This window comes from Geotrypetes seraphini, chromosome 8 (genome assembly GCF_902459505.1).
Source record: "Geotrypetes seraphini chromosome 8, aGeoSer1.1, whole genome shotgun sequence".
NCBI classification, from domain to species: Eukaryota; Metazoa; Chordata; class Amphibia; order Gymnophiona; family Dermophiidae; genus Geotrypetes; species Geotrypetes seraphini.
The window spans coordinates 169,001,025-169,055,896 of record NC_047091.1 but is presented as its reverse complement, the minus strand read 5'-3'; the positions used below and the strand labels follow the sequence as shown (position 1 = coordinate 169,055,896).

Genomic DNA, 54,872 nt, shown 5'->3' with positions numbered 1-54,872 from the left:
TAAAATTAGATGCTTTCAGCTCTATTACTAGTAATACTATTAATTATTTCTATAGTCCTACCAGACGTACGCAGAGCTGTACAGAGTCACAAAGAAGAAATAAACAAAACAAGGAACTAAAATCCTAAATGTTTCATGAGTAAGCTAACAAAAAGAAATGATAAACATTAGATCTATGTTTAAGAAATTTTTTTCTGCTATACTTAAGTAGATTATACTTAAAACTCAAGGGCCCGATATGCTTCTAACTTTTCCCCTTTATACTAAGCCATAGTAGAGATTTCTACTGGGGCCCGGAGCGCTAAATGCTTTGACGCTGCTCCGATGCTCATAGGAATTCTATAAGTATCAAAGCAGCCTTTAGTGCTCCAGAACAGAGTAGAAACCTCTACAGTGACTTAGTAAAATAGGGCCTTTTAGAGTTATATTCTTAAATCGGCCTCTTTGAAAATTTACTAGGGTTTTAGATTTCAACAAACTCCTAAATTTGGGAGCATAAAAAGTGGGTGACAATAGGAGTGGGTTTAGGGAGGGGGGAAACTTAGGAGTTTAGCACTGTGTGAGGAAATCTATAGGATGCTGCCTTTCCCCTTAGGCCTATTCCCTCATAGTGTCAGAACCACCTTAAGGTCCATAGTCCCACCCAAAGGGGAAGGGTGGAGCCAGAAGAGCAGGAACTAGGAAGTATAAAATGCTAGGGGTACTGCAAGGTTAAGGGAGGTCCAGAAGGAAGCAGTGATGTCCCACAGCATATGCTGCTACCATCTATGTGTAAATTGCCACTGCTATAGTCAAGGTAGGCCAAGCTTCACTTGGAACCTCTCAGATTTTGTATTTTGACTTGGGTACTTGAGGAATCAGGCCAAGGAAAAATAAAGTGTGCTTCTATGCTGAGAAACAGTATGGTACAAAGTGGGCCTTCAAGAGTAGGCCACAGAAGGACATTGTTGCATTACGGACTAGTTTTATGATGTGTTTTTCTCCTACCTGTGAATGGAATAGGGTCTCTGACTTAAAGCTTTAATAAATGTTATTATATTTTGTCTGCACCCTTCAATGTAGGTATCGATTTAATATAGAGCTGTAGCATTCTGCTAACACATCTCATATAGAGTCATAATCATGTTTTCTTCAGTCAAATGCTTAATTATTGGAGCATATACATCCGGCAATAGTAGGGTTACCATATTTGGAACCTCACAAACCTGGACGCATGGCCCTACCCCGCTCTGCCCCATCCCCACCTTGTTCTGCCTCCAGCCACACCCAGTTTCACCTCAAGTCCTGCCCTGTTCTGCCCCCAGCCCTGCCCCCTCAAAGCCTCATCTTCTTCCCTGACAAGCTCCAGCCATGTCTGGAGAACCTCGAGCATGCACGGATGTGTGTAACCTCATCCGCGCATGCTCAGAGGCCCTCCAGATGCGGCAAAAGCTCATTGGGGCTTTCCAAAATATGGACAAACAGCCGGGTTTTGGAAAGGCCGGCCAGGGAACCCAGGCAGTCCTCTAAAAAGAGGACACGTCTGGGTTTTCTCAGACTTCTGGTAACTCTAGGCAATAGACCATGTTCATTTTATTTTCTGGGGAATCGATTTTATATTTATATTGTACTTGCAACAGTTTTATTAGAATATGAGAATCAAATTGCTTGCAGAATTTGTGCTACTCAATTTGGGCTGAACTGATTATTTATTTCAAATATTTAATACCCACCTAATAACTAGGTGGTTCACGATAAAAACATCCACAATCACATTAAAACCAATACAAGTACAATTTTCAAAAGACTACATGGTTCAATTAAAGCAGCCACTAACTCTTCCCTCAGTATATTAAAAGCTTTGTCTGGACCACAGTTTAACCCCTTTATCAGAATGCTTGCAAAAAAAAAAATATATATATATATATAGGTTTTTAACAATTTCATAAACATCACAACAATACTACATACTCACATATGGCCTGGTATAGCATTCCATATGACCGAACCAGTCACTGACAGGTAAATTGTCTGGACCACAGTCTAACCCAGTGTATTGCAAACCGTGTGCCGCATGAGATTTCAAGTGTGCCACAAGACGCCGGGGAGAAGGAGAGGCACCAGTGCTGGCTGACTGCCTACAGGACGACCCTCTCGCAGCGAAAGGCATATCCTGTAGGCAGTCAGCCTCTTCCAGCACCTCTCCTCCTCCCTGGTGTCTCTCCTCCTCTCCACGCCTCTTCTTTTTCAGCATCCCCCCACCCCCCACTGGCGGTTCAGAGCCCCGTCTGGAGGGCCTCTGCACATGCACAGACATCGCGGTGATATCACACATGCGCACAGTATCATCGCAGTGACATCCGCACACTTCCGGGTGGCCTCGAGCAGTGGCCACAAGTTTAGTGTGCTGTGGCTCATAAAGTTTGCGAGATTCTGGTCTAACTCCTTTAGCAGAATGCTTGCACAAAAATATATGTTTTTAACAATTTCGTAAACATCATAACATTACTGCATACTCACATATAGCCTGATAAGGCATTCCATATGACCAGTCCAGTCACTGAAAAGGTAGATTGTGATGTAGTAGCATAATGTACCATGTTTTGCCTTTTCGCATCCAACAACGTTCCATTTTCAGACCACAATGAATGTCCTGGCTGATACAAATGCAAAACAGTGCTATAGTACCAAGGAAATTTTCCATATATCCAATGGTGCAACAACTGTTGTATTTTATACAAGATTGCATTGGTAGCCAATGAAGCCTTTTTGAGGCCAGTGAAATGTGCTCAAAGGTAGATATCCGACTCAGAGAATAGGAGAAACCGCCATCCCAGAACTTGGAAAGCAAGAAACAATGACGAAGGTGACCTTTAGTACTTAGTCACTTTATTATGCAATAAGACTCAACACGATCATGATTCGGCCCACAAGGGCCTGCCTCAGGAGTCTAAACAAACATATATGAAAAGTAACATGAATACACAAACAATATGTATGTGCCAACATGATTTCAGGTGTAAACAATACAGCTGAGCAGGAAAATGGAAAAAAAAAACCCTTGAAATCAATATACACGTTTGGACATTGCTAACTGATGAAAACATATGACATCCAATCAGAGCAACCTGAAAAAAATATAAAAATAAGAATACTTATTGAAATATTAATATATGTAAAATACACCTAATACTGAAAACTTTATTACACAATATTTAAAAAACAATGTCAAGGAATAACCAATCTAAAATAGATATCTTGGAAAGGTAATAATGAAAGAACAAATTGTAAATGTGTGAATATATAAATGTTAATGTAAATAGAACAGTCAAAATATATCTTACAGAAGTGATTAATACCTCAGAAGTCAAGACAAACATGTATTGTTAAAATATAACATATATACTGTATATACATCAACATAAATTATGGATGTGAGCAATGCAGAATATAAGAAAATAAATAGGTAGTCACTAAAACCACAATACATGTTTGGACCTTCCTAAATGGAAATTTACCCATATAACAAACAATCAAAACAATATAATAGAATTTAAAAACAAAAAAAATAGAAAGATATATTAAGAATACTGAGGACAAAATAAACTTATAAAAATATCAATGTGTGTAAAAACACCAAATGCTGAAAAACATATACAAAACAACATTTAAAACCAATTATGTATTATATAATAACTAATTTTCTAAAAAATTTAATGAAAATAATAACAAACAAGTGTTGATATAAATAAATCAATATAAATAAATTTAAAAATTAATAAAAATAAATAAATAAAAAGAGGACATATTAATATTCATAGTGAAATCAGCCGAATGCAATACCTATGTTTATGGAAAGTATTGCATCCACCACCCTCTCCCATTTCCATCCTGTCTCTGATGCTTTGTGTTCCCTCTTTAAGCTGATATTTTTAAGGTTCCAGTAGCATAATTATGACTCGATTACAGATTTCATCAGGCAACTGCACTGGCTACCTATCCCATCATGAATAACCTTCAAAACTTCATGCATCATTCACCATATACTTTACAGAAACTCTGCGGTTCCTCTCATCCAATTCTTCTCCAAGGCATGGTCTACTTCCTGCAGAACCCTCAACAGAATAATTCTAAATCTCCCTTACACAAAAAATTTGCAATGCAAACGTGTTTTCCACTCCATGCTCACTTTTCTAGGTGTAAAAACTTGGAATGACCTTACTGAAATGACCAGGATGGAACCTAACTACACCATATTCCGGAATAAACTGAAAATTCACCTATTTGACACTTAATCACCTGTATCCTCTCCTCCCCCTCCACCCCTCTCCCTACCCCCTCCTACCCTCCTATTCTCTTCTCTTATCCCACCCCTCCTCCCCCTTCTCCTTCCTCACCCCCCTCTTTAAGTCACCTTGAGCCTACCTAGGTATGAGCAATGCAGAAACAGAAGATTAGATTAGATAATTATAAGTTTAGGTGAGCTATAAATGAATGTCTGTATTGAACATAGAAATTTATGATGCTGAAAACACTTTTGAAACATGATTCTCTTTCTCTAACGGACTATTTCAGACAGAATTCCCACTACCTACTGTTCTATCCTTAACCATCTTGATGTCCTACTGATTTTATGAAGTTCTCCCCCTAACCTTTTGTCTCCTGTACATTAGTCAGTCTCTTATATGTCCAATTAATTACAATTATATGTGTGACCCTATTCTTTTATTAGGTCAGTACGCCGCTTAGAATTATGATAAGCGGTATAACCAATTTTAAATAAACTTGGAAGCTATAATATACTTTTCCTCTGGAGATCTCAAAAATTCATTTTGCAGCCTTCAAAAACCCAGGACTCTGCAAATAATATAAAGGAGTAGCTCTCTTATTGAGCTAACTGGAGATTCTAATCTACAGTTCTTTGGTTGTTCAGTACGTTCCCCTTATGATCTCACCCAATCACTTTGTTTTTCATTATACAGTTGCAGAATATGTTCTAAACCTCATTTCGAAAGAACCATTACATTACATTAGGGATTTCTATTCCGCCATTACCTTGCGTTTCAAGGCAGATTACAAATGGATTGTCAGGACATTAGAAGTTTTTAGGGAGTAGTTTGTACATTTCTTTGAGCTGCTAAGGATTACATCTGAATTGTCATGGTATTAGAAGTACATATGGAGTAGTTGCAGGTGATGCTTGGGACAGTTCTGATTGAGTTAGTTCGGTTTTTATGTGTTTTTTGAATAGAAGGGTTTTTTAAAATGTCTTTTTTGAAGGTTTTGTAGTCTGTGGTCGAGGTCAATAGGTTGTAGAGTTGGAGGTCGAATGTTGCAGCTCCAGTTGCTAGAAGGTTGTCGTACAGTTTTTTTCTTTTGACGTTTTTGGTTGGAAGGTGTGTGAATGGTGCGTGGGTTCTCCTATGGCTGGTTGAGGTTGAATTAGTCGATTGCTCCAATAAGCTGGGCTGTCTCCGTGTATTGCTTTAAATAGTAGGGACCTTTTCAAAGCAATTTAAAAAAAAATTCTCCTAGGTATACAAGCTACTTACAGCAGTTAGATGGACTGGCCATACCACATTAGCTATTATATCATCTGTCTAATGTTTCCTTAACCTTGAGAACTTAAGAGCTTATCAATCATTCAGACTTGCTAAAAGGCAATGATACCTTGTAGTTAATCATTTCTTTCTTTGGAGAAGCACTGAAGAGAAATATGGCCTTATTGGTTGACTTTGTTGAGAAGTGTCCTAATTACCTGCTAACTAATACAACTTAAGAGTGATGGGACCATTATAGCTGTCACTTATAAATGATGACCCGTTTATTCATATAAAACTTGAAAATATGGGGGTAAGTTTTCAGCCCGTGGCAGTGAGCGCTTTACTGACTGCTCCCTCTGTTATTCCTGGAGTTTCAATGCAGGGCCATGTCCGGGTTTTGACACTTGAATATCCGGTTGATGCTTCACCAGCTAACACATAGCCAGTTAAGCCAATATTCAAAACTGAACTGGCCATAGGTTTAGGGTTACCATATTTTTACTTAAAACACAGGCTTGCTGAGGCTGATGTTTGTTTTAGTGCGGTAACGCCCCTGTCATCCCGCGCACCTGTCTGCTGAGACAATCAGCCAGCACCACCCAAAAGAGAAAAAAAACCCCACATCTTTAAGAGCAGGGGTGCCCACACTTTTTTGACTCGCGAGCTACTTTTAAAATGACCAAGTCAAAATGATCTACCAACAATAAAATTAAAAAAAAAACACAACGCACACTGTACGCATAGAATTGTTAATTATCATTCCTATTCCGGGGTTTTTTCAAAGAGGTCAAAGCAGATGACTCTATGCACTGTCACCTCAGTAACAACCATACAAAAATAGACAAATACCCACCTCCCTCCCTCCCTCCCAGGTACGTTAGATAGATTGTGAGCCCACCGGGACAGAGAGGAAAAAAGCTTGAGTACCTGATTGTAAAAACCGCTTAGATATCCTTGATAGGCGGTATATAAAATCCTAATAAACTTGAAACTTGAAACTTTTACTAAACCACAATAGCAGTTTTTAGCGCAGGGAGCTGCGCTGAATGCCCAGCGCTAAAAAAAGCTCCCTGCGCTAAAAAAAGGGGACCATATTGTAAAATATAGACAGCAGATATAAATTCAGACACATTTTGATCACTAAATTTAAAATAAAATAATTTTTCCTACCTTGTCTGGCCTGTATGCTTCCTCTCCTCCACACCTCATTCCCTCCCCCCAACTTTTTCTTCCTCTCTCCCTGACCTTTCTTTCTTTCTCTCTTTTTATCTGTTTCTCTTCTTTCCTTCTGTCTCCCTGCCTGCACCCTTTCTTTCTTTCTCCCTGCCCTTCCCCAAGCCACTGCCACTGCCGCTGCCATCGGGGAACAGGACCCAAACCGCCACCAATGGATAACAGGCCCCAAAGCCGCCGCCGCCACCGCCTCATGCTCTCCCTGCTTCGGGCCGACCAGCATTTCTCTCCCCGACGTCAATTCTGCCATCGGAGAGGAAGTTCCGCCCAGCCAGGCAGCGATTGGCTGGCCTGAACTTCCTCTCCGACGGCAGAATTGATATCGGGGAGAGGAAGACTGATCGGCCCGATAGATCGCCAAGGCAAAGTGAGTCCTGGGTGATCGACTCACTTTGCCTTGGCGAGCTACCCGTCGATTGCGATCGACCTATTGGGCACCCCTGTTTAAGAGTATCTTAAAATGAGGGAATGACTGTTCCAATCTGATAGATAGAGAGAGAGAATTCCAAAGAGCAGGAGCTAAAAAATAAAAGGCAGTATTGCAAGTTGACTCTAAGGGGCTCGTTTTCAACAAAATAAAGATGTCCAAAAAACGGCGCAAACAGGTACTTGGCCGTTTTAATCGCCAAAACGTACCCGTCTTGCAGGGCATTCACCCTCCAGGATGTCTAAATTTTAAGGGGTTGTTAACATCCAGAACGTGCATATTTTTAACACCTTCGGTAACTCCTCACATCAAATTTTGCACATTTACAGATCCTCAGAAGTACCACCTAGGACTCAAGTATATTCATTGTGCCAGGCTTTATGTACCACTTCCTCACCGGGTCATGAAACTTTTATCGAAACTTTTATAGATTTATTTTACCACCTTTAGTGTATATATGGTTAAAGTACTTAGCTTAAAATTGTGGTCTTGCTTTCAGGGATTTTACTGCCAACATGACTCATATCCCTTTATTAAGCTTACTGCCGCTGTAACCCACCACTGAAATGTGAGGAGTTACCGAAGGTGTTCAAAATGTACACGTTCTGGCTAACAGTTTGATTGAATATTCTCACAGAAGACCTTTATTTCAATTACTAGTCTTTAAGCCCGTTACATTAACGGGTGCAAGAATAGATGTGTGTGCCTGTCTTTCTTTCTTTCTCTCTCTCCCCTTGGCCGCTGTCTGTCTGTCTATGTTTATTTGTTTTTCTCTCCTTGGACGCTGCCTGAATGTCTTCCTTTCTGTCTGTCTCAATGGCCCCCTGTGTATCATTCTTTGTGTCTGTGTCCTTGTGTCATTCCCCCGCCCCCCCCCCCCAGAGCTAAGCTGTCTGCTTCCAGCATACCCCTTTCCCTCTCCCTGACCCCCTTGTGTCTTCCCCCCCCGAGCAAAGCTGTCTACCCCCAGCACACCTCTCCAACTGGCACGACACTCTTCATCCAATCGTGAGTGCTCAGAGCGCGACAGGGAGCGGGGCCTGCAGCTTCTTTGGCGTCGGTGAGGAAGGAGAGGTTGGCCCAACTCTCCGCTATCTGCAGTCAGCACAACCCTCCCACCAGAACAGCCGCCTTTCCTGCCTGCTCCATGGCCTTTCTTTTTCCTCTCCCCCTCCCTCCAGTCACCGCTGCCATTCCTATTTAAAACGGCCTGCTGAGGTTCGCGGCCGGCTGTAGCGAACCTCGCAGGCCGCTGTTCACCTCAGTAGCATGTTCCCTCTGACGCGATCGCGTCAGAGGGAACGTGCTACCACGTGGAGAGCGGCCTGCGAGGTTCGCTACAGCCGGCCGGGAACCTCAGCAGGCCGTTTTAAATAGGAATGGCAGCGGTGACTGGAGGGAGGGGAAGAACAGGAGCGGTAGCGGTTGTCGCGGGAGGGGGTGAGTCGGAATGGCAGCGGTGACTGGAGGGGGGGAAGAACAGGAGCAGTAGCGGTTGTCGCTGGAGGGGATGAGTCGGAATGGCAGCGGTGACTGGAGGGGGGGGAAGAACAGGAGCGGTAGCAGTTGTTGCGGGAGGGGGTGAGTCGGCGACGTACAGACCACTGTGAACAGGAGCGGCAGCGGCGGCAGGACCATGAGCCCTCCTCCCGCCATCCGCTGCCAGACACGCTCCTGTCACCCGATGCAGCTCTCAAGCCGCGGCCAAGGCTGGGGACTCGCACATGCGCACTCCTGCGGCCACAGACCTACACCGCACAGAACACGCAAATAGAAGTGCGCATGCGCGGCTAGCTCTTTGTAATATTAGATAGTGCTGTTTAGAGCAGTGTTCTTCAACCACCGGTCCATGGACCAGTGCTGGTCCACAGAAATTTCCTGCCGGTCCACAGGGCCAGCACGTGCATCAGGCCCAAAACAGTGTTCTTCAACCGCAGGTTCACAGTGCGATCAATGTGGCGTTATCTTCGAGCCAGCTCCCTCTTCCTAACTAATTCAGTGCACAAAGCCACAGGCAGTGGCTCCTACGGGCGTCCTGCACCTGAACCAGAAGCCTTCTCTCTTATGTTGCAATGTCAGAGGGAAGGCTTCCAGATGAGGCATAGGACGTGCAAGGTGCAATTAGTACTATTATGGGGGCGGGGTCTGGGGTGGACATTGGGTAGAGATAGGCGGGGTCTGGCCCACGACTTAGCCCAGTGTTCTTCAACCGCCGGTCCATGGACCGATGTCGGTCCACAGAATAATTTTTTTATTTCTGCCGGTCCATAGGTGTAAAAAGGTTGAAAAACACTGGTTTAGAGAATAGATTTTAAGGGGGGCATGTAAGAGGTGTGTTTTGGGTGAGCACTAGGTGTCTTTCAGTGATAAACAAAGACATCTAGGGCGTTATTTGGACGTTCGGAATTAGACCTGTTTTCAAAGCGTCTAAGTGCCTAAAAGGTGCCCAAACTGACCAGATGACTACTGGAGGTATGACTCTCCTCCCACACACACACACACTCCCCCAGTGGTCACTTATCCCTTCTCGCCCCCCAGAGATGTGAAAGAAACAGTATATACCAGCCTCTATGACAGCTGCAGAAATTATGGGACATTCTTGAAGATCAGTAAGCAGGTGAGTGGAGTAGCCTAGTGAGTGGAGTAGTGAACCATAGGGAAGGGGGGGGGGGGTATCCAAGCCCATATCCCACTCTTCCCACTGCATTAATGGTGGAATGTGTGAGGCCACCAAAACTCACCTCAAACCTACTGTACTGCCATATAGGTGCCCCCTGCAGCCATAAAGGCCATTTGAGTGGTAGACAGGTAGGCATAGTAGATTTGGGGGGTGGGGGTGTTGGAGGGCTCACCATACGTTAAAAGAAAATTCTAGTAAAATATATACCTGTCACCCTTTATGCAAAGTTCACAGCAGTTCTCCCTAAGGTGCCTCACTGCCCTGTTGGCATGTTTGAGCAGCCATTGCATTAAGATGCTGGTCCCTGCCACATCCAAAGGGGCTTAATTGAGATGTTTTGAACTTGTTTATTTATTCAGTTTTCTATTCCATTCTCTCAGAGGGAGCTCAGAATGGTTTACATGAATTTATTCAGGTACTTGAGCATTTTTCATTATCTGTTCTGGCAGGCTCATAATCTATCTAATGTACCTGGGGCAATGGGGGAGGGGGATTAAGTGACTTGCCCAGGGTCATAAGGAGCAGCAAGGGTTTGAACCCACAACCTCATGCATCACACAGTCAATTTTTTTTCAATTTTACATATACACAATAAGCAAAACACTTATCTTTTCTTAGGTTCCGGCGTGGCCCATTTCGATCCTGCGACATTCAGCAAGGGTTTGAACCCACAACCTCATGCATCACACAGTCAATTTTTTTCAATTTTACATATACACAATAAGCAAAACACTTATCTTTTCATAGGTTCCGGCGTGGCCCATTTCGATCCTGCGACATTCATGACGTCATTCAGTTTCACCCCTATTTGATTCAGAGTCATGGCATCTCTTTCACCGTTTGAAACTTATGGAGAGCTTTTTTCACCGCTGAACCTTTTTCGAATTTAGGAAGGTACCCTCCGTAAAGCCAGTTAATGATTTAATAAGCATTTACAAGTATGTTTGTGAATTTTTTTTTGAAGTACTTTAAAACCATAAATAATATTTAAAAGTTGTTCTGTTTATGTTTTCAAAGACTGAGCCACTTTAAAGTTCATTCAAGTTACTATCTTAGTTCCCTGACGCAGGATCAAAACCGGCCACATCAGAACCTATGAAAAGATAAGTGTGTAGTGTATCGTGTATATGAACTTGACTCCCGCCTCCTGAGCTCCTCCCGTACAATGCCTAGGTGTGGACCCATAACACCATGATCGCACCCCGAACCCATCCCTGCGGGCGATCCAGAGAAAGCGGAAGGAAAGGGCGGGCACCAGACTGAACCCCAAGCCGGCATCCAGGAAACCGGAGGCCAAAAAGGCCAACCACTAGGGGGCCCACTAACTGATGGAGTTCCCTGCACACTGGGGAGATCTGTTCCCTGTAAGCCCGGGGGAACCTGTACACTGGACCCCTGCACACCCAGGAAACCCCGCGTCTCTAAACCCTGCAGAGACACAGAGCCCTGCACACCCAAGGACTTGACGCTGAGCCCTGCCCATGCGGGAGACACAAGGACGCATGATGCAGTGAAGAAAAATTGTTTTTTAGCACTACTTAAAAGCATATGCAATAACTGGCTGGTGAGGCGATATTCTTGGGGTTCGCCCCTTGTTTTTGCCTTCAAGTCTCTGAGCATATACTTTTTGATATACACTTTTGATTGAAAAGAGTAAATATTAGTCGTTTTCATGAGAACATTTGATATTTCTACAGGAGAATGGCATTTCTATTGCAATATAATGAATCGTCCCATCATGGTAGACCACAGGGAGAGGAGATCGGTCTAGAGCATGATCATCGCGGGATATTTCATGCCATGATTCAGCACTGAAACGTCCACGCTGAGCTGACCGCAATGAATCGTCCTTGACCCCCCCATAACATTTCTCATGTTCTAATCTGCAGCAGGAACACTGAATACGAGGCTGCTGCAGAAGATTTTAAAAGGTTGCCGTCTGTGTTGTATATACGTGTTACTATTTTCTTAGCTATAAATATGTCAGATTTAGGGCTCCTTTTACTAAGGTGCACTAGCGTTTTTACCGCACGCTACACCGCACGCTACTAGAACTGACGCCAGCTCAATGTGGCAATGTAGCGCATGCTATTCCACGCGTTAAAGCTTTAGCGCGTGCGACTTTTAATCATGCGCTACCCCTGTGCTAGCCAAAAAACTACCACCTGCTCAAGAGGAGGCAGCAGCAGCTAGCGCGTCTGGCGGTTTAGCGCGCGCTATTATGCACGTTAAACCGCTACCTCGGCTTCGTAAAAGGAGTCCTTAGTGTTTCTGAATATGTAATAGATTACCTTCATTCTCGATAGAGTAGTCAGTACGCAGGCAGGGTTCACTTCACTCCCATTCAGATCATAAAATTTGATGAAGGATACGTTCTGAGCCAGACAGCTAAAATATTCATCTGTTAGGTTTGAAAGAAGCTGAAGGGTGATACCATGCATCCTAGAGAAGTCAAAAAGCGTGATAATGCAGGCTATTAGATCATCTCCTGCTCTCTAGTGTCCTGTAAATGATCGGTTTCACTGCAGCGTACGTGGATCTCATTTTCCATTATCAGATTTTTTTTAAAAACCACACCATCCTAATGACATCAGCACGTGCAATAAGGCAGAGGAAGCACAAGGTGTGAGCTCATGGTGTATCATCAGCACAAGCAAGGGTCAGGAAGTTAAAAGCACTTGCCCATTCCACAATCACTGATCCAGATGTGGTCTGAAACATTTATGTGTCCTTGCTCTAAATGATACAATGGAATAAAACAAGAATAGAATAGTTAATTTAATCATGTATTTTTAATGGGCAGACTGGATGGACCGTTCAGGTCTTTATCTACCCTCATTTACTAAGTTACCTGGCAGAAACCCAAAGGGTAGCAACATTCTAGAGCTGAGATTGTGATGTCATAATGCCTCATTCCAGCAATGCCTGAGAGCCAACCTCAGCAGTGATGTCATAATTGCTTGATTAGATGGCAACTTCAGCATTTGGAACCTACGACAATACCAGGTGGACTTTACAGTCTGTGACCCAGAAATATCAAAGAGACAAGTTAATTTAATCATGTATTTTGTAATGAGTATAACTAATGGGCAGACTGGATGGACCGTTCAGGCCTTTATCTGCCATCATTTACATTACATTACACTAGAGATTTCTATTCCTCCATTGCCTTGCGGTTCAAGGTGGATTACAAAAGAATTACAAAATAGGTATTACATGAAGAAGATATCTGGTAATTTCTAGAGGAGATACAGAGTAGATGAGGTTGCTTTGGGGAATTGGGAGAGCATCAGCCTGAGACCTAAAGAAACCAGCATTTGAATCCTGTTTCTTAGTGTTCCTCATAAACCTGTGTCATTTCTCCCTCAGGTACAGTGGCATAGCGAGGGTAGGAGGTGCCCTCCCCGCTGCCCCTCCCCCACTCACGCCCTCCCATCCAACCTCTTTATATCTTCGACAATGTGAGCAGCTTCTTTGGCCTGCTGCTCGCGCTGGCTTTCCCTCTGATGTCATTTCCTGGCCCCGCGATCCGGAAGTGATTTCAGAGGGAGCCAGGCCAGCGCAAGCAACAGGCTAGAGTAGTTGTTCGTGCTGGCGAAGATTTTAAAGAGATAGGAGGCGGGGAATGGAGGGCACGGCATAGTGTGGGGAGGTGGAGAGGTGCCGGTGCCCCAACCAAGATGGCACCCAGGGCAGTCCACCCCCCACCCCCCTTACTACACCACTGGCTAGATGTACCAAAGTGCATTGCCATGGTAATGAAATTTAATGCAGGCTATTTCTTGCAAACCTTATTGTTGGCAATGAAGCCTACGTACTAACGAAGCACATAATTAATATATAGATTATAAACCTTCCAAGAAAGTGACCTATATACAATACCTGATTGTAACAAGTCTTAATACTTTGAATTCCGTAGCTCTTTGGCTTGCCCAACATGGGATGAAATTAAAGGGTCTAGGACAAGTCAGTATGGTCAGTTCAGCGGGGCCTATTCAGCTGATCATCTGGAGACCAAAGCTGTCTGTGCCTAATTCTTACAGTCTAAGATAGTGTTCCTCAGCTGGTCTTAGTCTACCCCATCCAGTCTGGTTTTCAGGATATGCATGAGATGTATATGCATGCAGTGCTTTCATTGCATGCAAATTTATTTCATGCATATTCATTATGGATATTCTGACTGGTTAGAAGATACTACAGGACTAACTTAAGAAATACTGATCTAAAAGAAAGGTACTGCAAGAAGTGGTTTCAATCAAGAGCTGATATTTTCTGTAAGTGAAAAGTAACATTGCATTGTATAGGGTCAAAATTTGCATGCACTTATTAAATGCAGTGCCACTGCAATGCAATGCAGTAAGCCTGCCAGGGGGTACTGATATTTGGGGGGGGCCTCAAAACCTAGCATGATGACCATATGGCCCTATCCACACATGCAATTTGGCTCTTCAGCTTTAAGCTGTGCAGTGTAAGAAAACTAGGAACATCCCTCCCCTTTAGAACCACAGAACTCTGGAACAACCTCACATCCCCGCTCAGAATTTCAAGCTCCCTCCAATCCTTCCGCAAACACCTGAAAACTTGGCTCTTTTCAAAAATCTAACACCTCCCGCTCTTTGGTACCCTGTCCCTCTTTATCTTCCTAGCTCCTTTCCTATAACCCTTCATTGTAGCTCCTTTTCAACCTAACCCTGTAAACCGTGCCGAGCTCTATGCTTGTGGAGATGGTGCGGTATACAAACCTAAGGTTTAGTTTAGTTTAGTTTTTAGTTTAAGAAGGAACTCAGGAGAATGTGAGAGACTCACCACTGGGTGGCAGTGGAGCTGAGATGGTGGTGGCTGAAGCTTTAGTGGCAGCAGCTCTGGGGCTGGCAGGAGAAGCAGCATCTCTAGGGGGAAGGGTGACAGTGACAGCAGGAGTAGCTTGGGGTGGAGGGCACCATTTTCAGTTTGCAGAAGGGTGCCAATATCCCTGGCTCCACCCCTGATTAAGAGATATGTATTGTATTTTCTTACCTGTGTTTTCAGAACAACAACAAACAAACCAAAAGACAACGACCCTATTCTAAGTTCTGGGATTTAACCATGGATTTCTTCTTTTGGATTATATGGTTTTGGAAAATATAATTGACAAACTGCTCTGGCTCATGCAGGATGCTACTATGTCCTAGGGCAGGGGTGTCAAAGTCCCTCCTCGAGGGCCGCAATCCAGTCAGGTTTTCAGGATTTCCCCAATGAATATGCATGAGATCTATCAGCATACAATGAAAGCAGTACATGCAAATAGATCTCATGCATATTCATTGGGGAAATCCTGAAAACCCGAATGGATTGCGGCTCTTGAGGAGGGACTTTGACACCCCTGTCCTAGAGACAAGGCTGCTATGGTCTATACCAGTGGTTCCCAAACCCTGTCCTGGGGGACCTCCAGCCAGTCGGGTTTTTAAGATATCCCTAATGAATATGCATGAGAGAGATTTGCATACCTGTCGCTTCCATTATATGCAAATCTCTCTCATGCATATTCATTAGAGATATCTTGAAAACCCGACTGGCCTGGGGGCCCTCCAGGACAGGTTTGGGAACCACTGGTCTATACTACTGTTATATTTGTTATGCAACAATGTGAAAAACGTTATATCACTCTATCCAAAGCTACACTCAGTTCACGACCCTGACACACCCATTAGGCTCCTAACTAACCAACAGGAAGAAAGAGTAAATCATATTAAAATAATCACAAGTACTAATAGAACTCACCGTACCCTCAAAAAAAGACCAAGGGAGATAAAACTCATCAAAATCAATACACCCACCACACCCACCACAACTACCTCCATTCCCTGCGCCTACCTTAACACTAGATCAGTGAGGAACAAAGCCTTCTTAATCAAAGACTGGATCGTCTGCAAGAAGCTAGCCTGCCTCTTTCTAACGGAAACATGGCTACTATCAGAAGAGGATCCAATACTAAATGACCTAATACCAGATAACTACAAAATTCACATGTTAAACCGTGAAGACCGTAGAGGGGGAGGACTAGCAGTCATCCTCAAGGAAGAACTCGAACTTGAATTAGTTGACTCCAAGATAACCAACCAACTAGAAACACTAGCATGCAAAATTAGCAATAAGAACCTAGAAGAGTACCTCTCCTGTATTCTATTTTATGTACCGCCAAAATGCTGGTCAAAGGCCAGAGAAGACTTCTATGAATTCATCCTACACAACTCAATCACTCCATCCTACAATATTATAGCAGGAGATGCAAACCTACATTTAGAAAACGAGGACAATCCCGACACAAAAGATTTTAAAAACTTCCTATCCTCACTCAACTTCATTCTCCCTTCATCCACACAAACCCATGAAAAAGGCCACCAGCTAGATTTGGTAGCTATGTCCTCAAAAGAAATCCTAAATCCCACTATTTCCATATCAAATGACATCTGGAAACACGACATCTGGTCCGACCATTACACCTATTACTTTAATTTAAACTGGAACCAATCAAAAGAAAAAACTAACCCAAGGATAGAAAAAAAAGAACATCTCACAAGGGGCCACATTAACCCAGAGGAATACTGGGCCCACTACGAAGCGCGCGAGGAGACAAATGAAGAAGGAGAATTCTGGGAACAGTGGCCAAAAACATGCACAACTATCCTAGACAAAATAGCTCCTAAACGAAACAGAGCAAACCGCTCAAATAAATATAACAACTGGTTCGACTCCGAACTACTAAAAATGAAACAATCAATACGACGATTAGAAAGGATATGGAACAAATCAGGTGAAATATCCGATAGGAACAATTGGAGATCAAACATAAAGGAATATAAACAACTGATAAAAGAAAAAAGGAAAACATTCTACTCATCCAAAATACATATATCCAACACAAGTTCAAAAGGAATCAACAGTCATGAATTGTTCAATCTAGTTAAAAATTTATTCGACACCACACGCCACAGTCAATCAACGCACGACATAAAACTTCCATCAGCAGACGATCTAGCACAACACTTTGACTCAAAAATTGTGAACCTAAGGAACAACTGCCCAACAAACAACACAGATGAACAGCAAATAGCCAACATACATGAAAATGAAATACCAGTGGACATGTATTGGAACTCCTTTCAGGACCTAGAATGGAACAACTTCATAAAACTCTACAACAAATATACTAAATCAAACTGCATCCTAGATCCCTGTCCACCCAACATAATGAAAGCAGCCCCATTAGACTTTAAAATCACACTATGGACTCATATGTCCAACAATTTCAAAAACGGAAAATTCCTATCAAAAAATGGTCACATCATAATCACCCCAATCCCAAAAAATCGTAAACTACCCCTAACATCAGCAACCAACTATAGACCAGTAGCATCCATCCCATTTTTCGTAAAAATAATGGAAGGCTTGGTACAAACCCAACTGATGGACTACCTAGACCAATTCTCACTGCTACACGAAACCCAGTCAGGCTTCAGACCTCTGTTTAATACCGAGACGGTGATTGCAGCAATCCTAGAATACCTACGTAACTTATTCAGCAAGGGACACAAAGCCTTAGTGATGCAATTCGACATGAGCTCGGCCTTCGACTTGGTGGACCACAAAAAACTACTACAATGTTTAGATTTAATCGGCATCGGAGGCGAAGTGCTGGACTGGTTCCGAGGTTTCCTTACGACCCGCACCTATCAAGTTCAATGGCAATCTCTCTAAAACATGGAGAAACCCATCAGGCGTGCCACAGGGGTCCCCACTATCCCCACTACTCTTCAACGTCTATATAGCTTCACTAGGGACGCAGCTAACCCAGCGAGGCATAAAAGTATTCAGCTATGCAGACGACTTCACAATCATAATCCCGTTCACTGCATCTCCCTCCGAAATCACCCCCACAGCAACTGAAGCGCTAAACACGATGGAACAATGGACCACAGATTTCAAACTAAAACTCAATTCAGATAAAACTAAATTCTTCATAGCCTCGCCTCACGCACATAATACGACAATATCATTACACATTAACAATCTAAACTACCCCATTCAACCAACGATGAAGATTCTAGGAGTAACACTAGACCAAGGACTAACCATGAAAGACCACATAGACTCCCTAATCAAAAGAGGGTTTTTCACTCTCTGGAAACTTAGGTCCATTAAGGCATACTTCCACACTTCAGCTTTCAGAATTCTAGTACAATCCCTAATATTAAACCACCTGGACTATTGCAACATCACCCATCTGACAATCCCCCAGAAGCAAATGCAAAGACTACAACTAATACAAAATGCAGCAGTCAGGATGATTTTCGGGCTGAAGAAGTCCGATCACATAACCCCTTCCTACCGACTCCTACACTGGCTGCCGATGGAGGCACGCACGAAGTTCAAGCTAGGATGTCTCTGCTTCAAAGTATTAAACGGTCTAGCCCCAAAATACATAACAGACCTCTTCTCATTCCCAACCAACAGACATGAAAGAAAAACACACATGAAATTTATCTCCCCACCGGCTAGAGGGTGCAAATATAAGAGACACCATCAACAACGGCTATCGTATCAAGCAGCCATATGGGGTAAAGCCCTAGAAAAACTAATTGCACACACAAACAACTATGAAGAATTCAGGAAACACCTAAAAACTTACCTATTCTTGAAATACCTAGGTAATGAACCGGAACATCAACCCCCCTCGTAACATCATCACATACCTGTACTTATAAACTGTTAACCTCAACCCCTAATCACTAACCATGAACACTCTATTCAATTTACGGAATATTTCTACTTCTGTGTAAGCAGCTTGGCACTTCCTGGCCTGCAGCACACATACTATCGTAAATATTATCAATGTTATCAGATGCACACTGCTATACTCTTTAATTCGTTGTATGTACAGTTTCTCTCTATTCTCTCGTTTTGTAAACCGCCTAGAAGTCGCAAGATTGCTGGCGGTATATAAGAATAAAGTTATTATTATTATTATTATTACTATTCAGTAGGGCAGTCCAGTAACTATTTTTCTGCTTCCTCAAATGTTTGCTCACCTAAGTTTATGTCTGCCTATAAGCATGGATACTTCTACTGCCTGAATGTTTACATATAAATAGAAAATACAACCGATATCCCATAAGGCTCATCTACTGTGCCCAGTATAATTCTGTAAATACTATGACTAAATGTATGATTTCAAAATATTTAGAAAAAGACAATTGGACTATTTAAATAATGCGGAGAACGAATTTTCAGTAACTTCCTTGGCAGCAACCACTGGTCATATAGTTCAATGTATGGTTACCAGATTTTTGGAAACAAAAATCCGGACGCATGGCCCCGTCCCGTTCCACCTGAGTCACACCCCGTTTCTCCCCCAGCACTGCCCCGGCCCTCTCCCTCAACCTGTTTGCTTGATGGAAAGGCATTTGAACATGCATCGGAGCTATTACCACTGCACTGCCTCCTTGAGATGCAAATCTATCTCATGCATATTTATTGTGGATATCCTGAAAACCTGACCTGGCTCCAGCTCTCGAGGACCGGAATTGCCTATCCCTGAGTCCTAGGTTGATGCGCTAATACATTTGATCCTGGTTGCCATACTGCTGGTCCTCCTGGAGTTGCCACTCCAGGTGGTATTCTTTCGACTGTTTTCCCTGCCTCTTTGACATCTCTGTGAATAAAGTTTGGCCAGCTGAAATGACCAGGCACTGATCTGAATATAATAATAATAATAATAATAACAGCTTATATACCGCAATACCGTGAAGTTCTATATAGGCTGATGCCTGGTCAGTTGGGTATAAAAAGGAATAAGCTATATAATCATATTGTTTATTGGAAGCTTCTATAGCGCTACTAATGACTGAGGAGTCAATTCTGAGTGGTTTGAGCTTCAGTAATGGTGTTACAATACACTTCTCCCTCCGTATTCGCAGGGGATGCGGGCGGACCATAGACGCGAATACAGAAAAACCGCAAATAACTTTTTTAATGTTATTTGCGATATGTAGAAAAAGCCTTGTAAGATTTGTAGAAAAAGCCTGCGAATAACTTTTCTACAGTGATTTCTGGGCAGGCAACCAGCGATTTCAGGGCAGGCATGCTGGGAAGAAGCCTTTCTCTCTTTGGATGCTGGGAAGCAGCGTTTTTCTCAGTGCACACTGGGAAGCATGGAAGCAGCGAATTTGTGGGAGAAAACATGGTAGCTGCAATTTTCAGAGTGAATGGTAAGCGATACACTTTTTTTATCGGTACAGTAAAAGGAAAAAGAACTTTAATGATGATGTAATTTTGGGGAGGGGGCAGAGTCAGCTTCCAAAAAAATCACGAATAAGCGAATCCGCAGATACGGAAACCGCAGATATGGAGGGAGAAGTGTATTAGCAAAGCCTAAAAAATAAACTCCATTGAAAACCTTTCTTTACAAAGATGCTTTTGAAAATTAAAATCCTTTTCATTGATAACAGATCTCCTTTCCACTTATTTATTTTAAATGTTCTGCCCTTTTCTTTCTTCCCCAACCTATTATGTTACCCTTCAATATTGCCTTTCTCTTAAATGTTGTAGTTCTACCCATTTTCCAAATTGCTTCTGTATGTCTGTCCTCAGAATTTGTCCTTGTATGTCTAATTGTGTTTTTTGTCACCCCTGACTTTTATTATATGTAATTTGCTTTAAAATTAATATTATAAGCTTTTGCATCAAATCTGAATAAACATGAAGCATGTGGAGTATAACCAGAAAACAGGCTATGCACATTAGCAATTATATCAATACAGACTGCACAAATTTCAAATAGTGGAGAAGGAAATCCTCCGCTATCTTGCTCCAACAAGTCCCAACTTCATGAGACTGAATGCATTTTATACAGTATATAGGAGCTTCTCTGGTCATTGGTCAAAGAAACTCTACTATAAATATACCACTTTATTGCAGTCAGTGGTGTACCAAGGGCGGGGGGGGGGGAGGGGTACGGACTGCCCTGGGTGCCAGCCCTAGGGGGGTGCACAGCCCGCTGGCTGGGTCCGGAACCTCCCACACTGCTCTAATCGGCACCTGCACCTGAGCGCAACTGCCGTACTTTTTCCAAAGCAGAGTAGGCAGCCGCGCTGAAGTGCAGGAAGGTCCCGCGATGACTGCTTCTGCTGCCTCTGCCTCCGGAAGACGTAAGTGATGTCAGAGGGGGTGGACAGCCGCAGTCATCGCGGGACCTTGCTGCAACTCTCTGTGTCTGCCGGCCCACCCCCTCCGACGTCACTTACCTCTTCCAGAACAGAGGCAGCAAAAGAGTCATCACGGGACCTTGCAGGTTTGGAAGGAGAGAGGAGCATAGAAGGGTGGTTGAGGGAGAGAAAGGGGATCAGGATGGTATGGAAGGGTGGTGAAAGGAGAGAAAGGGGGTAGATGCTGGTGAAATTGGTGTGCAGGGAAAGGAGAGAGATGTAAGGAGGAAGGATACTGTATGGAATTGGGTTGGAGGGAAAGGGGCAGATGCTGATGGAATTGGTGTGCAGGGAAAGAGGAGAGACAAGGGGAAAGGATACTGGATGGAATTGGGTTGGAAGGAAAGAAAGGGGGCAGATGCTCATGGAATTAGTGTACAGGGATAGGGGAGAGAAACAAGGGGGAAGGATACTGGATGGAATTGGATTGGATGGAAAGAAAGGGGGCAGATGCTAATGGAAGTGGGGGGAAGGGAGAGGAGAGAGTGAAATGCCAGACCATGGGATTGTGGGAGAGGGAAGAAGAGGAGAGGAGAGAGATGCCAGACCATTGGAGGAGGGAAGGGAAGAAGATTGATGCCAGACAAATGGGGGTGAAGGGAGAGATGGAAGGGGGAGGAGAATAGAAGGAGAGAAGATGCCATATAGAAGGGGCAGAAAGAGGATAGACATTGGATGAAAGGAAGAGAGTGACAAGAAGATGAGGAAAGCAGAAACTAGAGAAGACAAGGTCAAAAAAAATTCTATTTATTTATTTTTTTGCTTTAGGGGAGATGCATCTCTATTTCTGTGGTGTTGCATTGTATGCAGAGTCCATCATCTTGGTGGTTCAATTTAACCTTTGCCTACATATTTCTATTTTATCCCCCCCCCCCTTTTACAAAACTGTAGAGCGTTTTTTTAGCGCTGGCAGTGGTGGTAACAGCTCTGATGCTCAGAATTCTATGAGAGTCTGAGCTGTTACCACCATGGTTAAAAACCACACTACATTTTTGTAAAAGGGGGAGGAGTTAGTTTGTGATTACATATTCCATACTAGGCGAAGGTGTTTTCTGTGTTTTGTGTGTTCGAAAGTCATGGTTTCTGTTACTATTGACTGTGCAGGATTGATCTGTACTAAGCTTGTTTATTTTTACAATGGGTGTATTGAAGTTGTATGTAAGATTCTGCTTTTTCCTAGGTACACTCTTGTGTGACATGTGGATTGTTACTAAAAATCATGTTTTTCATACAGATGGGGGGGGGGTGTCAAAAAATGAAGGGCCCAGGGTGTCACATAGGCTATGTATGCCACTGATTGCAGTCTTCAAAAAAAATGGCAGAAATGTGTCTTTAAGCACAGTTTTCATAGACACAATCCCATATCATTGACAACTTTCAACCATAATGGTTGGACACATGCTCAAATAGTTATTGCTGAGAGCCATGCACGCCCCTGGCATTTAAAATCCAGGGTTAGTTGGAGTGGCTAAAAGATGCTTTTTGCTGCTCAGGACCCGAATGTGTTGCCAAAATTAGATGGAATGGTTTTATTCACAAAGGAACAGGTTGATTGTTTAGATGTGATACTAGATTGTTCCTTGACCTTGAAGGCATAAATTATAGCCACTGCAAAAAACAAACAAAAAAAAAAAACTACTTTGCATTTCATAGGCAAGTGTATGTAGCCCATCCTTTTATTCAGCCTTGCAAACCTAGCTACTGTTATTCATTCTCTTATCACAGTCCATTAAAGCTATTCAATGCAGCGTATGTGGGTCTTCCATTAAAAAAGTACTCACGGATTTCAGTTATTACAAAATGCAGCCATCCGGGTTCAGAAAATATATTGCTCCTAAGTTAAAGGAAATGCATCAACTCCCCATCCATTTCTTGGGCTCGGTTTAGAATTCTGATGCTAGCCATCACTTAAGAACATAAGAATAGCCTTACTGGGTCAGACCAATGGTCCGTCGAGTCCATTAGCCCGTTCTCACGGTGACCAATCCAGATCACTAGTACCTGGCCAAAACCCAAGGAGTAGCAATATTCCATGCTACCGATACAGGGAATGGTCAATTATATTTAGCATATCATCTGGTACACTCAGGCCTTTTATGTACTTACCTGAAGTACATGAGACAAGCGGCCTGTTTTACTAAGGTGCATTAACCGATTAGCGCACGCTAAACGCTAACGCGTCCATAGGCTAACATGCGCGTGTTAGCATTTAGCGCACGCTAATTTGATTAGTGCGTGCTAATCAGTTAGAGCACCTTAGTAAAACAGGACCAATATTTTTGTAATGTACAAGGGGGCTGCTGAAAAGGAGGGGATGGTGTGGAGCCATGAAACCTACAAGTTATTCCGCATGTTTCGTTTCAATGATATGAAAGTGAATGATTTGCTTAGTTTATTTGAAGACTCGTATACAGCCTTACAATCCACCAGGAAAGAAAATAGCAGTTGACCCTAAAAATAAAAGAGAGTTAACATGGAAAACAAATGAAAGAAAGAAAAGTGACAATAATGTCATCAGAACAAAGAGAGCGAGAAAATGAAATAATTCACTTTATGTGCCATCCTAAACCAATTCAGGATCTCCAAATGCAGAAGAGAAAAAAAGGTTTCTGGTGTAATTTTAAAGTGCTCGCAACTAAGGGGTCCTTTTACAAAGGCGCGGTAGCGGTTTAATACCGCGCGTTAAACCGCCTGCCGTGCTAGTACCTAAACTAAACTAAACTAAACTAAACCAAACCTTAAGTTTATATACCGCGTCATCTCCACAGAAGTGGAGCTCGACACGGTTTACAGGAATTAAAAACAAAGAAAGGAACTCCAATGGAAGGAAGGAGGGCTTGGTAAACAGGAGAGAGAGGGGGGGAAGGGAGGGGGAAGTTACATTTTGGAGAAGAGCCAGGTTTTCAGATGTTTTCTGAAGTGTTGGAGGGAGGTCGAACTCCGAAGATGGGCAGTAAAGCTGTTCCACAGCTCGATGATCCTGAAGAGGAGGGATGTTCCAAGTTTTCCTGTATGGGAAATGCCATTTAGAGAAGGGAAGGATAGTTTGAATTTCTGAGTGGATCTGGTGGAATGGGTACTCGAGAGCCAAGATAGAGGAAAGAGGGGAGGAAGGAGACCGTGAAGAGATTTGAAGGTAAGACAGGCGCATTTGTAACGAACCCTGAGGAAGACTGGGAGCCAGTGAAGCTTAGACAGAAGCGGGGAGACATGGTCGAATTTGCCTTTTGCGAAGATTAGTTTAGCTGCGGTGTTCTGAATCTGTTGAAGTCTGATAAGACTTTTCTTTGTTAGGCTTAGGTAGATGGAGTTGCAGTAATCAAGTCTGGAAAGGATGATGGAATGGACAAGGACAGCGAAATGTTGCTGGTGGAAGCAGGATCTGACTTTCCTTAGCATATAAAGATTGAAAAAGCATTTTTTTTACTAGGGAGTTGATGTGGTCGTTAAAGGACAATGAAGAGTCAATGATGATTCCCAGAACTTTGCTAGAGTGCTCGAGCTGCAGATTGGTGCCGGAGGAAAGAGGGATGAGGGAGGGTAGATAATCCAGTTTCGGGCCGAGCCAAAGAAGTTTTGTTTTGGTCTCATTTAGTTTCATTTGAACGGAGAGAGCCCAGGATTGGAGATTTGTTATGCAAGTTGAGATGTTATCAGAGAAGTTGGTGAGGTTAGAGTCAGTTTCAAGAAGGATAAGGATGTCGTCGGCGTAGGTGTAGAGTGTCTCAGAGGTAGATAGTTGGAGAGTTTCAGGGAGGACATATAGACATTGAAAAGAATCGGGGATAGAGGTGAACCTTGGGGGACTCCGCAGAGCGGTTTCCAAGGGGAGGATGAGGTACCATTCATGTTAACGAAGTAGGAGCGGGAACGTAAGAGTTTTGAGAACCAATCTAGGACTGTGGAGTTTATGCCAATTACGGAAAGTTGGAGGATTAGTATGTCGTGGTGGACAATGTCGAAAGCAGCAGAGAGGTCGAATTGAAGAAGGACAGCGAACTTATTGCAGGAGTGGAGTTGTTGGACCTTTGAAATTAAAGAGGCTAAAAGAGATTCAGTGCTGTAGTTGGGTCTGAATCCATGTTGGTAGGGTAGGAGAATGGAGAATCTCTCAAGATAGGATGAGAGTTGGGTGGCGATGATGGATTCCAGCATTTTGGTCAGGAGTGGAATGTTGGCTACTGGGCAATAGCTGGAAGGAGTGGAGGGGTCCAGATCAGCTTTTTTCAAGAGAGGGGATAGGGAAATGTGTCCCATTTCTGTCGAAAAAAGGCCAGAGAGCAGGGCGGAGTTTAAGAGTTTGGTGAGAGATGAGATGGCCAGCGCTGGAATTTGGCCCAGAACAGATCACTTGCAATTTTTTTCCGGAAGGTAATAGGATTGGGGGAACGAGGGGGGGTTCGAGGTGGGACATGAAAATGGGGAGGCAGAAAGCCCCTAGGAAGTGGTCGGACCAAGGGACGGGGTCCCAGCGAGTGTCGTCGATTGAAGTTTTGTATTCGGTGAGGTCGATGAAGCTGATGATGTCTAACGCATGCCCTTTTTCATGGGTTGGAGAGGGAGCTGGGGGGGAAGCCTAAAGAGGTGAGGAAGTTGATGAGATCAAATGCATCCTTGTTGGTAGTATCGTTTAAGTGAAGATTAATATCCCCAATGATTAGTAATCTTTGAAATCTGAGGAAGGCGTTTGTAATGGTCTCAAGGACGAGGTCGGAGGATTTGTTCCAGGGGGATGAAGGTGGGCGATATAAAAGCAGGATACCTAGTGGGTGCGGGTGGAGCTCATCATTGACAGAGGCTAGCATGTATTCTAGGGAAGCCTGGCTACCCTTATCAAGGAGCTGGACGTCGAAGAATGATTTATGGAGGAGTGCTAGACCACCTCCTTTCCGGTTAATTCTGGGGGAGAAGAGGCCTTAGTAGCCGTGAGAGCAGAGTTCATTTTGAGAGAAGAAGTCGTCTTTTGCGATCCAAGTTTCGGTGATGAATAAAAAGCCGGGATTGAGATCTTCAAGAAGGTCCTTCAAAATTTGGGTTTTGTTGCATGCGGATCTGGCGTTGCAGTATAGAGATGGGACTGGGGTGAGAGAGTCTGAGGTGGGGTTGGGAGGGTTGGCAGGGGGAATGGGCTTTAGGGAGGCGAGATTGATTCTTCGGGAGTTTTTTTTGGAGGGGTAGCTTCTGGTGCGCAAAAGCGTGGGGATTTTGGCACCAGGGTAGATAGGACTGAAAGTGATGGGGTTCAGTAAGTTAGGGGGGGGAAGGTTCAAGCAGAGGGAGAAATTGGAAGATGAGCAGATAAAATCCTAACGCCTCCTTTGACGAGGCGTTAGGATTTTAGGCTGCCATGGGGGTTAGCGCGTGATGAAATGTCCGACACGCTAACCCCCGTAGCACGCCTTGATAAAAGGAGCCCCTAGTCTCGGTATGAAGTGACTGATGAATAATAATAATAATAACTTTATTCTTGTATACCGCCCACCCACAAAAGATCCGGGCGGTTCACAAAGAAGAAGAACTGGACAATCCGTGAAATATACATATTAAACATAGTAAAATTGAAGTTAAGAACAATTATGTAATAAATTTATCAAACAAATATGTTTTTTAAATCCTTCTAAAAGCAGTATATGAAAACATTTGAAAGATCAAAGAAGTCAACCAAGAATTCAATTTTCCTAATTGAAAAGCAAATGTCTTATTTAGAAATCTCTTGAATCGACAGGACTTAATAGAGGGGTACATAAACATCAAATCATTACGGGTATTTTTTAATGATCTATAACAGGTAACTTGGGAGGCTAACGTAACCCGGAGCCAAACCAAAAAGAGCTTTCAAACAAAGAGAACTAAGCTTAAAAAGAATACGTGCTTCAAAAGGCAACCAATGCAGCTGCTGATAAAAAGGACTGATACGATCATACTTCTTCAGACCAAAAATTAAACTCACTTCTGCATTTTGTATTAAACGAATGCGTTTTAAATTTTTCTTGTAAGATGCCAAATAGATAATATTACAATAGTCAAGAATTGATAAAATTAAAGATTGTACTAAAAGTCTAAAAGAAGCGAAGTCAAAATATCTTGTAATAGTTCGGAATTTCCAAAGGGTCCGAAAACATTTCTTTATCATCAAGTCCTTATGCTCTTCAAATGCTAATCGACGGTCTAATATAACCCCCAAAATCCTAATAGAGGGGACAATATCAAAATTTGGTTATTAATTAAAACTTGTTTGTTTGAAATAATGTCATTTGGATTAGCAAGAAGGGTGTTCCAAGCCAGAGGACCAAGGCGGTTTGCGGAGGCCAAACAGTCCTGAGAAGGTGGAGGGATGATCATACAATTCGACTATTAAGAGTGGGTGGGAAACTGATTCTGAATACGAACAAAAAGAGCAGACAAAGGCAAAGAGGCCGGAACATTACGACTAAAGTTGTATGTACGTAATAACAAAGTAACATAGTAGATGATGGCAGATAAAGACCCGAATGGTCCAGCCAGTCTGCCCAACCTGATTCAATTTAAATGTTTTACATTTTTTCTTCTTAGCTATTTCTGGGCAAGAATCCAAAGCTTTACCCAGTCCTGTGCTTAGGTTCCAACTGCCGAAATATCCGTCAGAACCTACTCTAGCCCATCTACACCCTCCCAGTCATTGAAGCCCTCTCCAGCCCATCCTCCCCCAAAAGGCTATATTCAGACACAGACCGTGCAAGTCTGCCCAGTACTGACCTTAGTTCAATATTTAATATTCTTTTCTGATTCTAGATCCTCTGTGTTCATCCCACTCTTTTTTGAACTCCGTCACCGTTTTCCTCTCCACCACCTCTCTTGGGAGCGCATTCCAGGCATCCATTACCCTCTCTGTAAAGTAGAATTTCCTAACATTGCTCTTGAATCTACCACCCCTCAACCTCAAATTATGTCCTCTAGTTTTACCGTTTTCCTTTCTCTGGAAAATATTTTGTTCTACGTTAATACCCTTCAAGTATTTGAACGTCTGAATCATATCTCCCCTGTCCCTCCTTTCCTCTAGGGCAGCGATCTCAAACTCGCGGCCTGTGGGCCGCATGCAGCCCTCAAGGTGCTATTTTGCGGCCCGCGGTCTGGACGCGATGATTTACTGCTCCCTTGCTGCAGTTGATTGTTCCGGTCAAAGCTACGGCCGCCGGCGGCTTCTCGCGCCATCCACACTAGCATTTCTCTTCCCCCTTCCCTTCCTTGTGGAGCAGCAACGTGTCTAGCCGGCTCCCTTGCTCAGTCGATCGTTCTGTTCAAAGCCGCGAGTGACGGCTCCTCGCGCTATCCACTCCTGCATCGGAAGCCTCTCTGATGTCACAAAATCAGAGAGGCTTCTGACATAGGCGTGGATCTCGTGAGGAGCCGCCACCCGCGGCTTTGAACAGAACGACCGATTGAGCAAGGGAGCCGGCCAGACACACTGCTGCTCCACAAGAAAGGGAATGGAAGGGGAGGGGAAAGAGAAATGCTGCTGCTGCACAGGGAAAGGGAGAGGGAGGGAAGGGGGAAGAGAAATGGCTCTGCTGCACAGGAAAGGAGGAAGGGAAATGCTGCTGCTGCTGCACAAGGAAAAGGGAGGGGGAGGGAAAGGGGAAGGAAAATGCTGCTGCTGCTGCACAGGGAAAGGGAGGGGGAGGGAAATGGGTAGAGAAATGTTTCTGCTGCATAGGAAAGGGGGAAGGGAAATGCTGCTTCTGTTGCTGCTGCACCCAATTGGGGAAAGAGAGGGAAGGAAGGAGAAGGAAGACAAGGGAGAGGAGAGGAACAAGAGATGCCAAGTTCATGGGAGGGAGGGAAGGAAAGGAGGGGAGGGGAGAGATGCCAGGGCATGGGGGGAGGGAAGGAGACAGATGCCAAACCAGGGGAAAGGAAGGAAGGAGGGAGGGAGAGAAAGGAAGGAAAGAGATATCAGATCATGGAAATAGGACGGAAGAGAGAGATAGGAAGGGAAGGGAAGACATGGAAATGTAGATTTTGAAAAGAAAGCAGAAAAATTGAATATTACGTTAATGCCAAAGATGGATGCAAATAATTTTCCTTATGAAATGGCGGGGATGTTACTAATGAAAACTAGAAGAAGTCAGAAATTGCTTTGATCAATAATATATAAACTGACTTCGCATTCAACACGAACCCGTCTATGAAGTGTGATCAATATGTTTTAAAACATATTGATCACACTTCATAGACGGTTCGTGTTGAATGCGAAGTCAGTTCATATATTAAAGATGGATGCAAGGCAGAAAGTGAAGACGGAGAGAAAAAAAGTCAAAGGACAAGAAGGCCCTGGAAACATAGTTAAAAACACAGAAAAATAAAGTCACCAGCCAACAAAGGTAGGGAAAATGATTTTATTTTCAATATAGTGATTGAAATGTGTCAGTTTTGAGAAAGGAAAGATATTAAACTTTAAATGTGAGGGCCGCAGAAAAAAAATAGTTAATGTCTTATTAAAGAAATGACAATCTTGCATAAGGTAAAACTCTTTATAGTTTATAAATCTTTCCTTTTAACTGTTAAAGGAAAGTTTTATAAACTATAGAGTTTTACCTCATGCAAAATTGTCATTTCTTTAATAAGACACTATTTTTTCTGCGGCCTTCCAAGTACTACAAATCCAAAATGTGGCCCCGCAAAGGGTTTGAGTTTGAGACCACTGCTCTAGGGTACCCATATTCAGGGCTTCCAGTCTCTCCTCATACGTTTTCTGGCGCAAGCGTCCTATCATTTGCGCCAGAAGACATATGAGGAGTCATAACTGCAATATTTTAAATCAAATCCTATCAACTAGTGAAAGTTCTTCAAAACCAGAATAATACGATCATATGAGTCAAAATCCGTGCAGCAGTATTCTATACAAGTTGCAACTTCTGCACCGGTACACGTGACAAGCCATAATGAAGGAATCTGCAGAAATCAGAAGGTTTCAAAATGATAGTAAATGCTATTCTAAGGTCGTCTGCAGCTTCCCGATCCCCAGAGAGCTAGAAACCTGGTTAAGGATTGAACCAGGAACATTCATCATTTATCACCTGAGCCACCAGATAAATTTTCAAAGTGATTGTTTATGTGATGATATTTAGTAATTTGGGTTTTTTTTTAATATGCTTATATATTTCTGAGAATTAATGACAGTGTCTTGTCTACCTTAAATATTAGAATACTAATTTGTTGCACTTCAGAAATAATGAACAAAGAACTGGCTGGCAGCCACAAGGCAGTATTCTAAGGAGCCGATCAAGCATTAGTCACATCTAAAATAAGCTTGAAATTGCTTAAAAGACTTCCCTCTGACAATGAGTCATGAAGGCTTTCCCCATGACAGAGATGTACTTTCCCTTTGATTACTCTGGGGGTTCAGAATGCAATTAATTTATTCCAATAAATGAGGCTTCAATTGTATTTATTTTTTTTGCTTTCCATATATTTATGATTAGGGTTGTGATTCCCTGTACCACTTTTTCTTGCATAATGACTAGAATTAATGGGATAAATAAAAGATGCTGTTTGGCTCCATTACAATCTCAAGCAATGGTCAAATGAACACTATTTTAAAGAAACAGAGAATTTTTTTTTTCCTCCTGGCTGTTTTTGCTCACAATAATTTTTGTGTTAGTCTATCCCTGTCAGTCTGGTTTTCAGAATAGCTACAATACATATCAGAGATGTCAAGTAGAGAATGACACGGTGACAAAATTCATCACCGTTCCCGTCCCTGTGGATAACCGCGGGAAACCATCTCCATGTCATTCTTTAAGGAGAGAGGGAAGAATCAGAGTATGAATGGGCTCAACCCTCAAGCCTTGCATTAAAGAATGCTGGTGTAGAAGGACTGAGGTCGAGAAAGACATTAAAGAACCTGGACCTGGGTTGGCCACTGTTGGAAACAGGATACTGGCCTTGATGGACCTTTGGTCTGTCCTAGTAAGGCAATTCTTATGTTCTTATGTGAGCCAAGAATAGACAATCAAGCCATTATGACATCACTGATGAGGCTGGCTCTTAGGCATTGGTGGAATGAGGCATTATGACATCACAATATGAGCTCTTGAATGTTGCTCCTATTTGGGTTTCTTCAAATCCCACAAAACCCAAGTAGGGAATATACGGCTCTCAATAAAAATAAATTGTGTCACTTAAGCTAAGCGAACATCAGACATAGTCCGTGTCCAGAGGCTTATGCGCTAAAATCGTAAACTGGGCTGTTACTTCCATCCCCAGTTGCACACCATCATCATCCGATGTTTACAATTAATCCAAAATACTGCCATAAAAATTATAACCAACAAAAAAAAATTTGATCATGTTACTCCCCTGTTAAAAAGTGCTCACTGGCTACCTAACCATCACCATATCACTTACATAATTGCTTTAATCTCCTTCAAAACTATGAAACCCAAGGAACCCACTTTTATCCATAAATACCTGATTCCGCATGATCCTCCGAGAACATTAAAATCTGCATCACAGCATCTTCTTCATGTCCCATCCCTAAAAAGTATTATAGTACCCGTAGGGCTTCTGCTTTTGCAACAAAAGCCCTAACAATATGGAATTCGTTACCATCATATTTAAGGTCTGAACAGAATTTAGATAAATTCAAGGGTGGCCTCAAAAGCTTTTTATTTAAAGATGCATATGACTGTTAATTGATCTATGAGACTTTTCTAGCTCATTTTCTATACTAAAATTTAATTTTCCCTTTCCCTATGTTATTATCCTTAATTGTTCTCTCTTTCTTTCAAATTGTATTTCTCCCCACTATCCTATTGTCTCATGTAAGTAAAGTTATGTCATTAATAGTTTAACTGGACCCCTTTAAAAATTTTTTTTACTGTAAAACATATTAGAATTTATGATTAGCATTTTATCAAATTTTTAATAAACTTGAAACTACACAAAGTGCATTTATTTTAAATAGTGAAAAAAATCAAATCAATTCGTGAATCAGTGATTGTTTTAAAGTTCCCAGCATACTAATACTGTGACAGTTTACACACAGAATTTGTACTTATCTTCAGCGTTTCCAATCTTCTTCTCTGGGGGAGGCACCCGGAACTTCGTGATTGTAGATTGCTGTATGAAACTCGTGCTGTTTCTGTTCTATTTGGATTTCTTCTATTTGGGTTTCTGCCAGGTACTTCTAGAGAATGACACAGGGACAGAATTTGTTTCCGTCCCTGTGGTTAACCATAGGAAACCATCCCTATGTCAATCTTTAAGGAGAGAGGGAGGAATCAGAATATGAATGGGCTTAGCTACTGACCCTCAAGCCTTGCATCGAAGAACGCTGATATAGAAGGACTGAGGTTCAGATAGAAACTAAAGAACCTGGATCCAGGCTGGCCACTGTTGGAAACAGGATACTGGGCTGGATGAACCTTCGGTCTGTCCCAGTATGGTAGCTCTTATGTGAGCCAAGTATAGGATCAAGCCATTGTGACATCACTACTGAGGTTGGCTCTTAGGCATTGGTGGAATGAGGCATTATTTATTTGGTTATTTAATTTTCTCCCAGGGGAGCTCAGAATGGTTTACATGAATTTATTCAGTTACTCAAGCATTTTCCCCTGTCTGTCCTTTAGGGTTCATAATCTAACTAATGTACCTGGGGCAATAGGGGGATTAAGTGACTTGTCCAGGGTCACAAGTAGTAGTGTGGGTTTGAACCCACAACCTCAGGGTGCTGAGGCTGTAGCTTTAACCACTCCCCCTTATGACATCACAATCTCAGCTGTGGAATGTTACCACTATTTGGGTTTCTGCCAGGTACTTCTAGAACAGCGGTCTCAAACTCAAACCCTTTGCAGGGACACATTTTGGATTGGTAGGTTCTTGGAGGGCCGCAGAAAAAATAGTTAATGTCTGATTAAAGAAATGACAATTTTGCATGAGGTAAAACTCGTTATAGTTTATAAATATTTTCTTAATTGCTTCTGATAATTTCAGCTATACACAGCTGAAAAGCAGTGCAACATGCAGAAAGTGAAGTTTAGATAGTTTTTCACTATTTTGAGGCACATACCGAGGGCCTCAAAATAGTACATGGTGGGCCGCATGTGGCCCATGGGCCGCGAGTTTGAGACTATTGTTCTAGAGAATGGCACAGGGACAGAATTTGTCTCTGTCCCTGCGGTTAACCACGAGAAACCATCCCCATGTCATTCTTTAAGGAGAGAGGGAAGAATCGGAGTATGAATGGACATAACCACTGACTCTCAAGCCTTGCATTGAAGAATGCTGGTGTAGAAGGACTGAGGTTGAGATAGACACTAAAGATTGAGACGGGATTGTTTCCCCATGGTTATGCACAGGGACGGGAACGGTGATGAATTTTGTCACCATGTCATTCTCTAATGTCAAGCTACCCAGTTTCAGGCTAGATTTCTGACTACTCAGTCCTACTGCATTATTGGACTCCAGCACCAATTTCAATGGGCAGGATCAAACACTACAAATTCCACACTGCTGCGAGATATAGGTTCAAAACCAGCACTTGCTAAAACATCTCCAGCATGGAACTGTGTAACATGGCATCTCTGGAATGCAGATGACATTAATTTTTTCATTGTATTCACGTCTCATGCATTTTCTTTTTAGAAATCCTGAAATCCGATAGTCTGGTGTGTTCTAAGGATTGGATTGAAACCAGGGGTGTAGACATACACAGAAAAACAGTATGGTAAGAAGAAAGAAAAAAAAAAAAGATGATGTTAGCAGGCAATAATTTTCTGTGTGATGTACAATTATGTATACTTAATAAGTAGGCTCCAAGTTAAGAGCTGTTACTGCTATATTCTGTTTCCTTCTAGTCCTCTCAGATAATTAATAGTTATATGAAAAAAAGGATAAAGCAATTGCAAATTCTGAAAAATACTGAATTTGTAATCCTGACTGTCAGATTATAATCACTTATTTGTCTAGTGTTTTCATTAAAGTCTTTCTTCTTCCACCCTATGGATATGGAATGCTGCTTTCCACCAGGTCTGCAGTGAAGGGTCCGTGTGTATGCAGTGGCGTACCAAGGGGGGGACGGGGGGTGGGAGGTCCGCCCCGGGTGCAGCCTTAAGGGGGGTGCACAGCCGGCCCGGTCCTATCGCGCTCCCACCCTCCCAGCGAGAGCAGCAAACCTCCCTCCAGTAGCGTCGGGCTGCTTTGCGGCTTTCTCCTCCCTCTGCCGCGCCACTGATGACATCATCAGTGATGCTTCACCGGCAGGAGAAAGCCGCTAAGCAGCCGACGCTACTGAAGGGAGGTTTGCTGCTCTTGCTGGGAGGGTCGGAAAGGTTCACTTCAGGGGGGGAGAGATAGGCGGGTCAGCGGTGGTTCGGTTGGGAGGGGGGAGAAGCGGTCTGCCTCGGTGCTCCAAGGCCTGGCGCCATTACCTTCTTCGGGCAGCAGCAGCTTTTACAATTCGCTGCTTTTGCCGGCTTCAGGCCTTCCTCTCTGCCGGGTCCTGCCTACTTCCTGTTTTCATGAAGACAGGACCCGACAGAGAGGAAGGCCTGAAGCGGGCAACAGCAGTGAATTGTGAATGCTGCTGCTGCCCGATGAAATTCAGGACACCAGGCCTTGGGTGACAGAAGGAGGAAAGGGAGCAGAGGGGGAGAGAATTGGGGAGAATGTTGCTGTACCCAACTGGAGGGAATGAAAGGAGATGCCAGGGCTTGGAGGGAAGAAGAGATGCCAGGGCACGGAGGGAAGGAGGAAGGTATGCCAGATCAAGGGAAAAGGAAGGGGGAAAGGAAGGAGGAGATGTCAGAGCATGGAGGGGGAGGGAGAGATGGAAGAAAAGGAAAGGAGAGAGATGCCAGGAATCAGGGAAGGGATGATGCCAGACCGTGAGGTGGGAAGGAATGAAAGGAGAAGCGAGAAATGCCAGAGCATAGGGGAGGGGCTGGTGACAGAGAGAGAAAAACGGAGAGGTGACAGTGTTGAAATCAATCATGTACAAAGGAGAGAAGGGGCACGGGATAGATAGTTTATGGAAGGAGCATAGAAAGAGGGAAGATGCCATACAGAAGAGAGAGAGAGAGAGAGGGTGCACACTGGATAGAAAGAACACAGAGGGCAGTGAATGGAAGGGGCGAGATAGAGGGTGAATAGTAGATGGAAGGGGTAGAGAGAGGAAAACAGACACTGAATGGAAGTGTGGGGGAGAGGAAGGACAGCTGCAGAATGGAAGTGTGAGGGAAAAGGGGAGCAGATGCTGGAAGGAAGTGGGGAGTAGAAAGAAAAAATGGACACATGCAGGGTTGATGGAAGAGGATAGAGTTAGTTACTGGAAGGGGTGAGGGAAAGAGGTGGCAAGCTATAGGTAGACACAGTGAAAGAGGGAAATTGAGGACTGAATAGTAAAAAAGAATTTAGACAGAGGCAGAAAATAAATTGAGAAGGAAGACCAGGGAAGAACAGGAGGAAGGGAGCGGAGAGAGAGATGCCAGAGCAGGGGGGAAGGAGAGGAGACAGATACCAGACCAATGGGGGTGAAAGGAGAGATGGAAGGGGGAGGCATACAGTTTCTGGAAGGGGCATAGAAGGAGAGAAGATGCCATATAGGGGAAGAGAGACGGCAGACAGTGGATGGAAGGAAGAGAGTTACAAGAAGATGAGGAAAGCAGAAACCACAGAAGACAAAGGTAGAAAACAAATTTCTATTTATTTATTGCTTTAGGAGACATGTGTCACTGTTTCTATGGTGCACTGTATGCAGGGTCCAGCTTCTTACTGGTTCAAATTAACCTTTGCCTATGTATTTCTATTTTATCCCCCCTTTTACAAAACTGTGGAGTGTTTTTTAGCGCCAGCCGTGGTGGTAGCAGCTCTGATGCTCAGAATTCTATGAGCGTCAGAGCTGTTACCACCGTGGCTAAAATCCACACTACAGTTTTGTAAAAGAGGGAGGGGTTAGTTTGTGATTACATATTCCATACTAGGCGAAGGTGTTTTCTGTGTTCTGTGTGTTTGAAAGACATGGTTTTCTGTTAGGATTGACGGTGTAGAATTGATCTGTACTGGTCTGGCTTGTTTAGTTTTACAATGGGTGTATTGATGTTGTACTGCTCACTGCAGTATGTAAGATGCTGCCTTTTCCTAGGTACTCATGTGTGACGTGTGGCTTGTTACTAAAAATCATGTTTTTCGTACAGATGGGGGGGGGGGTGTCAAAAAATGATGGGTCCCGGGTGTCACATATGCTAGGTACGCCACTGAGTGCACCATACTCCAAAGGATTTCGGAAATCGGGTGGTCACTCTAATTGTCCTACTTTAGACAATGTACTCCAGGATTTATCCATAAAGAAACTGATCGGTTTAAATCTTTTTCCAACTCTGATACCACAAACCAGGGGACATTAGTTCTCTACAATCTCTATTTCATCACCCTCAGGAAATACTTCATGGAAAGGGTGGTGAATTCAAGGGTTGTTGGCCTGCCAGTAAAGGTGGTGGAGTTGAAAAACTGTATCTGAATTCAAGAAAGATTGGGAAAAGTACAAAGGAACTCTTTAAGGGAATGAAAAGGAGAGCAAGAATTCTTTGTTATGGTATTATTATCACTGGAAAACTTGAATTTGCTGTCTGGTGTGATAGCAAACCCAAGGCCCCTTTTAATGTATTACCTACAAACTGCTTCTCCGCCTTTTGCATATAGAAAATCTGGACTCATGATTAACTCTAAAACGATGTATCTCAGTACAAGTGAAATTTACTACCATTATTTAGACAGAAGGCCTATTTCTATAAACCCTTAGTTGGAAGAACTTATTTCACCAAGTCCTGATTTTACCCCTACTGCTGTTTCTTCTCAAACTTGTCCCAGGAAACAGCAAGTAATCTGATTTTCAAGATATGCACAGTGGACACGCACGAGAGAGATTTATATTATCACTGCCTCCATTGCATGCAAATTGATCTAATGCATATTTGTTCCAGATATTCTGCAAACCTGACTGACTGGTGCTTGGTTGAACAGGTTTGAGAGCCACGGTCTTATGTAAATTAATAGGAAATGAGAACTACAGATCCCAGCATGCAATAGTTAAGCCGGGTCTTAATCAAACAGTACTATAAATAAAATTCTGAAAAGCTGGTAAATTTCTCGTAGATATTTCAACTAATTTATGCTTAATATTTGAGATTTATTTTAAATGGTTCAGTTTTGTATTCTTGCATGAATGTAATATAGACATTCTAGAGATGATTTCTCAAATCTAATGGCCTTATTCCATTAAGTTATCTGCAGCTATTGGCATAGAGAGCCATTTACAAAAAGGACGTCTTAAGTCCAATTTGGATGTTTTCCACAAGATGGACAAATTTGGAGGCACAGAAACATCCATTTTCGAAAGGAAAACTGCTAGACATCCCCCCAATTTTTTTTTTTCTAAAAATCACCTACTTAGATGTCTTGGCTGACAGGATGTCCAAAAGACATCCCAACTTAGGACACCTAATTTTATACCATATTTTCGACCACAGAAACTTCCAAGTCCAAAATGTCCAAACCCAGACCATTTGGACACGGAAGGGGACACCATTGTTGCAGAGCAGTGGGACACCTTAGAACAGGGGTGTCAAAGTTCCTCCTGTAGGCCCGCAATCCAGTCGGGTTTTCAGGATTTCTCCAATGAATATGCATGAGATCTATTTGCATGCACTGCTTTCATTGTATGCTAATAGATCTCATGCATATTCATTGGGGAAATCCTGAAAACCCGACTGGATTGCAGCCCTCCAGGAGGGATTTTGAGATCCCTGATTTAAGGCATGTCTGAGACAGAAAGCAGGCTAACCGAATGACAGGGCAGGCGTCAAGATTGATGTTCCTATCTACAAGAATATTGCCAAGGTAAGTACCTAATCTTCCCTCCTAGTGCAATAGGAACATCAGCCTTGACCAATGAGAGCAGTCCTTGGATCTTAGACCATGACAGGTATGCCTGCTGCGAATACAGCAGAACCACACCAGGAATCCTTTCTGGGGACTGCACAATACTTAATCTGCTGAAAAATAAGTAAACTTTTGTAGAAAGCTAGTAATCTAATCTAATCTTTAGTCTTATATGTTTTAATTTCCTAATGTATTTTTATCTGTATTATATGCTTATTTTATGTTGTTATGCATTTTGACATCAGCTTTTATTTTCTATGTTTTGCTTATAGCTTGTGGGGCTCATAATCGAAAGAGAAAAACGTCCAAAAACCGGCTTAAGTCGGCACTTGGACGAACATTTCTCAAAAACGTCCAAGCGCCGATAATAAAACCGGGTTTTGGACGTATTTAAAAATGACCTAGGCCTTTATTGTGCTGCTCAACGTCCAAAGCTAAACGGGGCGTTTCGGGAGGCGTGTCGAACCGGTTAACAAAACATAATCTTAAGAACATTGATAAACAATAATAGAAGAGGGAGAGTCAGTGAATGTCAACAACATACAGTTGTCGACAAGGGACTTCTATCAGTTATCAGTAAGATATTTTGTAAACAAATACGTTTTCAAGGTTTTTCTAAAGCAGGTCAGCGAAGAAAGAGTTCTAATAACTGAAGGAAGATCATTCCAGATTTTCACCAATAGTAAATGCCAAAGAATGTGAAAGCCTACCTAGAGTTTGAATCACTTTAATGGAAGGGAATATTAATTCAAATTTATGTATGCTCCTCGTAGACTGAAGACGATAAGAATTAAAAGAAAGAGGAAATAATGGGGAAAATATCCCATATAAACTGCTGGAAATTTGATTATTACTTGCATAAATCATGAAAAATGTACAATCTCATAGTTCTTTTTTGCATGCATTGATTCTGCCTATCCTATAGGCTTGTAAGAGATAGATGAACTTGGAAGTTTGTTCTAGAGATCGTATGGAGTCTGCATCAACGACTTTATGGTGAAAACACTAAAAGACATTTTAAAGATCCAGTAGAGCTAAGCCACTCAAGGACTCTAAGAGTGAATCCATGCAGGGATGTAGTAAGGGGGGGCACCCAAGGTGTCCACCTGCATCCATCCTCCTCTCTGCCCCCTCCTTCCCTGCTTCCCACCCCCCCACTACTACACGTGTGTGCCACTTCCCTTCCCCGTACCTTTTTAATGTTAGCAGCGTGAGTAGCAACCCCATCCTGCTGCTCGCACTAGCGTCGGCTCTTCTTCTGACATTACTTCCTGGACCCGAGCCAAGGAAGTGATGTCAGAGGAAGAGCCGACACTAGTGCGAGCAGTAGGTTGGGGTTGCTGCTCGTGCTGCAAACATTAAAAAGGTATGGGGGAAGGGAAGGGGCGTGCAGGTGCGACAGGAGGGGCGAGGAAGGAATAGATGGGGGTAGGGGGCAGAGAAGAGGGCGGAGAAGGGTGTTACCTCCACGGGCACCTCTCGCCCTTGCTACATCACTGAATCCATGTACAAACATGTTTGTTTGTACTCCGCCTTGAAAGCCTGACTCTAGGCCAATGGTCTTCATTAATTTTAAGCTGGGGCCACTTTGGATTCTAATGAGCTGAAGAAGAGCTGCCAGATATCTTCCCACATGGAGCCACGGCACTGCTGACTAGTGTGTGTCAATGACATCCAGTCCCACAATCCACCTTCAAACTTCATCAGGGTGTACCCCCAACAGTTTTGAGCATTTCCATGTTGCCTCTCTGACAAGAAAAACTGGATTACTGCCCATAAACTCCAGTTGAACGCCTCAAAGACTGAACTACTCTGGATCAGGAAAAAGAACACTACTTTTACCCGTCCAACCTTATCCTGGGAATCCACCCCCCTAATAGCAAAAGACCAGGTATGAAGTCTCGGAATAATACTGGATGGCCACCTGTCCCTTTCCGCCCATGTCTCACAGGTAGTTTCCACATCTTTTTAGTACCTAAGCCAACTGCAAAGGATCAAACCCTTCCAGAAAAAGACTTAGCCCATCTGCTCTATGCCTTTGTACTCTCTAGGCTAGACTACTGCAACTCCCTATTCAATGGAATCACCACAAAAGACCTAAAACGCCTTCAATAAGTCCAGAATTCAGCAATTTGGCTCCTATACAACCTCAGCTTCCATGATCCCATTACTCCAGCACTCCTTGCAGCCTACTGGTTACCAATCAAAAAGCACTGCATCTTCAAAGCCCTGGTTATGACCCACAAGAGATTACACCAAAAAATCCCTGCCTACATAGCATCCAAGCTGCACCCATACACCCCTAACTGCCCCCTCTGCTCCAAAGCAGAACAAAGACTCAGCATTCATGCAGGGAGATCCCTCCGGATGAGTATGACACATAAATGCTCCTAGAGCCACTTCCTCCCTCAGCTATGGAACCAGCTACCCACACAGATAAGGTCACTAGACTCACTAATGTCCTTCCATAGAGCAATAAAGACCTTCCTCTTCCAACAATAGGGCCTCAACTGAACAGCTTCCTCAATTTACTCTCCAATTACTCTTTGCTATGACTAGGCTAGACTCTCAAATAGTTCTGTAATTGTCAAAATGTTATCATGAATATTCTGTTCTTAAACTGATTGTGAATGTCAAATTGTAACCCGTTTTGAGCATCTGGGAGAACGGGATAAAAATCAAAATCAATCAACCAATCAATAAAATTTTGTTTTGTCTTTTGAGATATGCCTTATCCTTTAAGCATGAACTCCTCCCCATCTACTTTTCCCTTTCTGTCCTGAGCCGAGGCAGAGAAGCAAAAAACAAGCAAACCACAAAACAAAACAAAAAGACAATGAGGGCGGCCAAAGAGGTCTCTGGGGGCCACCATTGGCCCCCAGGCTTGCATTGAAGAACACTTCTCTAGGCAGTTACTCTAATTTAATAAACTTAAACCAGACCAGGAACATAAGACCTTTGAAGCTTCAATGACGACATATTTTGACACAGAGCACAGCAAAACCTTGGTTTAAGAGCATAATTCGTTCTGAAACCATGCTTGCAATCCAAAGAACTGGTATATCAAAGAAAATTTCCCCCTAGGAAATAATGGAAACTCAGACGATTCGTTTCACAACCCAAAAATTTTAATACAAAATACTATACATACTTGTATTGCAAGACCTCGCTCATATAGAACAGTCACTACAGCATCAGAGAGAGAAGAATCATTGGCTCAATTGTGATGATGTGATGTGTGTATACTATATGTACTTGTATTGCAAGACATTACTTGTATATCAAGTTAAAATTTAATAAAATGTTTTGCTTATCTTGCAAAACACTTGCAAACCAAGTTACTTGCAATCCAAGGTTTTACTGTGTCTCCAAACCAGGAGCCAACTCCATCTAGAGAGATTCCCAGCATTGCTACTTCACATTTGTCCTGTACCTTGTGCACTTACAGAGAAACATGATGACAGATAAAGGCCAAATGGCCCATCCGGTCTGCCCATCCACAGTAACCATTATGTCTTCCTCTCTCTAAGAGATCCCATGTGACTATCTCAGGCTTTCTTGAAATCAGTCTGCTGAGGAAGGCGTAGTGCCGAAACGCAGACCATGTTGGATCCTCCTTGCCCATATTAGTTTTGTGCCTTTATGCAGTTGCCTTTATTGTTTATTTTTCTTAAATAATTTTTTATACATGTTGGTCTTTCTGTTTTTCCTGTATTCATCCAGATTCTATATTTTTTATCCACTGTTTCTTTCGTGCTCATATTTTGACACTCACCAGACAGGACTTAGTAAAGATCTGGGTTTCTTATCACCTATGATTATCAGGGCAGGATTTTCCTATAGGCTAACTAGGCTAACTAAGCTTCAGCCTAGGGCCTCAAGATCCGTGTCACATTTTTTATAAAGGTTAGTACCAATAACAACATGTTTCATTTAATATATTGATATATATCAGAGTAATGATGTTTTTATTATCTCTCATGTAATTTACAAACTTAAAAATGGGAGGTGAAAGGGCCTCATAAGTGGAATAGCCTAGGGCCTCTTTTCATCTAAATCCGGCCCTGATGATTATGCTGCCTTTTCACCTTCTCTTCACCTATCCCACCCTGTTTCTCTCTCCTCCCCCTCCCCCCTACTTTTCCCTGTGAGACTGTCATTAGAATGCTTTGGTTTCACTTATATAGTCTGCCATCATTTGCTCATTTCTGATCTGAAGAAAGCTAATCAAAAGCTAATCAAAATGTATTAACATGGCCAGAGGCATGGGTGGGATGGTAGATAATTTGAGTTAAGCCTATGGCTGTCGTTGCTTGCACAAATTCAAAACAAATACCAGGAAGTGGACTCAAATCCATATGAAGATTGATATTGCCTAATGGAATTAAGTTATACAAATTGGCACGTGAGCATAATAAATCCAAAACAAGTAGAGAAAAGCCAGAAAGAAGCACACCAGGTCAAAAATAGCCTAAACCAGTTAATCAGCTAGCTGAGGTCGACAGAACAGCTTCAAATTGCTCACTAATCTCTAGATCAGCGTCTCGCAATCTTTTCCGGCCGGTAGCACACTAAATTCAGTGCCCTAGCCGGAAGGCGCCCGGATGTCGATGCGATGACATCACGTGCGTGTGTGATGTCATTGCGTCAATGTCCTCAGAGGCTCGTCTGGCCGTGACCCCACCATTACAGGGATCCGAGAGGTGCGGGGAGAAGATGAGAGATGCCGGCCAGGAGGAGGGTCAGCTGCGCTTGCTGACTTCCTACAGGACGTGCCTCTCGACGTGAAAGGCACGTCCTGTAGGCAGGCAGCTGGCGTGGACGACTCTCCTCCTTGCCGGTGTGTCGTGGCACACCAGAAATCTCAGGAGGCACACTGGTGTGCTGCGGCATACAGTTTGTGATCCACTGCTCTAGATCCACAACCATTGTTGTTTCGGCTAGAGAGAATTGATCAAGTAACTGATTTTTCCGTGAAGTTATACTGGTTAAAAACTGGAAGATCGCATACGCTATAGACCAGTGTTCTTCAATGGCCGGTGCGCAAAAATTTCTTGCCGGTCTGTGAAGGATTCGGGTCTTCACAAACTGCACACTAGGCAGGAAGAGAGGCTGCGGTGCCGGCATCAGCTGACTTGTAACCTCCTGTTGCCATTGTGTATGCTGCCTCCTGCCTTCGCCGGGTCTCCTGCCTCCTGCCGCGTATGTCTCTGCACCTTCAGACCAGCAGCAGCAGCTCTGTGTGCTTTTAACTTCAGCATGCAACTGCCCCTAAGTTTAGTCGCGGTTTCATGAGGCAGTCTCAGGGCCTTTGCTAGGCCGGCCTGTTTCAATGATGTGATGTAGGCCGGCCTACCAAAGGCCCTGAGGCTGCCTCATGAAACCATGGCTAAACTACTGCTTAAGGGCAGCTGTGTGCCGAAGTTAAAAGCACACAGAGTTGCCGCTAGGCTAAAAAGAGGAAATATTTGCTGGAGAGGGAAGGAGGGGAGGGAAGCGAAAAGGGGTACTCCTGGACAGGGGAAGAGGGAGGGAAAGGGGTACTGCTGGACAGGGGAGGAGGGAAAGGGAAGGGAAGAGAGTTACTGTTGGATAAGGGGAGGAGGAAAGGGAGAAGGGGTACTACTGGACAGGGGAGGAAGGAAAATAGGAAGGAAACAGCTGGCAGGGAGATTAGAGGAGGGGAAGGAGTCAGGATGGAATGGAGAGATAAGATGAGGGAAAGAGGAGAGACAGAGGAATGAAAAAGTAGAGAGAGATTGATGTTGGGAAGGGGGTCAGATGAGAAATAAGGAGAGAGGGACAAAGATGCTAGATCTGGTGTAGGAGAGATAAAAATGAGAGTGATGGTCTATTTGTGGGTGCATAGAATGGCCCCGGAAAGTTTGATGAAATCTATTCTGTCTTATGTCCTATTACCAAAACTATGTTCTGTCAATCATGCAGAGCTGTATATTCCTCCAGTTAAATACCTGAGGTTGGTGAGTTCTAGAACTAGCATGTTCTCTTGTATAGGTCCTCAGGAATGGAACCGAATATATATGACAGCAGGGAAGTTTGCGTGATTTCAAGAAGTTACTGAAGAGACATTTGGGCACTGAGTTATAGAGTGATGATGTAAGCTCTGGTAGCTGAATTGTTGATGTTTTTAACTATTATGAATGTTTTTATTGTCAGCTGCTCTATAAAAGGCGGATTATAAATTAATAAAAACAAAAAACGAACACCAGTAAACGCGCCTTATAAGTGATCAAACCCTTCCTTTCCCCATCTTGTTTACTAGAGTGGCATTGGGTTATACAAACAGGGACAGAGCTGATTAAACAATATAGAGTCACTAGAAGGACAAGGGGACAAATTTTCCCCGTCCACATTGGATCTCTGAATCCCTGTACCATCCTTGCAAGCTCTGTCCCTGTCCCTGCCACATTCCTGCAAGATCTGTCCTCATCTGCACAAGCCTCGAACACTTAAAAATCATAAGTAACAACATTCTAGAGCTGAGATTGTGATGTCATAATGCTTCATTCCACCAATGCCTAAGCTCCATCCTCATCTGCACAAGCCTCAAACACTTTAAAATCATAAGTGTTTGAGGCTTGTGCAGTTAAGGCAGAGCTTGCAGGAATGGGGCAGGGGCAGAATTTGCGGGGTCGGGATGGGAATTTTGAGATCCTGTGGGGGTCGGGGACAAATTTGACCCCCATTTCATTGCAACCCGTTATATGGTACAAATTGGTCTCGTGATCCACAAAGAACTCGTGGATCGCTACTGTCTTATTGCTTACAGATCTCGCCTTTATGAGCCAAAATGCAACATCAAGTCGATCGTCTGCAATAAAGTTTCATGTAAAGCTGATATCAATATTAAAGCAGAGGACAAAGTGCCTATCTTTTATTCGTGGATTAGTTTAAAAGGCCTCACAATGACTGCGGTTTAAAAATCACCAGAATCTGTTGACTAACCATAACAAGCAACTTGTTAATACAAATTTAATGCTTCCTATAACAAATGTTATAATGAGACCACAGTGTATCGATTCCCTCTTTAGTTGGACATCAAGATTAATTGTTTCCTAAAAATAGCTTCGTACAATATTTGCCTTTCAGGTCTATAAATTTTGATGTGTGCATTCAAAGATGTCAATATCCACTTATTCTCCACATGCAATGCTATATGAATTAGACTGATCCCTCCCCTCCCCCACCTTTAGCTTATCATATTCGTCACTGTCTCGGATATCAGTGCCTCTACATTTCAGTCTGAGTATTTTTTTTTTTTTTTTACTTTCTCCTCAACCATGTCATAGACATCGGCATGGGGGTGACCACAGGGGCCATTGCCCCCCACCCCCATAAAAAAAGATTGGAAATTGGTCAGAAGAGATGGCTCTCCTAGCTCTCCCACCCAACTCCACCCTGGCCACTCTCATTTTAAATCTTCAAGCAGCAGCGAGCGAGCCTGCTGCCGTCAGTGTGTCCCGGAAGTCTTCCTTTGGCAGCTCACTCGTTGTCACTGGCCAAAGATTTAACATGAAGAGCGGCCAGGAAGGAGGTAGGCAGGGGAGCCGGAAGCCGTAGAGAGAGGTCTAGGGCGGAGCCTTTGCCCCCCCCCCTCTAAACAAAAAACATTCAACTGCCTATGAACCATGCTACAGTACAGCTAGAGCAGCGGTCTCAAACACGCAGCCCGTGGGCCGCATGTGGCTCTCCAGGTTTTATTTGCGGCCCGCGGTCTGGACGCGATCAACAGCATTTCTCTTCCCCTTTCCTTTCCTTTTGGAGCAGCAGCGTGTCTGGCCGGCTCGTTCCGTTCAAAGCCGCGGGTTGGTGGCTCCTCGCGCTATCCACTCCTTCATCGGAAACATCAGAGAGGTTTCAGACACAGGTGCGGATCTCGCAAGGAGCCGCCACTCGCGGCTTTGAATGGAACAAGACAGCCAGACACGCTGCTGCTCCACAAGGAAGAGAACGGAAGGGGAGGGGAAAGAGAAATGCTTCTGCTACATAGGAAAGGGGGACCCTAGGGAAATGCTGCTGCTGCTGTACAGGGAAAGGGAGAGGGAGGGGAAGGGGAAGAGAAATGCCTCTCCTGCACAGGAAAGGGGGAAGGGAAATGCTGTTTCTGTTGCTGCTGCACCCAATTGGGGAAAGAGAGGGAAGGAAGGAGAAGGGAGAGGAGAGGAACAAGAGAAGAAGCCAAGTTCATGGGAGGGAGGGAAAGAAAGGAGATATTGGACCATGGAGGGGGAGGGAGAGATGCCAGGGCATGGGGGAAGGGAAGGAGACAGATACCAGACCAGGGGAAAGGAAGGAAGGAGGGAGGGAGAGAAAGGAAGGAAAGAGATGCCAGACCATGGAAATAGGACGGAAGAAGAGAGAGATAGGAAGGGAAGGGAAGACATGGAAACGTAGATTTTAAAAAGAAAGCAGAAAAATTGAACATTAAGTTAATGCCAATGCTCAATGCTGGAGTTAACGTCTAGCATGCGCGGCAATGTAGTGCATGCTATTCCACGTGTTAATGCCCTAACATAGCTTCGTAAGAGGAGCCCACAATTTACAGACTTCCAGTCACTCCTAACTAAAATTACAAACTTCACTCACTCTCCATAGACAACCAATTCACAGTATTAAAAAATCCTACAAACCACCTATTTATAACAGATAATCAAGAACTGCCTGCTTGTGGACTCCAGAATTGCTTGTCTGGAGCTGACTGGGCATAGGCACAGGGCAGGATTAATTTGTCGAGGGCCCCTAGGCACCCAAGTACACTGGGCCCCCTACCCCTCCCCACTCCACCATGCGCCCAGGCGGAAACAGGAAGCTGCATCAGAGGGAAGCTTTGGGCAAGCAGCACCGCTTGCACAATTACAGTTCCCTTTGCCTTTCTTACCCGCGTTGCTTGCTTGTGTTATTTTCCTTCGATGTGGGAGGGGAGGGAAATGCTGCTGCATAGGGAAGGGTGGGAGGGAAATGCTGCTGCTGCACAGGGAAGTGGGGGTGGGGGAGAGGGAAAGGGGGCCAGGGAGTAAACATGCTTTGCTTTGGGGGAGGGGTGTGCTGGAGGGTAGGAAGCAATCTTGGTTTGCTTTGGGGGGGGAGACAGAAGGGGGCCATGGAGAAAGACAAAGAAAGGCATGCAGGCAGGGGGCCACAGAGAGAGACAGAAAGACAGGCAGGCAGTACACGAGAACGAAAGACAGCGGGAAGGGAGAGAGACAGAAAGAGAGATAGACAAAGGGGGCCAGGGAGAGAGACAGACAGAAAGAAAGACAGACAGCGGGAGGGGGAGAGAGAGAAAGAAAGATAGATAGCGGGAGGGAGAGAGACAGAAAGAAAGAAAGAGACAAAGGGGGCCAGGGAGAGAGACAGACAGAAAGAAAGACAGACAGCGGGAGGGAGAGAGACAGAAAGAAAGGAAGAAAGAGACGGGCAGGGAGAGAGTCAGAAAGACAGACAGACATATATTCTAGCACCTGTTAATGTAATGGGCTTAAACACTAGTCTACAAATAATTGCGTCTTGAGTAATTTTCTAAACAAGTCCTTTTCACAACAATTTTGTATTTGGCCCACAAGGGAGTTTTATATTTTAACTCCAGCACAGCAAAAAGTCATTTTACCAGCCTCCACAAGTCTCAGGTTAAAGGCCGATATTTAGCTGAACATGTCTTCTTTTTAGAGGATGCCCAGAGGAATTTTCAAAACCCGGCTGTTTGTCAGAGTTTTGGAAGTCCCTGAGCTCGGGACCATGTCTTGAGGGGATCTGGGCATGGGCAGACATCAATGTGATGACGTTACACTCATACGCACATTATATTACATTAGTGATTTCTATTCCGCCAATACCTTGTGGTTCAAGGCGGATTACAAAATAAGTTATCTGGCCATTTCCAGAGGAATTGAAGAGTAGAGCGAGATGCTACAAAGAATTGGGATGAGTCTTACGGTGTCTTGAATAAGATGTCTTGAATAGGATGGTTTTTATTTCTTTTCTAAATGATTTGTAGTCTGGAGACGTTCTCAGTAAATTGGAAAGTTGGTAGTCTAGTTTTGCTGCTTGAGTGGCTAGAAGGCCATCGTACAGTTTTTTTCGTTTGACGCCTCTGATTGGGGGATGCGCATGAAGTCATCGCACCAACCTCCGCGCATGCATGAAGGTCCTTCAGACGCGGCTCCGAGCTCGGGGAAGGAAATACAAGGTTTGTTTGGGGGCGGGGCAGGGGTGGAGCGATGTTGGGGGTGGAGCAGGAGGTGTCCTCTCTTTTTAAAAGAGGATATCTGGTAACCCTATATTTAACATGTAAGTGACTAGGATAACCGTATAAATAGGACCGCATGAAACACAATCCTATCTTCCTGTGGTTTTCCAGAGCTGCTTAAGTGCTAAATATGACTTTTACCCCCACCCCCTACGGTATTAGCTCCAACGCTTTTAGGAATTCTATCAGCTGGATAAATCTAGCTATCACACCATACATTTCTGTTATAGAGGCAGAATCCTTGCAGAGCTACTTCCCTTAAAAATGTAATAAGAAAGACAAATGTGTGTGCTTCTGTTATTTGAAAATGATGTGTACATATTTTACTTCTGCACTTGCTTTATTAATCTGTTTAAAAAAAAAAAAAAAAAGCCTGAGAGTATGAATCACTGACCATTGTAATGTTTACAGGATGACTGAGTAATGGGCCATTCAAAGATAATTTCCCTAGCGATTCTAATGAAGCTTGCCATGGGGGAACAGTACTCAACCCCTATTTCTTTCCATGCTGATAAAAAAAAAAAAGTCTTTTAGTTACATTATCCTCGTTTACTCAATCATGAAAGCACTCCTGAGCTCAATTAGTAGTCGGTTTCTTATGCAAATAAAGAATTTGTCTTTACGCAGACAAAAAGTAAAACCCTGCTGTTTACATTCTCATTATCGCTGCAAACCAGGGTTTCAAATGTTCAGAACTAGGACGCTTGATACAGACCCTTCTATGAGTGTGAAATAGAATTAAAACAACTGTGGAAGTGATGATAATCAAAACCATGACAGAATTCAGTCGTGCACAGCAAAGATGCAAGACAAAGGAGGCAGATGAGCAGAGACTGAGTAGCATCTCCACTGCCATAGAGGCCCTGATTCTTTAAAAGACATCTACCGGTAACTCCTAGGTGCCGTTCAACCCTTATGTCAATCAACTGCTAGGCGTTGCTTATAGAATCTCGCTTAGTGGCGTCTTAAGTGTCCTTAGGCACCGGTAATCATTAAATTCATAGGCACCCTGCCATATAGGCCATGGTTTTTATGGCCTGAGTGCACGTAAATCAATCCATGCCTGAAACTTCCCCCCAAATCATGCCTATTTGTCAGTAGGCGCCTTGCTGTAGACGCCTACTGAGATAGGCACCTACCAGCACCTAATTCGGTCGGCGCCGTTGGAAAATGACACCTACTGCATATCATTCAAAGTTAGGCACCGTTTCTAGAATCGCACCTAGTGGCACCCAAGTCAAATTAGGCGCATCTGCAACTTAGGTGCTGGTATATTAGGCCAGGCTTAAAATACTGGCACCTAAGGTAGACACCTACCAGTGCCTAACTCTATCCACACCCAAACTCCGCCCATAACCATGCCTACTACTCAGGTAGGCACCTCAGTGTAGATGCATACATTGCATCATTCAATGTAGGTGCCTACCCGATAATAAATTTTTTTTAATCATTTAATTGGTGCTGTTCAATTGACAGTACCAACTGAACCATTTCTAAAAAAATTAAGTTAGGCACCCTGATCTAGATGTCTACCAGTAGGCACCATTTGTAGAATCTGAGCCTAATTCTTAAGACATAGTTTGGTGTCAGGTCAAAAGCGCGCCGGGACAAAGGCGCGCCCAGACAATTGAGTGCAGCGCGGAGGCGCGCGCTGCTCAAAATTACTGTTTTTAGGGCTCCGACGGGGGGGCATGGGGGGGGAACCCCCCCACTTTACTTAATAGACATTGCGCCGCGTTGTGGGGGGTGTGGAGGGTTGTAACCCCTCACATTTTACTGAAAACTTAACTTTTTCCCTGTTTTTAGGGAAAAAGTTAAGTTTACAGTAAAATGTGGAGGGTTACAACCCCCCCAAACCCCTCATAACGCCGGCGCGATGTCTATTAAGTAAAGTGGGGGGGTTCCCCAACAAAAACCCCCGTCGGAGCCCCTAAAAACTGTAATTTTCTTCGGCACGCGCCTCCGTCTTGCGCTCAGTTGTCGGCGCGCGCCTTTGTCTTTCGCGCCATTGTCTATGAACCCATAGTTTGCCTAAAACTTAAATGCACCGTTATAGAATTCATGCAATCATTGCAGAGTTTAAGCACGGGCGTTTACACCAGGTTGTAGTTGACATAAATGTTCATGCCTGAATTTTAGTTCTGGGGCTGGCCGCTACGCATAAACTGCGCCTAACTTTAGGCGCAGTTTATAGACTAGCCCTATGCACTTTTTAGTCTGTGCTGATTTTTCCAGCGCCATATAGGTGAAGGGGAGGAATATGTCGAAGCTGATAAGGTTCAATTGCTTAACAAATATTTCTGTTCTGTGTTCACAGCTGAAGCGCCGGGAGCGGGGCCACAGAAGACAAACGCAAATAGGGTGGTAGACCCCGATCGATTTTCAGAGGATTGTGTTCAAGAGGAACAAGCTAAACTAAAAGTGGACAAAGCATTGGGGCCAGATGGTGTGCATCCAAGGGTACTGAAGGGACTTAGAGAAGTTCTGGCGACTTCACTGGTTGACTTTATAAATGGAGATCTCTGGTGCACAACTTTTGACCTTATCGGAGGCCCGCGAGGCGCTGGGCCGCCCGCGCAGGCGTAGCCGTTTTTTACTCATTTGGGGAACTTACCGAGTTTCTTTGTCCCCGAGAGGGCGTGGCCTCATTTTGAACACAATCTCATAGGCGGGCTGCTGGTTATTGAGCTCTAGTTCGGGACCAGACACAGCTCCTCTTCTTTTTTACAAACCTTTTGGACGACCCAGAGGCCACAAGAGTAGAGGCCTCTGGCGTTTTTGACGCCGATGGGTAGCCACCTTTACTGCTCTTTTGTTTTTGCTGGGGTGGTTTAGGGGGGTAGGGAAGGGTTACCTTCTACTAGACCTGTTATGCCTTGTTGACTGTTTCTTGCTTAATCTCGACTTTGTTGTTTGTATTATCTATTTTGGTTATAATAAAACAGATCTGAACATAAATGCTTCCTTAGAATCGTGAGTGGTACTGGAACTGGAGGACTGGAGAAGGGCAGATGTAGAGCCTCTCCACAAACGTGGAAGTAAGGAAGAAGTAGGCCGGTAAGTCTGGCTTCTGTGGTAAGTAAATTAATGGAAATGCATTTAAAACAGAGATTAGTGACGTTTCTTGATTACAGGACCCGAGGCAACATGGATTCACTAAAGGCAGGTCTTGTCAGACAGATCTGATCTATTTCTTTGATTGGGTGAGCAGAAATTGGATAGAGGGAGTGTGCTAGATGTGGTGCGTTTAGATTTTAGCAAAGCCTTTGACATTATTCCACACAGGTATCTAATAAATGAACTGAGTGCCCTCAGCATGGGCCCCAAAGCGAAGGACTGGGTCAGGAACTGGTTGAGTGGAAGGTAACAGAGGAGATTGTTCTGAGGAAAGAGATGTTGCTAGTGGTCTGCCTCAAGATTTGTTTTTTGGCCCTCTGCTTTTTAACGTTTTTGTAAGTGATATTGCTGAAGGGCTGTCTGGTAAGATTCGCCGCTTTGCAGATGATACCAAAATCTGCAGTTGAGTAGACACCTCTGATGGTGTGATTTAATACTAAGAAACGCAAAGTCATGCATTTGGGCTGCAAAAAAAACTCTGCGGGAACTGTACTGTTTAGGGTGATAGTATGTGATGATCTTAAGATGGCCAAACAGGTTGAAAAGACGATGGCGAAATCTAGAAGGATATTTGGGTGCATAGGGAGAAGAATGGCCAGTAGGAAAAAGGAGGTATTGATGCCCCTGTACAGTGAGACCTCATTTAGAATATTGTGTACAATTCTGGAGGCCGCACCTTCAAAAAGATATAAAAGGGATGGAGTCGATCCAGAGGAAGACTACTAAAATGATGTGTGGTCTTCGTGATAAGGCGTATGGGGACAGACTTAAAGATCTCTATATGTATATTTTGGAGGAAAGGCAGGAGAGGGGAGATATGATAAAGATGTTTAAATGCCTACATGGCATAAATGCGTATGAGGCGAGTCACTTTCATTTGAAAGGAAGCTCCAGAATGAGAGGGCAAAGGATAAAGTTGAGGTGATAGGCTCAGGAGTAATCTAAGGAAATACTTTTTTATAGAAAGGGTGGTAGATGCATGGAACAGTCTCCCGGTAGAGGTGGTGGAGACAGAGACTGTGTCTGAATTCAAAAAAGCATAGGACAGGCACATGAGATCTCTTAGGGAGAGGAGGAGACTGTGGATGGGCAGACTGAATGGGTCATTTGGTCTTTAATTGCCGCCATGTTTCTATGTTTCTATTTGTAGAACCAACAATGGCACATCTACACATGAAATTATGCAGAGAATCAACCCCATTTTTTTTTTTTAAGGATTATGTATTCAACCTCAATGCCAGAAGCAAGTCTTACTAAAAACCCCTATGTCATTACGTCACTGACAGTCTGTTCCACAGATCTAGGCTGTTAGAAAGTACAGTAAAACCTTGGATTGCAAGTAACTTGGTTTGCAAGTGTTTTGCAAGACAAGCAAAACATTTGATTAAATTTTAACTTGATATACAAGCAAGGTCTTGCATTACAAGTACATACAGTATACACACATCACAGCTGAGCCGATGGTTCTTCTCTCTCTGTAGTGACTGTTCTAAACGAGCGAATTCTTGCAATACAAGTACATACAGTATACATACAGTATACATCCGTCACATCATCACAGCTGAGCCAATGGTTCTTCTTTCTCTGACGCTGTAGTGACTGTTCTAAATGAGCGAGGTCTTGCAATACAAGTACATATAGCATTTTGTATTAAAGTTTTTGGGTTTTGGAACAAATTGTCTGAGTTTCCATTGTTTCCTATGGGGAAATTTGCTTTGATATACAGTGCTTTGGATTACAAGCATGCTTCTGGAACAAATTATGCTCGCAAACCAAGGTTTTACTGTATTGTGAGCTTGAACTTTGTTTTCATCACATTGAAACATAGAAATGTGTTGAAGGCAGAGGGCTTGCCACCAACCTTTTATTATTTAAGGCTGCACAATAAAAGGAATGATGACATTAGTCCTTTAATATTATTACTTGGATATGGTTGAATAAACTGAGACACAGGGAGATAAAATGATTTGCCCGAGGTCACGCAGTCACAGTGCAATGAAGATTTGAAAAGTATGTTTGTGACTCATTACTCCACACTTCAAGCCACAAGATCACACCTTCTCCCTTGCATCTGCCATTCTCTCTCCTGTAATGTAGCCTCTTTTAAAAGCTCAGTTTTAAATAGTAAGTTGAGATGGGGGTTGAGATATCCGGGTTTGGATGTACCCAGTTCCCATGGTATTTTATGACCTGCTGCAGCACATAGGTATCTACAGGCGTGTCCAGTGGGAACTGCAATTTTAAAAAGCTGCTCTTCCCAAATCTCCATGTATGCAGTCTTCTAAAACTGATGCGCCCTCCAGCAATGCAGGGTCCCCAAGAAATTCAGAAAAAGAAGTCCCCCATCAACAGCTTCATTTCCTGAACTCCCTTAACAGCATCAGCATACCCCAAACTCCCCAGCATCCTAGACAGAGAAAAATCCCCAAGCAATGACCTTCAGTTGCCAACCCTGCCCACATCTACTCTAAACTAATTGGCACAAACACCTCTGACACAAAAACACTCTTCAACTTAGTAAAACAACTTACGGACACAAACCCATTCCTTGCCACTCAAGGCAATAAACCACCAACAACTTCTCAACTAGCAGAACACTTCAAACACAAGATCACTACAATCAGAAATACCCTCAACAACTCAACCACCAAACTCTACGAGATAATAACCCCCACAACGGAAGAAGCCATATCTGCAGACAGAACATGGACCACATTCCCAACTCTACAATGGTCTGATTTGAACCGACTATACAAAAAATACAGCCACGCCTCATGCGACTTGAACTACTGCCCATCGTATCTGCTAACAAATGCCTCCCTTAAATTCAAAACCAACCTCATGCAATGGATTCAAAGCACTCTCATAGAAGGTCAATTCCCACAAGATCTTGGAGAGATCATAATCACACCCCTACTGAAAGATCAAAAAGGCCCTATAGACGCTCCTACCAACTACAGACCTATCGCTTCGATCCCATTATATGTCAAACTGATTGAAGGACTTGTGGCTCAATACCTCACCAACTACCTATTTGACCATAATATACTTCACTCCTCTCAATCAGGATTTAGATCTCACCACAGCACGGAAACACTACTAGCAACACTACTAGACATAGCCCGACAACACCTCAGTAAAGGACACAGGATTCTAATTATTCAACTGGATCTTTCCGCCGCCTTCGATCTAGTCGATCACACCATATTACTCCAGATACTTGATGCAATCGGGATCTCAGGGGTGGTTTACAATTGGTTCCAAGGATTCCTTAAAACAAGAACGTACAGAGTTAAGACAAACAACACGAAATCTAACTCATGGTCAAATCCATGCGGAGTCCCGCAGGGGTCACCACTATCGCCCATTCTATTCAATCTCTTCATCTCCTCCCTCGGCACCACTCTAGACAACCTAAATGTAACATCATTCAGCTACGCAGATGACATAACTATTCTCCTCCCCT

At 43.5% G+C, this 54,872-nt stretch overlaps 1 long non-coding RNA gene across 1 annotated transcript; it reads left to right on the top strand.

Moving 5' to 3' along the window:
• The first annotated feature begins 714 nt into the window (after positions 1 to 714).
• LOC117364682 lies at positions 715 to 50,655 on the top strand. The gene is made up of 3 exons (XR_004540296.1): positions 715 to 796; positions 33,730 to 33,811; positions 50,607 to 50,655. It is a non-coding gene; the product is annotated as an uncharacterized LOC117364682 (long non-coding RNA).
• The last annotated feature ends 4,217 nt before the right edge of the window (positions 50,656 to 54,872 follow it).